At 51.8% G+C, this 70,652-nt stretch overlaps 1 protein-coding gene across 2 annotated transcripts; it reads left to right on the top strand.

Moving 5' to 3' along the window:
• Positions 1-35,713: 35,713 nt before the first annotated feature.
• Positions 35,714-70,182, top strand: PLPPR5 (phospholipid phosphatase related 5). 2 transcript variants are annotated; one of them, XM_081121613.1, is made up of 6 exons: positions 35,714-35,968; positions 53,482-53,614; positions 54,361-54,611; positions 56,006-56,182; positions 57,829-57,948; positions 69,425-70,182. In XM_081121613.1, the coding sequence occupies exons 1-6, from the start codon at positions 35,732-35,734 to the stop codon at positions 69,455-69,457; spliced, it is 951 nt and encodes a 316-aa protein (XP_080977739.1). In that variant the 5' UTR covers positions 35,714-35,731; the 3' UTR covers positions 69,458-70,182. The 2 variants fall into 2 exon arrangements, with proteins under 2 accessions (XP_080977739.1, XP_080977738.1); XM_081121612.1 differs by having other exon boundaries at positions 57,829-57,963; positions 69,425-70,164.
• Positions 70,183-70,652: the final 470 nt, after the last annotated feature.

Here is a 70,652-nt window from a genome sequence, read left to right as displayed (position 1 = left end):
ATAGAGAAACCAGGCCCCGCAAGTGGGCGGTAATCTCCTTAACGCAGCTTTTGTCTTCACCGTTTTCATCTAGTGCGTTTTATGGGAGACGGTTTTCTCCACGGTGATAACAACGACGAACGGCATCCTTTCCGTTGTGTGGGAAAGAAATGAAAAACAAATCGTTCCTATAAAGATACCTTTGCACTAAGGAAACGGGGCATCCTGAAATTATTTGAAAATTCAGGGACAAGTTAATAGTCGATGAAACCTCTCCTTTTAATGGATTTCAGATACTGGCAACGCATAAACACATATCAAGCCAAAACCGTTTTAATTTTGGACCCAGATGGAAGTTGTTTATGAGCAGAGAACATTCAGTTTATTTATAGCACAGAAATCACGAACACTTGAAAAACAACAGCGAAAAAACAGCAATTACTGTATCTCCAGCCGAGTAACGACCGTGTTAGGCCCAGGAGCCGCAGATTTCGCCTGATCATTCTGAAATCAGAAGCCGATCGCAGAGATTATGGCCGTGTTTGGAACATTAGAGGAAAAACAACACTTTTCAGAATAGGAGCACACTCGGCGAGGAGGCCGCCGCCGTCCCCCCGACCGGCGAAGGCCCGCTGCGGGAGGAATGCCGAGGAGACGGAATTCATCAGACGACAAAACCCGCTCCCGTGTCTCTTCCCTCTGTGCTGGGTTCCTTATCAGATCTTCCCTTTATTTCCAGTGCTCATCCCTGTTTAATAGCCATTCGTTTCCCCCTTTCTACACTCGTTTCGTGACCCTGCGATGTCCCACTGCGCCCTCCCTCTCTCCCGCCCTTGTTCCGTGTTGTTTTTTCTCTGGTTTTCCTTTGTGTCTGTAGAAGTGAGACCCTCGGAAGGAGACTTTTCCGTAGCAGTTCTCTGTTCGAAAGAAGAAAGATCTCTCTAGCCCGGGCGGCGGTGGCCCAGCTGGCTGAGCGCCCCCCGCGCCCCGAAGGCTGCGGCTCTGATTCGGGGTCGGGCACGTCCCTAGGTTGCAGGTTTGACCCCCGGTTGGCGCACAGGGGAGGCAGCCAACCGACGCTTCCCTCTCACAGGTCTCTCCCTCCCTCTCAGGCCGTAAACGCATCCTTGGGCACGGGCTGAAAAGACGGTGCCTGCGAAGACGAAAGGACTTGCTAAATCTGGGCATCGCCCGATGGACAGCTTTTCCGGTGAGTGAGCCCCTCGCGGCGAGAGCCCTACAAGGAGCGGATGGAGTGTCACTTGTCTGAAAAGCTGTGGAGACCTCCCACGGGAAGCAGGAGGCAGTTAGGAGGCCCCGAAATTCCCTCTCGGCGCTACAGGGACGCGCTCCTGTAACCGGTTCCTTCCCCAAAGCTGGCCGGGGGCCTCCAGGACCCCGCACCGGCCGTTCGGCCGTGTCCACAGAGCTAAGTGACCATCCCTACCCGTGTTTCCCGTTCTTTCCTTTTTCTCTTTAAATTCTTAACCTTAGTGGAGAAGGCCCCTCGGAGGCCCGGTGTTCAGGCCTCAGGGCTCGGAAGCGATGAGTCATCAGGGAGGGAAAGGAGATACCCTCAGCCTCCCCGGGAAACGGAGACGACGCCTCGGACCCCTCCTGCCTCCTCCCCCGTCCCTCACCCCTTCAAATATTGATGGCACCGCGCTGGCAGCCTCCTGGGGTGACCGGGCTGGCCCTGGCAGAGGCAAGGGGAGCTGCAGGCTCAGCCGCAGGTAAGAGACTTAAGACGTCTTTCCCTTCTCTCTGTTACCTGCCCCGCTCCGGTGCCCGTGGGTCACGCTCGCCAAGGGCAGAAAAACCCAAGCGCGCGCCCACGGACCGCTGCCCATGAGGAAGCTCCGCTTCCGCGAGCCTGTGCCGTAGACTTGGCCGATGCTTATCGCCGGGAGCGTGGGCTCTTATGGCAACAGGAGCACAGGTCGCCCTGCTCGTGGGGAGGGGCCGCTGCGCAGCCAGGATGCAGGGATCGATGTCTCCACGCTCCTGGGTGGCAGAAGGAACCCGTTTGGTGTGGGCCCCACCTCCCAAGGTGGCTTATCCACCACACCCTGGTCCACGAGGCCTGTGGCTCCCCGCCCCGAGGGATGGGGCCCACAACGAGCGCAGCGTGTTTTCTGAATTTCCCGGTGGCTCCGTCGGGCCCTGGAGAGTTAGGCAGCCGCTGAGCTCTCCGGTGGGCACCCTTTAATTATGCGCCACGTGGAGGTTCAGAGCCGTTCTATTTATAGTGGGCCTTGAGTTTTTAAAAGCTTATATTTCAGAGTGGGAAGTGAAGTGAATCATTTAAGGGCCCGTAATGAGGCTCAAAATGTGACTCAATGGAGTTGGAAAGTTGGCCGGCACTTGGAATGGGTCACGTTCTGATCGAGATGGCAAAGGGGCAACGGGGGCACAGGTGTCCTAGAAATGAACTCGGGATTCGGAAACCTGAGCCTTCTCTTGGTCTGGGTGTGTGCGTGTGTTTTGTGGAGAGGTGGTTACTTATCAGTAGTAAAGATAAAGAAGCAGTCAAAGGAAATTCAGGAAATTTCATAGAGACCCAGAAGGTACATAAATATCACACCAAGTCCTGAGATTAGCGGAGCCTCGCTGGCCACCAAGAGGAGGTCTAAGCGTTGACGCCTAAGAAACGCGGGGTCCGCACTTGGAGTGGTTCGTTCATCCTGCCGCGGGCCCGTGGACCGCGTGTTGGAATTTCTGATAACGTTTCCTCCGCTGGAGAATTCCAAAGAGAGCTGAAGTTACCTAAACTACTGGGCAACATCCCCGTCGCCCTGCAAAGAACCCCCGAGGAGGCGACGGCCCACCTTTGGGAGCCGTGACGAGGACACACGTGGGCCCCTGCTGCGCCGGCAGCCTCTCGGGGCCCTAGTGTCTTCACCAGCAAACCGGAGGCCGTGGGAAGTGTACACCCCCCGCAGAGGTAATGGCCGGGGACACGGTGCCGGCGCTTGTTGAGCGACAGCCCTGGACGGACGCACTTGCTCCACTGCTGTCCCCTGTAAGCAGGCCGCCGTGGCTCGTCCGGCCTACGGAGCTGGCTGCGAGCCGCGTGAGACGGCTGGGAAAATGCGAGAGCGGGCGCTTCTGAGCTGCGCACGGAAACTGCTATTCAGATGTCCCCTCAGAGACGCCAGTGCCTTTCTCTCGAGCCCCCCACGGGCTGGTTCCTGCCACGGGGATCCGTGGCCCCGGCTCGTACGAGTCGTCACCGCCGCTTGGCTCCCCCTCGCTGACCGAGAGCTGCGAGCTGCTGCGTCCCGGTCAAGTCCCCGGGCGGCGGGGGGCGGCCGACCAAACCCGCGTCGGAGAGACGACCCCACGGGCCAGATAAGCTCCGTGTTTCCTCAGCATCACTTAGGCTTCTTAAAGAGCTGCAAACCGCAAAAGCCGCCTCCTGGGGACATAGATCATCCTAACGGGAACTTTGGAAATAGCGAGGCAGCTGAAATGATGCGCGGAGCAAGTGGGGGGGTTTCGGGTGCGGCGGTCGGTGTTTCCTCCGAGGCCTTTCTTGTGAGAAACTGGGAAGTCAGAGCTTATCTCGGCGTCGTAAGAAACTCAATCACGTATCCAGTGATTTTTTTTTTAGCAGCTAGAAAGTCCCTTCACGAATAGGTTTCAGTTTGCTGCGAACATGAACAAGCGCTGGTTTGATTTTACAGTATTTACCGTCATAGCTTCCTGAGTCCGACAAACCCTCCAGGTTTGAGAAGCAGACGGGTGACGGTGTTTCTGTAAGTGACGCCTCCCTCGTCCTCGCTGGTGCTGAGCACGCCACGGGCTCCTGCGCCCTGAGCTCTTTGGACAGAGCAGCTGAAGAGTCAGGACTGCTTTGTTCACCTGCGCAGGGGACAGGAGGAGAGGCAACGCCCCTGACTGCAGCCGTGGTCCCCCCGTGTCACTATTTGTCACTCGGTGTCCCTTCCTCATCGGACTTGGCCATAGAGGGGTTGGCTCTGGCCGTCTCTCCCTGACACACGCAGGTCCGTGGTTGACGATGATTCCCTCAAGGCGGCGGAAGCTGTGGGCACGGGCCGGCGTCACAGACGAGAGCTCCGAGCGCCGCCCCAGGCTCTTCCCTTCCCAGGACCTGAGGAGCAGGGCCTCCGTTTCCCTTCCGAGCGACGCTGGGAAATCATCACGGTCTCACCTACTGGCGCAGGGCATGGCCATCTGCGATGGAATAAAGATTCTTTGTGTGTAGACTACGGGGAAGCAGGCAATTTTTTAAAAATGTTTTCTATGGATGGATTGATTTTAGAGAGAAAGGGAGGGAAAGAGAGAGAGAGGGCGAGGAAGGCCCGGCCTGTTGTCCCGCTCATTGATGTAGTCGCTGGCAGGAATTCCTTAGCTATGACACCAAAACACAAGCCTCAAGAGTGAAAATCGACAAGCGGGACTACATCAGACTAAAAAGCTTCCACACAGCAAAGGAAACAGTCAACAGGTCTCCAAGGTAAACAAACACTAACTAGTCCTCCAGTTAGAGGACTGGGCGGCTCCACTTGTCACGGACGGTTCATCCTGCATTCTCCTGGTGATGGGGCGACCCTCTGTGCTAGCGAATTGGCTTTCCCCAGAGGAAAAACAAACGCCTTGTGTTTTCATGCGTGTGGATAGTTTTGCAACTTGGAGCAAGGTGCCCCCTGAAGTTAGGCCCCTGCCCTCCCGCAGGAACCTGGAAGCTGGGTGCCGGCCCCCTTGATGTTAACGTCGCAAAGGTGGCTCCCAGGCCCTCGAGAAACATGATCCTGCATCACCCAGCTGGCCGGAGGCCTATCTGTCTTCGGAAGATGAGAGCGCCCTTGTCCATTGTTATTATGATTTTATTTCAAAGGGACGAGATGTGGTTACTTTCTCAAGGTGTTTCTATAAAAAGTTTTGCTGTCTCCCCCCCCCCAAAATTATACTTCTGTTTTTTTTTTAAATATATCTTTATTGATTTCAGAGAGAGGAAAGGAGAGAGACAGACAGACAGACAAAAACGTCAATGATGAGAGTGTCATTGGGGATGGAGCCCGCAACCCGGGCATGTGCCCTGACCGGGACTCGAACCCCGATCGCCTGGATCCCAGGTCGATGCTCAACTGCTGGGCCATGCCCGGCCGGGCCTAACTGGTTCATTTTAAACTCCATTTAATCAAACATCTGAGTCAACAGGTTTTTAAATCATCACTTACTAGACTGGGTTCTATTATTTTTCGGCCCATTTGTGAGAACAGGCCCGGCTGTCATTCGACATGGGAGCAGGGGCCGCCTCACCCCCGGCCTAACCATCTCCGTGACCCCGCACCACCCCGCACCACCCAGCGGCTGGCTGCGCAGTTAAACGCGTTTAACCCGGAGCGAGTGATAATAGGCGGTGTGTGTATCGTGGGACAAGGTCAGGTTTCCCCCCTCGGCTCAGATCCGCCCGACTGGTTTGGCTGTCGCCACCCCTGAATCTTGATTTTCCACGGGTCAGGTGACGGTGAGTGGCAGCTGGTGGAATTACTGTAAGCGGCGGGGTGCAGAGCCCACCTGGGCAGGAGAAGCTGCTCTTAGGGGGCAGCCACTCTGAAAGGCCACACTCGGCACTGGCTGGAATTTCTTAGTAAGAAATAAACACACGTTCGTGTAAAAGGGCTGGGGCCTCACTGCGCCATGCTATCACGTATCCGGTTCGCGTAGCGAAAGCTTCAAGCAGGGAGCAGGTATTTGGTTACCAATAGCCTTAAAAGACAATATTATGTTTCCAGATTATTTTAGGTTGGGCGTCAGAAAACGTAGGTATATTCTTTACATTAATTTCCTGGCCGTGAATCACTTTAATTCTTAGTCATTTATAGGGTCCATGAAAAAATTTTTTTGTATTTGTTCCCTTTCAGGTATTAATTCTCTCCCCTCAATACCAACGGTGCCCTTTAATCGAGGCCCCTAGACTTGTGTTGTTAAGGAGGAGTTTTTGTGACTCAGGGCCTTTGTACACGCCCCCCCGTCTTCTTCTGTATTTGATGACCTACCTATTAAAGTGTAGTTAGCAATTCATTTAAAGCAATGGAGCGATACTCCGGTCACTCCCAGACAAGAGGTAAAATGTGGCGTATGCCTGACACCCGAGGTCCTGTCTATGTTCTGTTTCTCCAGATGGATTTTAAGTTTCCTAGGAAAGCACCTGTGTTTTCCACACTCCTGTCCCTCACGAATGACCAGTAAAGTTCCTGAAACGCTGCTTCGCCCAGTAAATGCTGGTCGACTACAAGAAGCAGGTCACCGGCCCAGCCCTTCCTGTAAAGAGACGCGGCTCCGAATAGCTAGGAGGTCCAGGTGGGCTTGCACAGCCCAGGTGGAGCAGCAACTGCTCTGCGTTAGGACAAAAAATACTCACCAAGGGTCCTCTGAACGCCCCTGATCGCAGCGCTCCCACTGCTAGGGAACCACGCCCTGCTAGTGTCACAGCGACCTGGGAAGGCCCGGGGAGGGCGAGGGCACCGACGCTCCTGTGCCAATCAGCGAAGGGCACAGACGCCTATTTTAGACTCCCCAGGCCGAGTGTAGAGATAGTTTGCAGTTTCAGTTGCCTAGTTTGATAAACATTCTTCCCGGGATACATGTGTCTTCCCCGAAGCAAGGGCCGGACACAGCACCTTGTGAAAGGCCGCTGGTGGAATGCACTCGAAGGGCATCGGTGGTGCCCCGGCCCGTTTGGCTCAGTAGCTAGAGCGTCGGCCCTTGGAGTGAAGGGTCCCAGGTTCGATTTCTGGTCAAGGGCACGTACCTCCGTTGCAGGCTCGAGCCCTGGCCCCGGGGGGCGCTTGCGGGAGGCATCGATGTGTCGATGTTTTTCTCTCTCTCTCTCTGAAAAGCAATAGAAAAAATATCCTCGGGTGAGGATTGAGGGGAAAAAAGCATGGATTTTAACACAAAGGCATTTCCACATGCAGCAGGAAGACCCCCCACGCTGCCCGGGGGCCTGGGGAATGGAGAGCGGTGCTCCTTTATCGGGGGGCAAGGCCAGCAAGACCCGGGCGGCCAGGCAGGCGGGTTTGATGACAGCGCTGGTCAGTCTGTGGTAAGTGGTCAGTCTCCTGGTAAAGTCCTTAAACCCTAAAACCCTTCATCCGTCATTTGCTCTGCAGGTACCACACTCCTGTTCCGCTAAACTTTCTCTGCAAATGTCATTGTTTAACCCTTCAAACATTTCCTTGGAGCCCTTCAGAGATTCTGAACAATCCCCTTGGGGCAGAGGGAGCCAGAGCCCGACAGGTGTCCTCGCTGACAACTGGAAACCGGGAATGTCCCCCGGGGAGGAGAGGGGGTCATTCCGGGCCGAGGAAGCCCCCCGGGGGCCCAGCGCTCCCCGTCCCCCTGGCGGAGACTCAATTGCTCAGGGAAGGCGCGGGGACCCCCCTCCACGCAGCCTGAGGGGGCGAGGCAGGGCTTGCACCTGGCACGGGAGAGCTGTTGTCAAAGCAACGAGGACCACACGGCCTCAAATGCCAACCCCCCCCCAAAAAAACCACCCAAATTTTTGTTTGCTAGTGGAGCTAGGGCTGCTCACGTGAGCGTTTCTCGTCTCCCCCCCCCCCCCCCCCCCGCCCCAAATCAGGCTCTCTGATGAGAATCCGTTTTATTTCTCTAACCCCTCTACGGAATGAATGCCAGCCAGGGCTCCGATTTTTTATTTTTATTTTTTTTCCCTTTCCTGTCAAAACGAGGCTGCAGCTGTAACCGCGGGACCAGGAGGTAGTCATGGCGACGGCGGCGCGGGGCGCGGGGCGGGCGCGGGGCGGGGCTGCTCCACCCCCGCCGGGCGAGCGGAGGCGCCTCCGTGGGAAGGAGCTGGGCTTTCGCGCCCGCTGACGACGCCCGGTCCCATTTCTAAGGCCGCTTTGTTCCCGGCCCTGTTTCATTTCACACGCACAGCGAGGGTGCGCGACGCGACGACACGGGGACGTTTTAGAAAATTCTGTTGAGGACCCGCGGCCGGGGGGGGGGTAGGTGCCCCCCGGAAAGGCGCCCACGGGCTCAGGCTCCGCAGAGGCTCCCGCTGGAGCTGGGGACGCCTGCCGCCCAGCGGCGAAGGGGGGTAACGACGCCCATGCGCGGCCTTTTCGGGGAGCTCTGACGGAGCAGGTTGGGGGCCGCTGTGCGACGCCCGCGCCTCCCCCAGGCCGCTGCCGGGAGCGCGCTCGCGGCTCGGCTCCAAGGTCAGCGCCTCCCGAGCCCCCGACGCCTGCCTTTGATAGGACTCGTCGGTCCCCGCTCCCCCCCGCGCTCCCGCTAGAGATTACATTGTATCCATTCTCGGCGTCTGCAATGTGTCACCTTCCGCCAGACTAAGTAGTTCCTCGGGAGAAAAGTGCTCGCAGCTTTGCGGCTTCTCTGCACCTGTGGCCTTAGCAGGGACGTGGCCGGTTCCCGGTAAACGCTCACCAAATAAGCCAGCTGACCCCCCCCCCCCCCCCCGCTACCGTGCAGCCTCCCCCAGACCCGGGCGCCTCCTTTCTCTCTTTATTCCGCGGGCCTTCTAGCTGCTGCTGCTGGGCGCATGGAGGGGCTGTCCCCGCACGGCCCTGGCGCACGTGGTTCCCCCAGCCTGGGGGAGCGATGCCCCCCCCCCGTTTCACCCGGAGGCCACCGACACGCGGCTGGGCTCTGGGTTCAGAAGTCGCGGTGGGCCCTTCCTGCTGCCCTCTGATGGGGTAACACTCCTGTCCCCGCGCTTTTCTCTGCGGAGACCCCGTGGTCTCCGGGCAGCTGTCACTCATCTCTGCCTCCGCCCACCGTGGCCTGGAAGGCCTTCCGAGGCCCTGGCCACACCCGCTTTTGTTCACTGTGGTGCCTCTAGTGCTGGAAAAAACCACCACCCCTGGCTTAATTTTTAATTATAATTAAGTCCAATATTTGCTCACAGTGGCATATTTATATTTACTTTTGTGGACATGTAACTGTGTATGCTTAGGGTGCACGATGCGTTGATTTGATATTTATATGTTGCAACAAGATTACCACCGTAGAGTTACCGCTACCTTGTCACACAGTCATTGCTTTTCTGTGGCGGGAACAGTTAAGATCTAGTCTCTTGGCATCTTTGAAGCTTGCCGTGCGGCATTCGTGTCTACGATCGCTGTGCTGGGCAGCAGGCCTCCAAGGCTCACCTACCCACTGGCTGAAGTCTGTACCCTTAAAACCATCTCCCCCAGCCCCAGCCCCAGCCCCTGGCAACCACGGTTCTTCTCTGTTTTTATGGATCTGGCTTTTAAAAATTGCACATGTGATAAGTGAGTTCACGCAGTGCTTGTCTTTCTCGGCCTGCCTTACCCCGCTCGGCCTTACGCCCAGGCTTTACCCCGGGCGACATGCTCTGAAACGTTCCACAAAAGTCAGTGTACAAGGGGAGCCACAGAGTCAGTTCGAGACAGGGAGCGTGAGGCACACTTTCGCTTCTCTTGCCACCAGCTAACTCTAGTTAGTGGAAATACTGGTTTAAGTTCAAAGTAATTAAAAAAAAATTAGTAAATTCTCAGGGAAATATTTAAAAATTCTGCCTTTCTGGTGTTTCCCGATAGATGTGGGCACTCACTGCTCTGACAGTGCCTTTGCCGCTCGGGAGCCCTCTTGTGGAAAAGGGTATTAATTCAGGGCAGCGGCTTTATTACGTATCCAGGGATTGTCACACGCGTGGGAAGAAATCCTAAATGTAAAGAAAACCCATTAATATTTCCACGTTGGCATCACGTCTCATTTCACCCAACGCAGCAGATACATTTCATTATTGATGACTCCCATTACAAAATTAATTAGGTAAAACACTGTAGTGCTCTAAAAAATGAAAAAGCGGCTCCGCAGAAAAGCCGAAATCCATTTAGTTCGTAAGTCACAACAGAACACACGTTTTCCAGGACTTCACAAGTAGTTTCTACGAGTCTCTTCCATTGTCAGGCGATCCCAAGGTGCCACATGGCCAGTAAAACACCTCCCCTGGAGGAAAGAAAGGCGGCAGTGGCAGTTAGTAGGAGGTGATAACGTGCTTTTTGTGTGTCACTGATTCATTTTAAAATAAGTTTGATTTAGCAACTAGCCTGGAACAATGGATAACCCTGAATATGCTTAAATGTGCTGCAGTGTTGAACAGGTTCTCAGAGCCCTTCAAGGTATGAAGGGGTGAAACACTGGTGTCCGGAGGAGCCAGCCACAAACTGCGGGGGCTCATGCGAGGCTCTGCGGGAGCAAACACTCCCCTGGCAACAAGGACCCGCCTGTTGGCCTCCAGTGCCCCCCGGCTGGTTTCGTAGGAGCCTTGCCACGGGGGTGCCGCAGTTCCTGTTATTTACAAAAACGAGGCTGGTATCTGCCCCCCAAGCAGAGGGACAGACGGGCTCCCCAACTCGTGCTTTTGAGTCACAGCGGGTGGCCCCGCCCTGAGTTGCTGACACAGCCCTGGGCACCCGGGCGCTGCACCCGTCGCCCGAGGCTGCTCAGGCAGGTGTCCAGATTTCTGAGTGTGGCCGTCTCCCAGTTGTCGCTCCTTCCTTCTCGAATCCCTGCCTTTAGAGACGCTGCTCGGCCTTCTGGCGGGAACCGCGCGAGCTTTCGTCAGCTGTGGCCTTTTCTGTCCTCAGAGAGATCTGGTTTAGTACAAAAACTTCCAGCCAGGACCGGCTTAAGTGCCACCTGCGCCCCACCCTGCGACCTTCCAGAGGCCCAGGTCCGCGGGAAGCAGCGGCGGGGAGTAGGGCCTTGGACCCGGTTTTGGGAACGGCCCATAGTCCTGTAGCTTCAAGGCGAAAAGAGGCGCCTGGCTGGCCCTTCCCTCCAGAGGTGGCTGTGAAGGCGTCCGTCGCGTTGGCAGGCGTCCCGCCGCCTCCTGTCGCAGTATTTGCCACCAGGACGTCTATGTTGCAGGAAGCCGCACTTCCAAAAAATTGCCATTTCCCAAATTTCGCTCAGATGACTCAGCTGCTGCCTGGGTTTTCAGACACCGATGCCAACGGCTCTCCTTTCCCCTCAGCCCGTCTCTTAAAGGCATTGGCGGGGGCAGGCATTGGTTTCTAGCCCCCTCTCCTGCCCGGGGATGTTTTGAATAGGCGGTTAGGGCTCCAGGAACCCCGCAGTCTTTTCCGTAACAAAGGCGCAGATTATGTGGGTCGCCTGTGGGTGGGGGCGGAGGGGCGGAGCAGGGGAATCGGGGAGAGGCAGAGGTCAGTAGAAGAGTCCGTGCGGGTCCACAAACATCCATTTCTGTATTTCCCCACAGGGGAAAATTACCGTGGAAAACGAACCCACTTTCCAATAAACGCAGAACCCAGAACCCAATGAAAAACCCAGCTGGAAACGCAGAATATGTTTTCAGTTCTTTGTGTGGCTTTCAGAGTGACAAAGACCGATATTATAGTAAATTATCTCCATATGGGCAGCCTGGGCATACTATTGGAGCTATTTACTTGTCTTAAAGATTCCTGGGCAGAAAAATAAAAAGAATAGAATTAGGGTCAAAATATATTTAAATTCTCATTGCTACTTAGTTTTCCTTTATTTTAAACGTATACAAATTTAGCTTCAGATATATGTGTGGATAGCAAAATACTCAGTATAGATCCTTGCCTTATTTCACTAGGTTATTTCCCTAACTTGCCCTTTTCCCCACATTGTTTTAATGAATATGTTAACTTTCCCCAATTAAAAATCTGGGAAATCATTTTGTGGTGTTTTGTTTTTATTTTATTTTAAACGAGAAGTGTGTTCCACTGACTTTTTTTAACCAAAAATGTATCCTCTACTTATATTCTCTTTGCCCACCTCTGTGTTCCCCGGAGTCCTCGGTTTCCCGTGGACTCGGTTTCCTGCCCGGGTGGAGCCTCGGTCTCTCCTCCGCGTTTTGAATTCCTGCCTGTCTGTCTCCATCGCCTCCCTCGCCAGCTTGTTCTGTGCACGTGTTTCGCTCTCTTCCTAGACCTACGGAGTTAGGCTTCTTTGATAAAGGGACTGTGATACTGTGATATTCATGGGTTTTATTACCCTGCATATTTCCTGATATATAACATTGTTTTTAATATGTGCTCAATAAAGAATAAATGCAAATGTGCAATCGCTTTTGCTTTGTAATAGTTATTACAATGAAAAGTAAATAAATCTTTTAGTGTAATTCATCACTGTATTTCTTTTTTTTAATGAATGTCTTCCGCATTAGATAGTAACGTCACAATCAGGGCCATGTCAGTCTTGTTTACCATTGTAGTATTAGGGTCTGGCACAGAAAGCGCATTAATAAATATTTATTGAATAAGTTAGTATTATTTATTATAAATTAATAACATTATTAATATTATATGAGACCATAGCACATATATTAAAGCTTTGCATAGAGAAATTGGTATATAAGTTATCAGTAGATATTTCAGGAAAAGAAATAACATTTCATGATGTTTTGAGGATTTGAATAAATTCCTTATTTTAAAAGTCATCAGGAGACTGTGACCACAGGAGGAGATATCCTTCAAGTAATATCTTTATTTTGCTCTAAGTCGAAATATGATGGGAAATCTACCCATGAAACATTTATACAGTGCATATAAATAGGTTGTTAGCAGTAGAAACAGCAGCCAACTGGTTTACCCCGTCAATAGCAATTTAGTAAGATGACCAGTAGATAAAGTAACAAGTAAAATGAGCCATAATTTCAACGGTCACTTCCAGAAGACACCTTGCCATCATTGCATTTAATTGTTTCCTTATTAAATATTTACAGATTTTTTAAAAATAAAGGTCTGCAAATGATCAAGAATTTTTAAAATGACGTCCCAAGGGAATATATTCAGAGCAGCACATTTTTGAAAGGAAAATAATTCTGAAAATATAGAAATTACAGGCTCTCCATGACTCCGGTGGAAGAGATATAGATGCCACTATTGAGTAATGGACCAGCCACGAGTCATCAGTAGGTCAGTAGGTCACTGCTGCTAATATATTATATACACGTGCCTGTAATGTATTATGCTATGGTCATGTACGTGATACTTGCGCAAATAACTGCGAGCATAGAGCCTCATAATAGCCTTCCAGTAAACATTTAATTTAAAAGATACCATTCCTGCTCCTATTGAGAGTAAATTTGAAAACTAAATTATAAACCCTTTTTAAAAATCTAGTGAAGATTCCTTAATATGAGTAACAGCTAATAGTTACTGAGAATTCACTATGCGCTGTTCAGAGGAATTTACACGCATTTCCTCCTTATTGGACCTTTGTTATGACCTGTGAAGTAGGTAGTATTTTTATTACCGTTTAACTAAAAAGGGGTCTGAGGCCAACGGCGGTTCAATGACAGGGCCTGTCCGCGTCACCAAGGTCAGCAAGCGACAGAGCGAGAGCTTGCGATGCGTGTTGTCCCAGGCATCGCCGAACAAACTGCGAGGGTGAGAAAAGCATCTGGCTGAAGCCTTGGTCAGGACACTCTGAAGAGCGTATTGGAACTTGCGTGCTTTCTGGCATGGCGTCGCGTCAAGCTCCTGGCGTTGTTTGCGTTTCTCACTACTCTCCGTTACCTGACTACCCAGCAGAATTTGCTGGGACGACTCATTGCTCCGGCCACGGGGGACATTTGATTTTGAGACGTTTGCTCTACGGCCTCAGAGGTACAATCGAGTAGCAGGTGTTGAACTGTGGGAGGGAAAATGAGAGGACCCAGGGTCAGTAAGACTCGTTGGAAATTCAGCTCACGTGTTAGCTCTAAGGTTCAAAAGAACGTCTGTGTCCGCGTCTGCGTTTGCGTCTGTCAACCTGCCCGACTGCACTGGCGTTTAGTGGACGCCCCGTTGGCTTTGACATCACGCACGTAGCCGTTTCCGTGTGTAGATCCCTCAACCTGAGATGACAGAAGATGGGACTGATTTCAAGGACATGGGCATTTTGTGACCTAAATTAGGAGGCGTCTGGTGGGAAGCAACTGAACAAAAGTGCCGTGAGAAATGGGAGTGTAATTTGAGCCACAGAGCTTTTGTAATAGGAAAAGCTCAGGCTTCGGTGTCAGGACGACCTGACTAAAATGACTCTCTATTTAATGACTCTCACCTCCAGAAAACGCCCCACCCGTTCTGCTCTACTTTTTACCTACCTAGGGACGGGCTCAGTTATCCGTTTCTCTTCTCTTACAAAGAACTTACCGAGCTCTGAAATTTAGCTCATTTAACATTTTTGTGTCTTAACTTCCTCGCGGGTGTAAAAACCATAATTTTTGTAGTTCACCGGTCGTTTCTTTTTAATTATTCTTTCTGCTTTTACAAACACGAAACTGATCTTCATTCTCAATGTTGTGTTTTTTAGCTGTAGGATTCTCCTTTAATCGCTTTTCTGCATTGTCAATTTTTTTGGCTAAAATTTCCTCTCTGTTCATGCTTATTGGTTACCACTCCCCCTGAACCATTAACATGATTCTAATAGTGATCTTACAGTTCTCGTTTGTTAATTCTAGTCTCTGGAGCCTCTTTGGGCTTATTTCTATCGAGCATTGTTTCTTCTGCGAACACGTCACATTTTTGTGTTTCTTTGCGCATCTAATCATTTGTATTCAGGGTATCGGTATGAAAGCGTAGTGGACACCGAGGAGAGTGATGCCCACCCTATTGAGAGGCGTGGCCCTTCCTATAATCCCGAGTCCGGGAGGGGCTACAGTTTGGGTAAATTTCGGGACACAACTGCAACTAATTCGAGAGTCCAGTTAGGCCTCTCCCTCGAGCAGGACTTGGGGTTTAAGTGCAATAAAATTCCCGAGGGCTCTGGAGTTCTGCTTCTCAGGTCACCAGAAAGCTCGCTCTGCACTGGAGCCCGGCTGTCACCGCCCCAGAGACCCCTCTCTCCCTGTTCCCTTTCCCTGCTCGTAGCCCTGCCGAGCCCTGTCACGCACTCGGGGCCGTCGCCGTGAGCTTGGAGCCATCCCTTTTAGCTCTTTGCTCGGCCTTTGCTCTGGGTCCTGGGGAGGCTCCCCCGGAAAACCCTGGCAGGTGGTGCAGGCTCAGCGTGCCCCGGGGCTCCGCGCCGGCCGCGGGTGGCCTTGGAGGGCTTGGCTGCTTCCCCCGGCCCCGAAGGCCGCTCCCTCGGCGTGGGGCTGGCGCAGCTCCCACATTCCCTTCCTTTACCTTCTCTGCGCACCTCGCCTCTCGCACTGTAACTTTCACAGGGTGCTCACCTTTGCCGCTGCTGTCGGGAGTGACGATCTCTTGTGATTTTCTACTTTCCAACTAAATGGGGACGTCTGACCCTAGCCATGTTGAGTTACTATTTTGTCACCTCTGAAAGGGAATTTGGGGAAGATTTAAAGATAGCCCATGAAAGCGACTCAACACGGTGCCTGACGCTGGTAAGCGCTCCATAGGGATTAATGTCCTTTCTCCCTTAAGTTGGACATCGAGTCAGGATGCGCGGGGTTTGCCTGGAGAGCGCCGGGAAGGGGTTCACTGCTGACGACACAGAGCACAGGTGGGCAGACAGAAGCGAGTCCTGTCTTCCCTTGTTTCCCCCGACCCCCACTTCACAGAAGGCTTGCCTGCCGACTGTACTCACGGGGCCTTTTCGGAAGGAGACCTCTAAGCAGAGCCCTAGGGCTCGCCCCTCAGCTGTCTAAAGTCTTCTCAACGTGTCCCCCACGTCCTGCAGAAGTCAAGCCGGTTCTTTCCACCTGGGGGTTTGCTTAGAAGGAATGAAAGATCACGGGGGAGCTGCGGAAACATAACCGGATCTGATGTAAGTTGAACTAAACCAAGGAACAAAACAAGCTCAGCGGGTGACAAAGGAGACCCGCAGCGCAGGCCGGGGGCAGCGGCTGGCAGCGATGGTGGCTCATATCTCAAGGACGGACATGCGCTGAGGAGCAGCAGCTCCTTGTCTCACACTAGACAAGAGCTGCGGGTCCGCGTCGGGACTCAGTGGTCGCACCTGGAGGGAGGAATGGCCCCCTGCGGGCGGGCGGAGCTCCCGGGAAGCTGGATTGTCCTCCGCAGGGTCCTGCCTGAGTTTCCTCTTGGTTTGCCCCTGACTGAGACCAGAGTCCTTTTGTTCAACCTGCTTTTCTCTCACCCGGACAGTCAGGCGGGCGACCCCAATAGGACCATGAGGTGACCCTTTATGTAGGAAGAGATTCTTGTTGGACAGAATAATTCTATTTGGGGGGTGTGTGTGTGCATCTTCCTATCACCCAATTCCATCGTGAGCGCCTGATTCATGGGAACAAAAGACGGACTGGAAATAAAAAGCAAAGTCGAAAATAAGGAGCATCCCCTGTTGCTGTATTTGGGTCAGTAACAAACCAAAGGCTCAGTGAACTGAGGTCCTGTGGGCGCGGGGCCCAGAGCGTTCGCCCGTCCCCCAGCCTGACCCAGCCGCGCCTGCGCCAGGCTCCCCGGCTGCGGCCAAGTCCGTGTTGCTCCCCCGAGGCAGCAGCTGGGCTCTCGTCCTCGCAACAGTTTCCTGCGCAATCTGGGAGCATTTGATAAAAAAAAAAAAAAAAAACTATCAAACCTCCGACTGTATATACAGCCAGACACTGTGCTTACTCAGAGGAGCTTTCTTCCTGCAGAGTCTTCTGTCTCCCCTCCTTCACTTCCCGCATCTCCGGAGAAATGCTCTGCCCGGAGTCGCTGTCTCTAGGTAGCTCGCGGGAACATCCGTGAGAGAAACACCCACTGGTTGCCTCCCATAGGTGCCCTGACCTGGGGGAGTTGGAGGGGATCGAACCTGCAACCCAGGTATGTGCCCGGACCGGAATCGAACCCGCAACTCTTTGGTGTATGGGACGAAGCTCCAGCCAACTGAGCCACCGGGCCAGGGCTAGGATCTCCATTTGTTTTCAGAGAGAGGAAGGGAGAGGGAGAGAGAGACAGAAACATCAATGATGAGAGTCACTGATCAGCTGCAGCCCCCAACCCGGGCATGTGCCCTGACCGGGAGTCGAACCCCGATCGCCTGGATCCTGGGTCGACGCTCAACCGCTGAGCCACGCCCGGCCGGGCTTCCCCCCCAATCTTGTTTATTTCTATATTCTAGAAGAGCACGTCCAAGGTTCCCCCCGGTCATTGAGTTGCTTCTTCCAGCTTCAGTTCTGTATTTTATGACCTCAGCGCGGGATTTAAATTGCCCATATTTCATCGTATGTTTTCCAACATCTTAGAGTCATTTCGGCCTCCTTACATTTACTCAGCAATCACTCATGAGATTCTAGATCACCTTACTGCGCCGACGTTGGATTTTGGCCAATTCTAATTGTGAGATTATATAGTTATGGGAAGCAATTACTTCGGATTTAGTGGTAATAAATTGATGTTACTGCGAGGGTTACAAACAGTATCTAATTTTCAGTGTATGTATAGACGAAAGGGGTGTCATAATTTATACTTCTCCTTATCTCAATATGATGTTTCTGCAACACAAAAATACTAAATGAGATGAGAGAGAAATCTCCCAGAACGTAGAGGCAAAATTGTAAAACATATAAAAAAGTAAAAAGAGCCCGGCCGGCGCGGCTCAGCAGTTGAGCGTCAACCTATGAACCAGGACATCGCGGTTGGATTCCCGGGCAGGGCACATGCCCTGGTTGCGGGCTCAACCCCCAGTCGGGGGCGTGCAGGAGGCAGCCAGTCCATGATTCTCTCATCATTGCTTCCATCTCTCTCTCCCTCTCCCTCCCTCACTCTCTAAAGCCAATAAAACATAAAAAAAATTTAAAGTTAAAAAAAAAGTAAAAATAATTTAAAAATAAGGTCAAACATAAATTTAAAATATTTTCAGGGAAAGACAAGGGGACACTAGTCAAAGAAATAATATGAGTGTGATGTGAGTGTCCTGATTTCAGACCTGATGGGGTCACAGGTCTGAAAGTTATTTCTTCCTCTCCCTGTTTCTCCAAAGTGAGATTCCTGTGCGTGATGAAAGGTAATACAACCAAAGGTTCTCTAAAGTGAGACCGGACCCACATGACGGCCCCAGGCGGAGCTCGAGGTTGTGGGTGTTATGGAAGATTTTAATCTCTTTCTGTGAAATTCTTCAACAGAAGCTACAATCAGTAGTCCATGCGGCTTATTTTCTCACAGGGGGTGACTTGGATTTACACACCGGGTGAGGCACCATGGGGACAATTCATGTAAATCAACTAATACAGAATAGGGCCTGAGAACAACGCATAAATGGTCACAGGATGTTGAATGGGGTTGTGGGGATCTCTGGCAATGACAGAATAGCATCAGCGCAACACAATTATATTAATTTTGCCTTGAAAAATTGTATAAAATTACCTGCTGATAGTCACACACTCAATAATATACAATAACATTACAAGAGTAGCAATAACGTCCAGCCCCCGCCTTCAATGTTTTGTGCTAAGATGAAGAGATGCGGTGAAATTAAGCCAAATTTCTGACTGTCCTTAAGTCATTTCTGATGAAATGTATTATTTGGTTTGAGGGGTAGAAAATGCAACCGACTAATTATGTTCTTCTGGAATGAATATTAACGTTAATTAGCATTCCAGTTGTGCTCCTAAGGAAAATCGCTCCAGAATGTGAATTCGCCACAGTTAAGCTATATTCAAATGAAGCAGAGTTTTCTGTGTATATTACTTTCCATGTGAAAAAAATGTTTACTTTCCCCTGAATGGGGAAAAAAGACTTCCAAAATAACTCACATTTGAATAGTTGTTTCAACTCTTCAATGCATTTTATAGCGATAGAGATTCTTCTAACGTTACGCGACTAGTTAAGACAACTAGTTCATCTGTTCTCACCCCGGAGCTGCCGCTCCGATGCCAGCTGGTCTTGGTAGTTTATTTTCATTCCCGTGTAATCACCAACCTGTTTGCTTTGTCATCGCCCATTCACCGCGCTTAGGCAGTTCCCTCGAAGGTCACATGGTGGTTATTTGGGGAGGGGAGGAAGAAGGAAGCGGGGACGCCGCCCTGGGTCACCCTGCCCGGCCGACAATGTTTACCGGGTGTGCAGGCGTCCAAGGGCTGCGTGACCCACACCAAAGCCAGCCCCTGTCATCGGCATCAGCGCCTCTCTCTTCGTTTCATTTGGGGGTTTCTCATTCAGCTTGTTTTCCATCTTTGCCGATCAGGATTGGCCTTGTGTAGCAGGACTGGCTAATCACAGTCAGTTTAGATTTTCCTCCCTGGACTTCTAGAAGGTTCTCTGCGAGGAAGCTCAGCACCCCTGCCCCTCGTTCGCATGCCTCCAGCCCCGCACCCCCTGAAGTCGTCCCTCCCTGCACTCTGGCTGCTTGGGTTTCCCAGCCTGACACGGGGTGTTGTTGCTTGGTGCTCGCAGAGCCCAGGGCCCAGCCACCTTCCCTGCGTAAGTGAGCGTCACGAGGAGGGAGTGACATGTCCCTTCCCTGTTGCTCAGCGGGCGTGCAGGCTACTTGGCTGGCACCCTGGTCCTGGGCCTTGCCATTTCCTTGCTGGGCTGTGGAGGGTGTCGGGGTAACATTAACATACCTGCACACCTCCAAATCTAAACAAATAATTTGCATATGTATAATTGTCATCACATGGATTTCCTATCATTATGCTAAAAAATTTAGATAAATCTACATGATCGATTGAACATAAAATGAAAAATTTTTAATGAACTTTATCCCTGAAATTCAGCAAGATCGCTGCTTGTCATGAATCTCCACTGGATGCTCCATGCAATGGAAACCTTTTAAGCTGAGTGTGTACTGGGAGCCATCCATGGTGAACAGAACGCTCCCGTAAGAAAGATTTTGATAATTGTGAAACAGTGTCTTTATTCCATTGGCGATCCCCATCCATAGTAACCTTCTCTTAAATCACCGACCTTCTTGCACAACATTTTATTTTGTAAATTTTCCATACTAGGTGGTGGGAGGAATGTGGAATGTCCTCGGAGTTTTAGCTTCCGCTGCAGATCAGAGTTGGGGACCTCTTCTATGTCACCGAATTCTGGGGCCAGGGTCACCTTGTCAGGTGACTGACAAGAATTCATTGACAAGAGGTCATGTAAAGAAATGTTTTAAAATTGTGACAGGACTGGGGGAGGTAGAGACACAGAGAGCTGCAGGGGGAGGTGTGATTATGGGGCTCAGTGAACTTCAACACACTATTCCCACGGGCAGAATGCCTGTCCCTCTGACAGATTCAGATGTTGGCTCTCTGATCACATATACACCAGGCTGGGCCTGGCAATGCTTGACGACCTGTCAAACCAGAGGGTGGTGTTTCCAAAAGAAGGATCCTCATGGGTGCTGGGTGCCATACAAGTGGAAGACATGGATGTTTCTGTCATTTAAACACTAACTCAGGGGGCAAGAAGTCAGTTCCCGGCACAGGCGAAGTTAGGTTTGTAACGAGAGTTTATGGAGCCTCCATAGAGCATGTGGCCACATACAAGCTGACTTCAAAATCATCGTATACTTTCCCCCTGTCCCAACAGGAAACCATGCTTCCGAATCCTCAAAGACAAGAGACCAGGAGCTACACGCTTTTCCCCTGCTTCGTCTTTGTAGAGGTAAGAACATTCCAGGAATTTTTGAAAGAATATGTGTGTGATTTGGAAGAAACCTGCCATCCTTTCAAAATTTTCTTTATGCACCCTCTTCTGTACACACCGAAGCTTCGGGGGTAGAAATGTTTGATGCCACGGGCTTTTCACCTGAAATGCTTCCTGGTCACGGTGACTGCGAACACGGGAGCCCTGTCTGTGTCATGTGCAATCCCTTTCCAGATGGGGAGTTACGGTTTCATTACCTTCTTGACGCATTTTGTTCTCTCTGCCTCCGTTTTCCTATCCACCCCTTTTCCCCATGAGCCCTTCCTTACCCCAGGACCTCTCAGCCATGGTGTTGACTCAACTTGATGGGTGCACCTACCTGCACCCTGGGCTGGCGGCAAGCCCCCCGAGGTCAAGCTCATGCATTTCAGGATCGCCCTCCTCTCTCCCTAGATCATCACCACTCACCTGTTTGGGTTCCCTCCCCTCACTTTGCTTCTTTTACCTTCTTTCCCAGCCATTGGACAAGATTTACAAGCTCTCTCATGCCCTTCTTTCCGCCTTGTTCCGTCCGTCCAGGATTCTGAGGAAGCTGGGATGACAGGAGGTTAGGGTACATCTCTAGGATGCTCATATCACACAAGCCAGTCGTGCGCCCCTGTGGGAGCTCACGGGAGATTTCATGTGCACCTGGACGGACCATTGCTCTATCGGCCTTTACATAACACGCCCGTAACGCAGCCGCGGTGGTAGAGGGATTCCCAGTTGAAACCTGTTTGGCTGGCTCTGTGTGTCGCCATAAATTTACTTGTTTATTAAGTATATACAGACTATTACACATATCAAAAGTGCATTTTTACAGCAACCTCATCTTGAGCATATCGATATCACTTCCATGTTATAAGGAATAAAATTAATATTTTAATTAAGCCAGAAATGCTGCACCGGTAATAGCTTCTTCCAACAGTAAGATTATAGCTTAGTGCTCAGACATTGCCGTTGCTTTCTTGGAGTCGACCTTGTTTTTGATGACCGCAGGGCAGTTCTCCAAGATCCTTCCGTAAGTGATTCCCGGCAGCCGCATGTCTTGGGAGGCAAGGGTATCGAAGATTCGGGGAGGGGAGATGGGGAGATAACCGGGCAAGCGGGTTTTCTATCTTTCAACTTTCCGATGATAAAAACATGCTTTAGAGTGTTAGAACTGCAAGGAACTAGGTTTGGGAGAAAATAATCCAGTAAAAACACAAAGTAAGGTAAAATGAACTATGTTTCGTATTTACAGCGAAGAACTTGGGCCTTAGCGTGAGAAATATTTACGTAACGGCAGTAAACTGGCCGACGGTGGGCTAGAGACCGAGCTTGCTGTCGCCGTGTCGCCGAGAGGCCAGACAGCCGCTTCTGCCAGGCTTCCCTTCAGGAGCCGGGGAAGGAACATCACAGGGGCTGTGGGAAGAATTCGAAAACTCGGTGAGGCTGCGAGTAAGGCAGGAAGGCGCTCCCGGGTGGCTGAGCGGGGCCGGGCCCGGGGAACAGGCGGGGGCCTGCCACTCTCCCGGGTTCTCGTGGGGGACGGAGCAGAGGACTGGCGCAGAGCTGGGCGGCCGCAGCCCCCGATGCCACACCTTGTTCTTTAAACGGAAGCAATTCTGGTGTTTGGGGAGCAACGGCTGCTCTGTAGAAGGATGCTGGCAGCCGAACGGATGCTTTAGGGTGAGCTGGGGACACTCACCAAATTCTCTGTGGGGTAAACCCAGGGAAACCTTGAAGCAGAGAGAAAATAGTTGAGGCTGAACGGGGAAGGCATGAGCGGTGACTAAGCTATTCTGAATTAACCTGAAATAAACGGCTGTCAGTGTGTGAGCAGAGGCTGGTAGTCTATCAGTTCCCATTAGGTAGACTTGACCCCAGACCCGGACAGCTGGTCCGCCCTGTCTTACTGTTAATGCTCCGGGCTGGGTGCGGCAGACACCCGTGGGTGTATGTGTCAAGGACGACATAAACCCCGTATTTCCAGCCAGTGCTTGATTTTCCTTGGGACTTTTCCACTTAAAAATTGCCCTACCTTAGGAGGGATGACCTTAAGTCACGGCCCTTAATGCGGATCTACCGCTTGCAGGTGGCTATGGAAACGTCTGACTGAGGGTGACGGGGAGACCGATAAGGACCGGCGAGCACTGTAGAAATGTGTATCCTCTGGCGAGCAGTCTCCCGATCAGCTTTATAATATAAATGTTGCTGCCAGTGCTCCATTTCCTGAAGTTATTTGCGAGTTTAGAGGTGCCGGCTTGCACGAAGGCGTAATGAACGCCAGGAGACTTGAACGCTGTCAGCCCAGTTCTAAACCGTGGCTAACTGGCTCGCTAATGCCCTGTGAGTTCCCGGGGCTGCACCGGGCTGCTCCGTCTAATTAGGTTGCATGCCCGCTGGGCACCGGCTGGGAGCGCTCGGCCAAGTTTTCCGTTCAGACCTAGTGCATTTATTTTTTGTCTCAAATTTCTTTTGCGTGAAATCTCAAAGAGTGGTATGCAAATCACCGCTTACATATTGTAAAAAGAACACATGGTTTATGGGACTAATACTTTCACTTAGCTGGAAAACCAGCCTCTGATTTTATGAAAGTTCTTTGGGGGTGTTACATAATTTTTTTTCAAAACAGTGACGGGAAAAACGCAGTGACACGTATAGATTAGACAGATGTAGGCCACCCTGTAGGACTCTATAGTTCTATGTCTGTAGAAAGGAATTAAAAAAAAATGATTCGCTACTATTTCCACCCAAAGCGTGGTAGACTAATTGGTTAGTTGTCCAGCTATTTAATCAGTAGCTCAAGAGACCTTCTGGAGTTTCCATTCCCTCAATAGGATGAACACATACTGACCCTGCGGGGGGACCTGGGATTTGGTTTTCGATGGGAACCCGGATCCCAGCAGGAAAGTCTCACCCGGCCGGCACAGTCTCCCCCACGCCCAGCTCCGGACCCACGTGGGTGGCGTTCCCGAAACAGGGCTCGAAGGGCTACATGCTGCACCGGGTTTGGGGGCTCGCCAAGGGGTTCTGTCTGGAGTGGGAAAGGGGGGGGCGGAAGGGCAGGGAGAAACAGGAGAGGCGGATTTGAGAAGCTTCACCACAGAAGCGGGACCGGGGCTTAAAACTTCAGCCTATCTTTTTGGGGGACACAGTTCTACCTACAAGACCAGGCATCTCCTGCTTCTTAAAGGAGCCAGGTAACTCCACCCTCCCCCCCCCCCCCAGGAAAGCTGAGTCGAAAGCCCTTTTCTGAGAAGTGTCCCTTGCATGGCCTACTTTTCTTTACCTCGCTGCTCAGCCATCCCGGCAGCCTCGTTTGAGAGCTGTCCCTCGGGTCCGCGTCAGCCGTCACTCCTGGTCTAATTAGGGGCACCACTCACTGCCTGGGCTTCGGTTCCCTGGGGCCCGAGTTCTCCTTTCCTGCGTCAGCCCTGCCTCCGGTGATGATGGCCTCCCTTGGAGGCTGACCTCGACCTCATTCTGCCTCCCTTGACCTTCGATTGACCTAGACTGCGGTAGTCGCAGCTCGGATTCAGGGAGCGCGCTTCTGAGCGGGGACCTCGGCCCAGCACTCTGCGGGCCTTGCCTCGGCTCACAGCGGAGGAAACGAATTCTGAGTGTGTGAGTGGGACGCATTCCTGACTTTGAATTGCAATGTCAGGATGAACTTGGGGTGTGTTTTCTCTACGAGACACAAAAATGATCTCTCTCCATCGAGAAGGCCTAGAAACCATGACTAACCTGGTGGCAATAAAGCAGATTTTGGTCTCTACATACCATTTCCCCCTCAAAGGAACCAAAGTACCTTGGAAAAAATAGCTGGCTCTAGATCCGGAGCAAAACATATCTGAGATGATCCTGGAACCTTTTATACCAGAAGCAAGGAGACCGACCATGGTAATTACAGTTCCATCCAAGGACCCAGCGAATCAGTGTGAAGATGCTCCTACCGGCCAAAAATGGAATAACTGGACTATAAATAAGACTAACAATCTAATGGATTTAAACACATCAGATACCTTTAAACCCACACATTTTAATTATATCTTCAGGGTGTCCCCAAAAATGTACACACGCTTTGACTAATGATTAATTCCAGGGGGTTAAATCTGAAAAGAAAGAAACATTGATTGAGCTCTCAGCTGCTACGTGTGTGTACATTTTTTGAGGGACATCCTGTATTTTTCCCCCAAATGTTTCATAATAATAAGGCACAAAATTAGGGTGATCAGCACAGTGCCTAACATGTAAAAGACAAAAGTTGGAGCTCTTATTTTATTACATCCTGAGAGTTGCTAGTGCTGCTCTGTAACTCATTTTATTCATGATTTTAGGTTAAGAATTTAATTTTCTATTGATACTAACGTGCTGATTCAAGGGAGCTCGTCGGATCATCTTAGTCCTTCTGGTCCTCCACTTTCCTGTCTTTAAAATGGGAACAAGTGAAAATCGATCGTTAATAAACTTTATTTTCCTGTGCTGCAAGTTACTGAAGAAGACCGTTATTAAAATGTCATGATTTTGCCTGTCACCAATGTTGCCACCGATAACATTGCTTTTGCCTTTTGTTTTTCACACAAAACTGTTTTAACTTTACATTTTCAAACGTGCTTGTCTTTCTCGTAGAAAGGGAGGGGCAGGACACGTCACTGACTGTCGCCGGCCGGTGCTGGGCCGTGTGCACAGCCTCGCGGGAGGCGTCTTCCGCTCGGCCTTTTTCTCAGGGGGTGCTGGTCAGAGGCGGCCCGTGACTTCGCCCAGCCTCCGACGGTGGCACCGGATCAGTCAGCGGCTTGGCACCGCTTGAGTGGCGCCGATACAGGGCTCATTAGGAAGGAGTCAGGGTCATAAGACCTTTTAGCTGCTCGAAGAGGAAAATAACTTTCTCTGACTTTTTCCCAGAAGCTAAGGGCAGAGGGGCAGGGGGTTGGCGGTGGTGTTGGGGGGTTGGGAACCTGAAGTCTGTCTTTCAGCTGCAAGACGAGGCTCGCTTCTCTCGGGGGTTTGGGTTTCCAAATCGGGGTGCCCAGGCCCTACCCCGTGCATCCTTCTAAACCCTTGCCTTTCAGCCGGGCTAGGGTGTTCTATTTTAGTGCACTCCTCACGTGCTCTGTGATCTAAAAGACAGACCTCGATACTGAAGCTGAATTGGAGAGGAAACAGGGCCTGTTTGTAGGGAAAGGGGGAGTCGCCAGCCGTCCCCACAGCATCACGCGGGTCGGGCTCGTAGAAGCACCCCGGGGCCCGCCTCACCTCGCCCTCCCTCCCGCCATCTCCTTCCAAACCCACCCCGGGAACAGGTTTCCCCTTCATTCTCTCATACTTCTGGCCTTTTGTTGTTGTTGTTAAGGTTCATCCGAGGACATTTTCCCACTGATTTGTAGAGAGAGCGGGAGGGAGGGGGGAGGAAGGGAAACATCTATGTGAGAGACAGCGACTGTGCAGGCCGACGCCCAACCCCTGAGCCACACCGGCCAGGGCACTTCTGTGGGCCTTGGCCATCAGATGTGTATGCTGGTCGTCCCTTTCCCGGGAAACAAAACAGAAATAAATAGGCTTTACCCCGCGATCCCCTCCAGCCACCGCTCCACGCCCCGGACATGACTGAGCCTCAAGCTACGGCGACAGCCGCCCTCTGAAGCCTGGCTTCCTCTCTGACCGTCACCAGCCCCGTGGCTCGGACTCTGCCCCGATTCCCCCGCCCGCTGGGCAGACTCGACCTGAGCCCGGCTCTCCTGCCCTTCGTGACCTCTCCCTCCTCGGTCTCCTCGGCTCCGGGAAACCGTCCGCATCTTCATTTCACCGGCTGCTCTACCGCCCCTCCCCCTCACATTTTCCTTCTCGACATTTCTAGACTATTGGGGCTCTTGGGGGCTGATACGTAACATCACTGGTTCCACGGCGTAATATTACAGCGATTGAAAACCAGACGCGGGCGGTCGGCAAATGGCTCTAAAGGTTACTAGAGACGGAGGCCACAAAGGGCGCGCTGTTCTCCGCCTCCCGCAGCCCAGGCCCGGCCTTGGAAAGAACCTACCGGAGGAGGCCGATTGCATCGTAGGGCAGGCACGTCCCCCGGGGCTGCTGTCTCCGGGACAGGGGAGCGAGGGGTGCACCGCCGGGTCCTCCAGCCTGCAAACAGGCGAGGCTCCGGTGGAAAGCGCGAGCCAGTGAAGGGCGCCCTGGCTCCCGGTGGAAGCCGCTGCCCCCGCTTGGGGGGCACGAGGCAGACGCGGGAGGGCTGTCCCTCGGGCGCTGGCCCCTCCGTGAGGCGACAGGAAGCTACGTGAACACACAGGCCCGCGGGACGCTTCTCGTTCTTGCGTAAGCCACCATCCTCACGTAGGTAATGCCCAAGTCCGAGCCTCGGCGCCTGGCGTGTTTCTAAACGCCACCATGTGAAACCCACGGCTTCCTCCCAGCGCCCCCGGCTGCGGTCCGTGGCTCTAGCCCTGCCCATCAGTGCACAGGGCATCTGCCCAAGTCGGGGCTCACAGCCTGGGAAATTCTTCCCCCATCGCGTGCTTCTGCGCCTCATTAGCCCAACTCAGGTGGGAATGCGGGAGAGACGCAGTGCTGCCCACGGATTGTACTTCTGCAGGGAATCTGACCCCCAGATTTGATTTATTCAGCATATTTGCAATTCAATGGGTTCTTCTCTGAAAGGGAAAGCTCATCAAGATGGGCTGCTGTGGTTTTACAGAGTAATTCACAATTTTCAGCTCATTTATATGTGCTTTGCGGTGTGTGGTGTAAATACTTGCCAAGCGTGCGGGCACACGGGGGCTCTGTCCCCCTGAAACGCACGTTTGTGAAGCTGGAAAGACTGAGCACGTGGTACTGTGGTTTGACCTTACAGATGCATGTTGACCCTCCAGGTTAATGAGCCCCATTGACTCAGCCCCTCGTTTCAAGGTTAATAGTAACCAGTGCTTCTGGGCACCCTACAGCTGATAGTACTTTTCCACGCAGAGTCACCCATTGAGTATCGTGCCGGAGGCCTCGGGAAAGCTCGATCACCCTGAGCTACAGAAGAGCCACGTAGAAGGCCACCTCCTCCTCCCCAGCCTGTCCCCTACCCTTCAGTGATGCTGGACCCAAGCCAATCCTGAGGACAATGTTCGGCTTCGATCTGGCAAGTGGACGTGACCAGTGGACGTGGCCAGTGGACGTGGCCCGAGGGTGACCCGCTACCTTGCAGGACCACATTAAATCCCGATCCACTTTTTCCACCAGCCCCAGCCCCCTTCCAAACTCCATTGTCTAGGCTCGATTGGCCCAAATGTGCTTTTGCCAACCTCTCTTTCCTACTCCTCTAGTTCCCTCAGGAACTGGTGTTTTCCCCTAACCGGGGTGCATGGTGCCCATTTCTACCACCGGCTACCCTGGGAAGGAGCGCGGCTAGGAGGGCCGTGTCCGCACTCTCCCCAGCTGTTGCATGGGGTGTCCCTCTTAGTCCCACTGATACGTTCACCCTATTTCTTAGGCTAGAAAATGTGCATCCCAACTTCAGAAGACTGTGGCAGGTGCCTATCCGTCTCCATAATTCCCGAGAACACTATTTTATCATCCAAATACAGGTGAGTCAGGGTTTACACCTTCCATTCAGGACCACAAATTCCCACAAGGTATAGCACCTTCATGTGTAAGAAGCAAAAACAACCCTGTAAAAACATCTGAAGTCTTACTGGCATAGTGGCATCTTTCCTACAATTTTTCCACCCTTCAAGTTTTCCCTTTTCTCTTTTCATTGACGTTGGGGGTGCGGTGTCTGCGTAGTAACGCGTGAATCGTTCAGATAGCTGGCACAGCAGTTGGGATGCACACAGCCACGTCGCCCCGAAGAACTCCCCTGTCCTATTTCTTGTGGCCACACCGCACCCCAAGTCCTGGTCCCTGATCTGTTCTCCACCCCTGGGGAGGTGTCTTTTCAAGAATGACATGCACATAGAGTCGCAGAGTAGGTGCTCCTCTGAGACTGGCTTCTTTCACTCAGCATAAGGCCTCTGAGCTTCATCCAAGTTATAGAGTTTGATTCCTTTTCATTACTGAGTACTAGTCCCTAACGCGCATCTATCGCAGCTTGTTTAAGTGCGTGTTTAACATATTTACATCAAACATAAGTGGTATTTGTAGAGTTGGAACACTGTATTAAAAATTGTCAATACGATGCCATAAAAATTTCTTGGGCGCCAGCCAGCTCTAGATTCAAACATCTTCTGCTACTTGATCATGGGCAAGTGGGAGAAAATCTCTCTGAGAGTCAGATTTGGCAAAGTGGGAGGGAATGGGGCTTATTTTGTAGAGTTCTAGAGATAACTAAGTAAGATCCCAGCGCGGGAAGCGCCTGGCACCTAGCAGACAGTCGGGCGTGTCTGTCCTTCCTTCCATCTGCCATCAAGTCAGGGGCGCACAGGGGATATTTCTAGAAAATTTTATTATCTTCATTTCAGGTGTGGAAACTCCTAATGCCGACTTTCATCTGACTGGTTTTGTTAGCAGACGGTGAGTTTCCGGAGGCCGGGTGTTGGGTAAGGTTGCTTTGAGCAGCCCCAGAGACCTGGGACTATAGGACGTGACAATGGCACGGGGTGGGCGCATGTTTTCCCGCCCCTTGTCACGCAGCCGTGGCCAGCGGGGGAGAGGGCCACGCTGACATGCGAAGGCGGCCGGGTGACTCGCCGGCCCGGGAGCCTCCCGAGCAGCCTCACGCACCCGGCCCCGGACCGTCCCCCCCGGGAGCCGACTGGCTGCCAGCCTGGAGCGGGCGTCGGCTTTATCAGCGCGAGCGAGAAGCGGCGGTTACACTGCCGACCCGAAGATGGTGCAGGCGCTGAGCCCACGCTCTCCCTGTTTTGTGCATTGTATGCTTCCGGCCGCACCCCGGGGTGAGGGTGTCCCTCAGACACCAGATTTGTGGCCTGAAGCCACGCCGAGGGGGGCCCGGCTGTCACGCGCTTCCTGAGTTTTACAACCAGGGAACCCAAGTTCACTTGGTCCCAAACTTAACTCTAAGGAGTCCAAGCGGAAACCTATCACCCACAGGGAGACGCAGGCAACGTTTAAAAATAAGCAAATATAATTTGTTGTTTCCTAATGTTATAATTTATGAGGTAATAACCTGCATTTTCAGTAATCAAGCGCATTTCTAGTGGCCTTGTACAGGGCGATTTACTTGAAATTGCTCGTAATCAAGTATTTGTCGCCTGTAGCAGCAGTCTACTAGGGTGTCACGAATAAGACAGTCTAACGTACTGAACCGGGAGAGCAGGGAGATACTATGGGCTGAAGTATGCCTCCCCGCCCCCAATTTATGTGTTGAAGCTTTGACCCCCAGTGTAACCGTCTGGAGATGGGGCCTTGGGGGTAACGAAGGTGGAGCAGGGCGCAGGCCGGCAGAGGCGTTCCTCGAGGCGGAACAGGCACGGGCGCTCCCCCCACGCGAACACGAGGAAAGGCGGGCCTCACGGAGCCCAACCCCGCCAGCACGTGCGGCCTCCAGAGCTGTGAAAACACAAACGGCAGCCCAGGCTGAAGCAGGTGCCCATCCCCGATCCCCCCGGGCCTCCCAGTTCTGGTTCAGCAGCTAAGCTGGACGGTCGCATGTCAAAGGGACGTGGGGCATCTGCCCCTCAAGCCTGTGGTCTCACTGCCAGGCCCACTAACCACCGAAAACTCTGCCCCTCGGCGCAGCTTCCTTCACGCTGCTGCAGAAATGAAAACAGGTGATTAAGAGCCCGAGTCCTGCAAACTGGGCTCCACACGCCCTGCAGGCCCCAGGTGAGTGGCCCAGGCTCCGTGGAGGTATTCCAGGGCCGCCTCTCGGGGACACTCCCACCAGGACCGATGACGTCGCATCTCTCCCGTGCACTGGCGTCGTCGTGAGGGTCAGAGAGGCGCGAGGAAAACACAGCCCTGTTTCTCTCGAGAAAACAAAAACCTATCTCAGGCTTTTGTCCCTACAAAACGTCCAGACCGTATCCTACCATCCGTAAGGACAAAAGCCAGTCTCCTAAGTCGCATCACTATAGTAATGGACAGTAATAACCGAGCTTCAAGATAATGGCTGTGTCAGATCACCGAGGAAAGATGGAATCTATTCAGAAAAAATGGATGGCTAATTTAATAGTCGGGGCAAAAACACGTAGAAGGTTTCTGTTAATAAAAGCAGTGGTTCCCCAGGATACCCTTCTCCTTTATGAGACTTCTGTGAAGTTAATTAAGGTTTTTCTATTCATGTTCTATTTTTATTGGAGATCTATAAGAGCCAAAAAAATTAAAGCAAGTCATCGGTGAGCAGAAACCAAACTGAAGTGTTTCATTATGTATCACATTACATCGAGGCCACCGTTACCCATGGAAGCATAAGGATATGACTGATATAATGAACTATGACTAATCACACCGGGTTTAATAAGCCACAGGGATCATCAGAAAACAAAGCAATAAGCAATACTATGTTGCGCTTCCCCGACTTCCTTTCAGAGCCGGACATTATGTAACTAGTTCCATTTAAGGGTAACGTGTTCCACTCTTCGGTATCTTCCAAGTCAGCAATTAAGACATTATTTTCTTTCCTTAACCCAAAATTATCTTCCTTGCTTATAGTTGTAAACTCTCAGGGGGAAAAAGTTCAGTAATTTAGTAATCCACTTAAGTAGGATGAAATTTAGGGCAGGGAAATTCAAGCCCTCACAAAACACTAGCATTTTGAAAATCGCCTGATTCCAACCTCGTCGTTGATAATGGTCCGCCTACGACCACGAAGAGCCATTCTGAGCGTCTAGTTTCCGCTCTCTCTCTGTTTCCATCATGACCCAGTTCACTGAACCAAACCCACGCCGACGGGCGTTCACCTTCGACAGGGGACCTGCAGCTGTCACCAGCACGGTTTGCCCCGTGAGTTCCGCAGCACAGCGGGATGGGTGGTTTTGTTTAGGACGGTCCTCGATCACAGCACAGCGATGGCTTCCAGGTGTCTCCAGGCACCGTGACGTTACAGCTCAGAGAGACTGCCGCAGGCACGTTTCCGAATGGATCCGTGGACCCGCTGCCGAGCCAGCGGTGGCGGGATTGATACACCCGGGTGCTGGAGAGCAGCGATCGCCGTAGCTGCCATGTAGTCGGTGTGGCCTGGGCCCTGCGCTACGTCACGGCGACGTAGGCAACATCGTTAGGATAGTGTTGGGACTGAGAGATTGCAACGAGTTGGCCAAGATCCCATAATTATGAAGCTGCCGAGCAAGGCTGTGAACTCAGGTCTGCTGAGCTCGGCCCTTGGGCTTCACTGTCATCCTGCTGACGCAGCCCCAGGTTGTTTCCCTTACTCACTGGGCAGAGTGGCTCTCAGGGGTCCTGCACACTGTGAAGCATCCCCTGATGTTATGTTTTATATCATTGAAACATATGGCGAGCAATTCAATATTCCCTGACGTGGAAACAGACCAGGCAGCGATCAGTCTGAGTTTTTGGGGTTGGCACTCAGCGCTGGGGAGAAAATCCAGGACCCACCCAGACTAGGGATTCCCTCCTCCTGGCTCTAACATGTCCCGCAATACGGATTTGCCCAATGCTTTAAGGTTTACGAAGTGTTTTATAAATGTGGGCCTTTCAATGTCTTTGTAAAGATTTACTAACCCAGTTTCACAGGTGAGCGACCTGGGAGTCAAGGAGGCTAGTGACCGGCGTGGCCACAAGAGCATGCTCCAGTCGGTAATTATCAGCATGTTCCGACTAATAATTTAAAATTTCAATTTTAATATAGGCGTATTCAGTTGATAACATATTAGTTACGTTGTTCTATTCTTTCCCAGGTTTAATATTTTTATAAATCTGGGCTCTTTTCCTTAGTCTGGCAATGCCATGCCCATACCTTCGGTGAACTGTATATAACTAGGTTCTCGAATAAACCACGTGCTCTGTGGTTCTGTTTTGATAACTATTCTAGCTGAAGACAAGTTCCACTTGTCCCAGTCAGACGCATCTGGCCTTTGAGGTAAATACCCCCTTACAGCGGCACCTGAAAGACAGACAGACAAGTTACTCTAATAGCTGTTTTTCTTCCCGTTTCCTTGAGAAAATAGCTACCTCCTACATCAGGCTCTGAAGGCATTCCGCGAGGAAGCAGTGTGCTGTGATGTCAATGATAAGAGGTCGGCCCTGGCTGGGTGGCTCAGTTGCTTGGAGTGTCCCAGGCACCAAAAGGCTGCAGGCTCGATCCCCGGTCCCCGCACACACCTGGGTTTTGGGTTCAATCCCCAGTCAGGGCGTGTACGGGGTCAACCCATCAATGTTTCTCCCCCCCCCCCGCCCTTCCTCCCTCTCTAAAATCAATAAAAAAAACACATATCCTCGGGTGAAGATAAAAAAAATAAAAATAAAATGAAGAAACACGCTAATAAGGACCTTCATTACGCCAAGTACTCTACATATTCTCATTTAATTGTGAAACTAAGCCCAGAGATAAGAAAGATTAGTTCATTCTGTCCCCAAAGTGCAGGCTTGAGAAGGTAAAGCAACCAGCCCACAGGCACATACGCAGCTCAGGCTCTTTCCTCCGCTTCGCCCCATTTGTGAGTAACCAACCTGCTAAAATATTCATGGAGGCTCAGTTCAGCGATGGCACCTTTATAACGCGAGCTAACTTCCATCTCAGGGATGGATCGTTAGCCAACCATGAGTCATCCAACAACAACGTTTGGTCACCGAATATGAACAAATGATGGGGACACTGAGAATTCTGAGGGGAAGTGAAGTCTTCCTCTCGGGTCGGCTAGCATCCGGGAGAGGAGACGGGATGTGCACAAATCTATAGAAAACCGTATACGCGGGTGGAAGCATGGACACCCCCAGGGCCGTTTCGCAAGCAGTAAAGCAAGGACGGGACTGGGGTGGAGGCCAGCACGCCCCGGTTAAGGCAGGAGAGGTGCATTTACGGCTAGGAGTTAAATTTCACAGGATTTCAACACAATAAAGGAGCTCATTCTGTGCTGGATAATTAACTGTGATGAACCTCGTACCAGCCTCGCAAAGGTGATGAAACTCAGCAGAAAGGGGTCAGGCACCTGGCCCAGGTTTGCAGAGCTGCTAAGTGGCAGAGCTGGGCTGTGAACCGAGGCAGCTCCGGAGCGGCCTCTCTACACTGACCCGTGCCTTGCGTGTCAGGGTGCCGTGTGAGCGTGCGGACTGCGTTTACCTGGGGACGTGGAGATTGGGATTCCTAACCCGTGACACCAATTTTATACGTGAAAACACTCCCCTGTTGTTCTCGGAGGAGCAAGTTCATTGATTTACTCCACGGATGCTTCTTGAACACCTACAGGGTGCCTGCCATGCGGTGCTCCCCCCGGGGACAGAGCAGTGAGCAGGGCAGGCAGGGACCCCGCTTTGCTGCTGGAACTGTGCTGGGCACTCACCACATCCACAAGGCATTACGATGCATTTTCATTTAGAAAATTATGCATGTTTTCATTAGCTTGACTACATTAGCTACATTAGACTCTCCTTAATCCAAAGGTATGGGTGAGAACTACCCTTAAAAATGAACAGCGTTCTTCCAAACATTCCATTAAATCGGAAGGTTTGGGGGAGTCCTGTGTAGAACCAGAGGAGCAGTTTAAACTGCCTTAGAATGATCTTCTGAATGGAGAAATAAACCATGACACTTTGTAGCAGCCCTACCGTCTGCCTGGCATAATGTTACCATATCACCGGCAGCCGCTGGGGTCCACTTAGGAGCAGTTTCCTCCCACGGCCCCAAACTGCTTATTGCAAGTGTTGCGCCGCGTCACCCATCCGGTAAACGCGTGGTCAGCGGCTATTAAACGACGGTCGTAAACAGCGCCGAGGGTTAGGTGCCCACGCTGAAGGAGTTCACCCGGCCATCGGAGGCGCGTCCTCAAACTACCACTCACCTGCCACATTTAAATGACCTTTTTAGTCTAACAGTGTTGCTTTTTGCTGATGACAAAGGCCCGCCTCCAAAAATCACTGAGGTACATACAGCCCGTTAAAAGGAACGAACCCTCCAGGAACCCGGGAGGGGATCCTGTCTTAGGAAGGGCAGGACCCTGGGGATATTTCCACCCCCCTGCCTCCTGCACATGGAGGGGGTGGGGGGTGAGCTGTGTCAGGCTCTGGGGCCCCTGCCCCCCAGGCCTGCTGTTTAAACTTGTCGCGCAAGACAGGACCCGCACGGCCTCACGAGCCGGGCTCGGCACACCTGTGCGGTTCCACAGCGCCTTCCCCGCCCACGCGTGTCCGCCCACGCAGGGCGCGTCCCCCGTGCATGTTCTGTATGCATGTTCCGTATGCATGCGGTGCGCGCCCGCCTGTCTCGGCTCCCGGCCCAGGGGGAGTCGGGCCGTTCCCGGGGACTCAGGGACCAGCGAGAGGAGCCAAAGTGCCCTTCCCCCCTGGCAGCTGCCCCGCCGGGCGCCCGGAGCGGCCCTGGCCTGTCTCACCAGCAGCTCGGAATGGGAGACGCAGGATGGGCAGGCGGGGCGAGGGGCCGCCGTGCAGGAGACGGCGAGGGGGAGCCCTGCGCAGAGCCCCGGAGCTGGCGGGGAGGCAGGGGCTCGGCATCCCCAGGCCCCTGGGGTGATTTCCCCCCGGCGCCCGGAAACCAGCGCCGGGCGTGGGTCCCGCGCGGGGCCGAGCCAGCCGAGGGGGCGCCGGCTGACAGTCGCCGCGCGGCCGCCGCCGCTGGGCGCTTCGGCGGCGTTTGCGCTCCGCAGACGCGTGCACGCTCCGTCCTCCCCGGCGCGGTGCGGGTTCCCTAACCGCCCGGCGGCTGCCTCGGAGGGGAGTTCCCTGCAGCTCCTTCCCTGCCGCCTCCCCGCCCGCGCCCCCCTCCCCCCGTTCTGGGTTTTCTCCCCGCGAGGAGCTAACCGGGCTCCGCCGCGTGCGCCCTCCGAGGGGCGCAGGTGTCGCTGTCCGGGCTGCGGCCGCCGCTCCGCCGACGCCGCCTCCTCCGCGCCGGCCTGGGGGCTTGACCGGCGCCTCTGCGCCGCGGATGCTCCCGCGCCCGGGACTCCCCGCCCTCCCGCGCGACCCCGCGCCCGGGCGGGCGGCGCTTGCGGAGGGCAGGGGGCGGGGAGGGGAGCGGGGGCCCGTCCGGTAGCCGCCTCCGCCGCCCGCCGCGCCTCGCAGCCCGGCCCCGCGGCGCCTCCTCCGCGCGCCGCCCGCCCGCCCGCCCGCGCGCGGCTGCTGGCGCCCCGAGCTGCATGCCCCCGCCGGCCGCGGCGCTCCCCAGCAGCATGCTCTATTTCCAGATGGTGATCATGGCAGGCACCGTGATGCTGGCGTACTACTTCGAGTACACGGACACGTTCGCCGTGAATGTGCAGGGCTTCTTCTGCCACGACAGCGCCTACCGCAAGCCCTACCCCGGCCCGGAGGACAGCAGCGCCGTGCCGCCCGCGCTCCTCTACTCGCTGGCCGCCGGGGTCCCCGTGCTCGTGGTAAGCCCGGCGCCCGCCCGCGCCCGCGCCCTTCTTCGGGGTGGAGGCCCCGCCGAGGGCCGGGCGCCGCCGCCTTTGCCTCCCGGGTGCCTCCCAGCTGCGGGCGGCCCCCTCCCCAGAGGACATCTAGGGCGCGTCAGGGTGGGTGCGGAGGAGGCCCCCTTGTACCTCCCCCACGCGCCACCCCGCACCCCTGCGGCCGCTGCAGTGTCGGGCGACGGGGTGGGGGAGGGGTCGGAGGGGCTGTCCGAGGTGCTTGGGTGGGGGTCGGGGCCTGGGCCTGGCGGTGGGGGTGAGCCACTGGGGTGCATCTTGACTCCATGGGCTCGGTGGCCTTGCGCCCAGATTGCCACGGGGAGGTGAGTCCCAGCGACAGGGACAGCAGGGGATCAATTGCTGGGGTGTGGAGGGGACTCCCGGTTCCCGAGTCAGGAACTCCCGGTTCCCCTTTCACCACCTCCTGCCGGGACAATGAAAGTGCCAGCGGGACCAGCGGACCAGGGGGCGGACAGGACCGCGTCTCTGAGAGAACAGAGAACAGGGTCCTAAATGGAGAGGCTCGGCTCGGCGCCTGCCCACAGCAGCCGCGGTGCCTCAATCCCCGCGTGGATTCAGGGCTGCGCCCCTCCGCGGGCAGCAAGCCCTTCCCCGCAGCAGCCTCGCTGAGCCTGCCTGTTGGTTCACGGACTGTGTGTGTCTATACGGACACACGTGCGCGCATAGACATAGGTCACTGTTACAGTAACAATCATAGAATAACCCACATATGTGACGAGGACGCGGAGTTGTAGGTAGGAGAACTGGTGGTGTTTCTTGAGAAAACATGGTTCCTGTGATACTGTTGAAGTACCGGAGGTTCCCATCCTGTGGGGGTTCTTGCCCCCCCCTTCCTTCCTCCCTGGACAGAGAGCAGATAACAAGTCGGAAATTAAAAATGAAGAGGGAAGTGTTACTGTCGGTGGCTGAATCTGTAAATCACAGGCGTGACTGTTGGGAGCATCTGTTGTATCTATTAGGTTTGGATAGTCATGTTTTCTTTGATTTTAGGGGAAATCATTTAATAATTGACAAAATAATGACAAGTGCCTCAGGCACCTCTGGGAATTCCAGGAGCAAACCCAGGAAGTTGTTGCCGAGCTCAGAGTAACTTTGTTTCTCGCGGCCGGGCCGGGCGGTGGCTGACTTCCCAGCGCCTGCGTAAGGTGTGAGCACCGGCAGGCCCGCTGCTCGCTGGGGGAATGTTTCCTTTTGTGGCCATTGAGATTTGCTAGCATGTGCCAGAACCCCAAATCCAGCCTCAGGATTGTGTTTCTCTTGCCTCCGCTGGAAAGGCAACAAAAAAATCGCTTTTCCTTGAGGCTGTTGCTGCAGCTGTTGGGTTCCCGGGCACGTGTTTTCCAGGAGACTGAACAGCGCAGGGTTTTTTGTTGTTGTTTTTTAAGAAAAAAGCCTGCTACTTTCAGGACACTGCTTTCGTCTGCTCTGTAATCAACAATGTCTGTAAGTCTTCCCTCGGTCGTTGCTGTTCTGTGTTTTATCGAAATGAGAGCACTTTCCAGATCCTACCCGCCTCTCCATGGTGGCCGGTGCCAGTTAGAGACACTGACTAGTGGCCCAGAGATTGTGATTACGGCCCCTTTGGGGGAACTGCAGAGGGGAAGGGGAACCGGTCAGTCATTACTGAGTGCAGGGCTCTGAGTGGCCACCGCCCCAGGTACCTGCAGAGCACCCCTCCCGGGAGACATTCTCTCCTGTGACCACGAGGACCCCAAGGACCAGGAGCACCTGAAAGCAAAGACGGCAGCTGTGGTGCTTGTGCGCCCCCGAGACTGGTGCCAGAGGCCACTGTACATCCACCGCTTCTGAAGCGAGACCAGAGGGGGCCGATGGGCGGGCGTCAGGGGAAGAGCCAGCTTGGTTTCATGCCTGACTGTTTCTTTAGGTCCCAGAGAGAGAGCTGGGAGTCAGTGCGCAGAGGAAGGAAGGTTGGGACCTGGAGGCTCCCCTCTGCTCTGTGGAGAGTACTGTGGACAGTGAGAAAAGCTGGGACCAGTGATGGCAGCTCCATGTTGCTCAAGGACACTGGCGTGGCACAGTCACTCCCACGAAAATACTATTACGATGGCAGGGCTGTCATCACCGTTTGAGTTGTATGCCTTATACCCATCCAGCATTTGCATTATCAGTGAAAGCAATTATTATTGTCACCTATCACTTGGGAAAATGAGACTTAGAAAGGTAATTTGCCCAAGGGCCAGGGCTAAACATGCTCCGCCCGGAATTCTAATCTCTGCCAAGCCTTCGCTTCTTCTGTTACTATAGGCAGACTCGGTTTGAAAGGGTGATGCCTCATTTGGAGGCGTCACCCTTTCAAACATGCCTCCAACTGCTTCCCTCTCCATGGCTTACGTTTCCTGGGCTGTGGCGATGCAGGTTCTTCATCATGTGTAGTGTGTAACCTTTGAGACTCATTGCTGATGGCCTAGGTTCATTTTGGAAAGCAGCTCTTCTCGCTACCACAAGCTAAGGTGTTGCTTCATGCTTGCTAAACGTATGTATCTAAGAATTGAAATCAATATATTTTTTTCAGTGTTATTGCTTTTACATGGTGGTAACTTAGGGACCAGGTTGGAGTCTATAAACAAATTTGGACGCAGATCCAAAGTCCATCGTGCTGTGTGAACAGTTGGGTATGTTACTTGCTGGGTGACCTTGAGCAACTGGGTGACCTTGGACAGCTGGGTGACCTTGGATAAGTTACTTAAGCTCCTTAAGCCTCAATTTCCTTAGTCACAGGATTTCGAATATTAAGTTAGGTTGAATATAGCAATACCAGCCTTGGCCCATAGTTGATAATCTGCAAGAATCACTGTCTCATTAGCATCGTTAATAAAATAACAGTTCAGTAAATGTTTGCGGATTCTGTGTTGCAAGCAGCGTGTCAGGCAGAGAGGAGGTTACGAGGGAGCGATCCTTCAGCGTTAAACCAGGCTGCCTGGCCCTAAGGAGTCTGCAGCCCAACCAGGAAAACAGGCAAAGGCCGTGATGGAAGTCATCTTCATAGAAGGTTCATAGGTACTTCATGAGCGTGCGTAGGCATGTCACACAAAGGCCTCTGGTGCCTGGGAACTCGACGAGATCGTTTTCATTTGGAGGGGCGAGGAGGGGCTTCCGAAGGACATGGAGCATTTGAGATGGGACTCGAAGGAGAGGCCGAAGGGAGTCTGAGTCAGGACGTTGTGGCCGCAGCGACATGAATGCCACTTGGCAGCGGAAAGTGCAGGCTGTGCTCTGGAGACAGCGAGGGTCTGTGCCGTCTGTAAGAGCGGAGTTCGGGGAACACAGCGGGTACATGGCCGCAGGGGGAGGCTCGGCCTCGGCGATGCGCCCTGGAGGGCCAGGCTGAGGGTTTTCCTCAATTCGTGGGGAACCGAGTCACGTCGGGACGTTGTCTGATGGGTGGTGTTTTAGGAGATGTTGGGGACAGTAGTGTCGGGCTCTTCTGTTATTAAAATATCCATGAGGTGATTTTAAACTCTTTCTTCCCAAGTCCATTTTATGTTGTGAAATATTATTTCAGTTGTGTTTTCAGAGAACACCTGTAATTTGGGCTCATTTAAGAAGATGGCATGGTTCGGGAATTCTTTGAAAACTCACGCTGTTCGGTTGGATCTGTGTAGCATTAGCTGGGGCACCACGTTCAGAATTTAGAGATGCCGATTAGGGGTGTTTGGTTTCCACTGGCTGCGAGAACTGGCGAAGACAGTGGTTTCCGCTTCCCAGATTCCGAGCCGGTCGCTCCTGAAACCTCAGCGCAGCCCAGGTGGTTTGAAGGAGATAGAGCTGGACCGTCCTTCCTCGGAGAGCTAGGGCCAGGGGAGAAGCCCAGCTCGGAGCAGCAGGGCAGGCCTGAGCCTCAGGGACAGCGCTGACCCTGGATGTCCACGTCCCCGGGAAACTCCCTCTGGGCGCGGAGACGGAGGGCCAGAGCCACTGCTTCGGTGGTCCCGGGTTGGGGGAAGCTCTGGGTGCCCGCAGGTAATGGTTCAGGATGCGGTGCAGGGAGCTGTGCTGCTTGTTCTCCTTGACGCCTGAGGTGCTGCGGGAGGTGGGAGCCAGCAGGAGGGGTTCTGAGATGGTTCTGATCTGCGGGCGCTTCCTGTCTCTGGGGCACAGTCACCGGGCACCTGCACCTGCGGGGGACCACCTGGGCTCCAGGCCAGCAAACACGGCGCCCGGAGAGCCCGGGGCCTCTCCTCCCGAGGCGCACGTAACGGGACCTAGCGCTAGAGGGGGGCACAGCGAACACGCCGCGGTTGTGTGTAAAACGCCGCATGTATGTGTATATGCGGTTTTGTTGTCAGAGTCTCCAGGGCCTTATCGGACTGGCAGAGATGACCAAGGTTCCCTGAAAGTTAAGAGCTCATCTCGAGGGTCTGTGAATCTCTCTGGGCCCCTCCCGGGCCTCTTTGGACCTTGTTCACTTAGACTTTCTCATTGGTATATAGCCATCCACAGTCTCCTTTCCTCCCTGCATCCCTTTGTTTCTTTCCATGTATTCCCCCCCTTTGCACACTGAGAAGGAGATGGGGATGGAGGAGAGAGCAGAGGCCCAGGACTCACACCCAGCAGGCCCACCCCCCTCCCTGCCCCTCCCTCCCCCTCGGCTTCTTTCCCCTCCCTTCTCCTCTCCCATCTCCCCCACCCCATCCCCGCTGTGCATCCCGGTGGCTTCTCCGAGCCTGCCTTCTTATCTGAAAAGATGTTGACTTATTTCTTCCTACCTTTCCGAGCTGTTGCGAGAAGCAAGTGATGAGAATGCTCTTTGGAGACCATCAGCCACTTCATACATGCGAGGAAAACACAATGTGAGCAGAGTACATGGGTCACGAAGCCCCCTGGGCGTTGGAGATGGTCCCCACCGCTCGTAGCACGGCTTAGCCAGTCCCACGCACACACTCTGAGGTGGAGAAAAATCCCCTTATTCAGAGCATCCTGTAGGAAGGATCGCAAAAACAAACTAAAAAGTCAACAGCAGGAAATGGTCCCTAACTCATTATGACAGAGTGTCCCTCCAGTGCCCAATGTTGTTTCTCAAAATATTTTGATAAGCTCGGAGTATCGTCAAGATTATTATCCAGAATCATCCCATTCATTTGAGAGAAATAATGGTTCCAGGGAACAGTGTTAATATCTGTTAAGCATGGATTTTATCAGATTAATTCTTAAATTTGCACTGTGCCAAAAAGACATTCCTTGCAAAAGTTTTGGATGGTGATGACACATCTTCCGTGTCCCGGGTACTTGCTATGACTTGGGTCATATAGTGAGTAGGCCGCTCACTGCGCTCCAGGAGCTCAGACGGCGCGCGTGGAATTGTGTCTCCAACCCCGTTTCCTTGTGAGGTTAATCAGCGCGGAGCCTTATGAGAATCCGGTGTAAGCGTGTGTCACAGCCTCAGCCAGTGCTGGCTGTTTTTCCAGCATAGATGCCGATGATGTTTATCAATCGTGTGCAGTGGGAGGACATTGGGTGTGTTTATCGCGTCCGTTGAGTGAGCGAGGCGAACCATTTGCGGTGACACCCACCCTCTCAGATGGCCCCTGCGGTAACCCGTCAGGGGATCTTCAGCCTTTCTTTCGCTCCAGTTGCTAAATGACACATCTAGGACCTGAAGCTATTACTTCGTGTCCAGTGCTCCCACTGATTTTATTCCTCGCTCAAAGGGTGGCATTCCCAGAAGACAGGGAGGGTTAAAGCAGTTGATAATACATCCATGGGCTCTTTGCAGCATCTGTGTGCTTGCTGATGTACAGACACAGATGCAATCGGACAGGAAAAAGGGGAATTTAACATCTGTGTTCAAAGATCAAACTTCACTGGTTCCTACGACCAGGAGAATCGCCCAGAGAACCTGACCTTCCTGCCTCAACTTCCCTGTCCATCCCGGTGGGGAGGGTGAGTGCTGATGTGAGCGGTGACCTTAACCCCGACCTGGGAGGATCCTTGGAACAGACTTTGGGGAATCATAAGGAATATTATTCTGATGGAAGATATTTTAAAACATGTGAGATGAAGTTCTATATTCAGTCCTATTGAAACGATTTCTGAGGATGCCGTTCTCACTCAGCAGGCCGGTTACTTTTTCAGTCATATTATGACAGATGTAGTTTGAGAATCACTGTCAGTAAAATCACTAAAACAGAATCATAGAGATTTTTTTTTTTTTGTAGAACAGGTATATTTAAAACTCTAAACACAGTCTTTTGGTGGACATTTCTCAATGAGAGAATGTGTGTGTGTGTAGTGTTTGTGTATAGTTTATATGTATAATAAATTTGTAATTTTTTTTTGTATGAATACATTTTTATCTCCTTTGCTTCTAATATCTAGAATGTCCCCCCCAAAACACCCACAGTTTTCGGAACATTCTGCTGTATCCTTCCAGACCCAGCGTCAACTCCTCTGAGCCGATCTGTTGGATACCCCTGGATGAAATGACTTCATTTTCCTCTATGATCCCTTCGTCTCTTTCACAAATTATGGCTTTAAAATAACCTTATCTGGTTCTAATTTCTGTTCATGGTCCCATGACTGGAATTGAGCATCTCAAAGTCAGGGTGTTGCAATCCAGTTTCATCATATTCAATTCTTTGGTTATTTTTGGTAGATAATGTTTTCCAGACACCAATTGAAGTTTGTGATGAGATTATAATGACCAGATTCTGCTGAGCATAGTTACTTAATAACCATTCATTAAAGCAGGCAGAGTGGCCCATGTGCCCTGTTTTGTATTGAATATTTAATGTATTAAGTGCACGAAACCCTGAGCGAAAGGTGCTGCCAGTTCCTTGGGGCTCTGTGTCCTCAGGCTGACAGGCTTCGAGCAGAAACCCTCCTGGGCCAATGGCTGTCCCCTAGGTCCCTCGAGAGCGAGCCAGTGGTAAAGGTGACAGGCCCCACCCAGTCTTACGCCTTGTTCCCTCCAGGGTGGGAGCTGTCTCCAGACTATCTCAGTCCACCCACGAAGCTTGAAAATCTGTAATTGCACCAATAGAGAGTCCATTTTTAGCATTCGTCAGGCTAATTAAAAGTCGCTACTTTCATCAATAAAAAAATCATTTTTTAAATATCCGCGATGCTAATTAAATCAATTGTTAATTAACAGCCAGACAGCGAAGACTTGCAGCAGCCTCGTCGGAGTGGGACCCTTCTGATCGAATGCTGGTGACTACGCAGGACCCCTCCCTCCTTCCCCCTCATTCCTCTTTCCCTGAGCGAGTATCTGGGCGCCTTCCGAGGCCTCTTACCTTGAAAGTAAGGATGAAAGGGGCTACTTGAGTTGCTCCGAAGCCCCAAACCGGGAGCAAAGCCGGCCTCCCCTGCTCCAGGTCTCCCAGAGCAGCGACAGGAAATGAGGCTCCGGAGGTCTCAGCGCAGCCGGCAGGCCGCGGGACGGTGTAGATACGACCCCACCGCGGCGCTGAGTGTGCCGTGCGCGGCGTTTCCAGTGCGACGATCGCCCTTTTTATCGGGGTGCTTCCGGCAGTGCGGCAGAAACTGTACTTTCGAGATTTTTTATCCCGATTTCAGATTCAGTTTTTCTCACCCCGGGGCCGCAGAAGCGCGCGGTTGGCGCTGAGCCGCAGTTTACAATCCCAGACCCCTCCCCCGAGCAGAGTGCCGCGTCCTCACACACCAGCGCGGGCGTCTCGGGTGGAGATGGCGCCTGGGCCTGGCCCGTCGTTTAGCGTGAACTCCTGACATCTCCAGTTAGGGAGCAAGGCGAGATCGTCACGTTGGTGACAAGGACCCCTCCTCCACGTGTGCTCCTGCGGCGCTGGGTTTGCTGTCGCCGGCGTGAGTGAAGAGACTTAGTCAAACCTGCAGGACGACCCTTTTGGCCTTGGACAAAGAGCCCCTTGTAACTCCTCCCTGGCTCCTGTCTCATGGCGACTCGGGTCCCCTTTCACTCTTGGGTTAGGTTTGGACGCAGGAAGCCAGGAGACACTGCTGCTTTTCTGGAAGAGATGTGTGAGTTCATGTCAGAGAACTTGCCTCTTTGCAGCTGGGACATTGGATGTGTTTACTGATCCGAGAGAGCAGAGAGAGAGAGAGAGACATCAGTCGGTTGCCTCCTGTACACGCCCCAACCAGGGTTCGAACCCACAGCCTTTTAGTGTAGGAGGTGATGCTCCAACCAACTGGGCCACCCGGCCAGGGCTCCTTTAGTTTACCTCTTCATTTTCAAGTGACTGGCCAGAGAGATTAAGGGACTTGCCCAAGACCATGCTAAGGAGCAGTTACACAGAGAGTTCACCTACATGGGCACCTGGTATATGCCAGGCATCTTGTCAGTGCTGTGCCCGTGTTAATTAGTTTAATCCTCGCGACAGCTTTGGAGGGAGGCCCTGTTGTCATCTCAGCTTACAGGTGGGACACTGAGCTCAGGAAGCGTAAAGCACTCAGCCCGAGCCCCGCAGCGAGGACGCAGCAGTCCGGGCCGAGCGGCTCCAGTGCGTCTTAACAGGGCCGGTCCTTGTCCCCAGGCCCAGTTTCCTGCCGTCTTCTGGAGGGGACAAGACCGCCCCCGGCGTGTCTCTCTGCATCGCGGTGTTAGCCGGGAGAGGCCATGGCGAGCATGTGATTCCGAGGGTTTCTTTTCCTGTGACTTCATACGGTCGACGGAAAAGTTTCGCGCTCACCACGAAGGGCCGATAGAGCGCCTTTCGCGTGGCAGATGTAGCTGTTGGTGTGTTTTGTGGGAACGGAGTTAGAGAAGCAGAAGTTCCATGACTTTGGTTATTCTTTATTCTTTAAGGCCATTGTGAATTTCCTAGGCATGTGAGTGTTATTTTTCATGATAGAATCTATTTAGGTGCACTGCTCATTCATAGGTACTCGGGTGATAAAGTCCAAATCATTTCCCCAAAACCCAAGCCTTGAACGCTTTGCTTCACTTCCCAGTTACCCATTTTCAGATAGTTCCCCCATGTACACCCACTTAATATTTACATTTAATTAACCTTATGTAAAACGTAGTTCGAAATAAATCTTGTTTACTCCAAATGGAGACTGTTTCAGACACCTGTCGTTCTGTTTTGAAAATCGTTAAAACCTTCATAGTTCCCCCCTGTAACCGCTGACTCATTTCCCCAGACATTTTCTATATTGCAGTCCTGTTTTCCTCACTTTTTACCAAAAACAACACGTTGGTCGGTTTACAGAGCGCAGCGCCTTCCTTTCTGTGCTGTCAGTGGAACCCCCCGTCCGTTGCACACCTGCGGTCGCTGCGGTGAGTGGGGACGCGTCTCCCGCGGGCGCCCCGAGTGGGCCCAGGGGGCTGGGGCGTTTCTGAGAGCGATGAGTCAGGTGCTGCCCAGGGCCTCTGAGTCATGCTCTGCACCTTTTCATTAGTAATCACGGATCGGGAGCTGAGGCAGTTGACTCAACGCAGGGAACCATCTCTTAGAAGAGTTCCCTCCCCCCGAGAGTGATTAAAAGTAGGGGACTCGGCAGGATGACCTCGACGGGTAAAGAGAGGCTCGGTGCCTCTCGGGCAGCGAACGTCAGGACCTCCGTGAACTTCGGGGGAACTGGGAGAACGAAAGCGGGATTTTATCGTTCACGGAACCTCTCCGTTGACCTTCAGGATTTCCCAGGGAGGGTGAAAGAGCAAACAGGTGCACGTTAGTCCCTCCCCGATCAAACGGGGACAGGCAGGTCTGCCTGCTAGCGGTCTCGTTCACGCACAGGGCCCAAGGTTTCCAGGAATTAATTCCTCCGTGTAGTCATCAAAAACCAGGTGCCCTGGCCCGTGTGGCCCCGTTGGCTGGGTGTCATCCCTTGTACAGAGAGGTCTCCGGTTCGATTCCGGGTCCGGGCGTATACCTAGGTTGCGGGTTCTATCCCCCGGGGGGGGGGGCGGATACCAGAGGCAACCGGTCAATATTTCTCTCTCACATCAATGTTTGTCCTCTCTCTCCCTCTCCCTTTCTCTAAAACAGTAAAACATATCCTTGGGTAAGGATTTAAAAAAAAAGAAAGGTTGATCCAGTGACGTGCATTCCGTATGGTTTTTAAGCCTTATTTTCCAGCATGAACAATGCTAAAAGGTCAATATTTGTACAGTTGTGAAGCTCACGCGCGCACAATTAGAATTTAAATTGCGAAGGATATTTTTGGGACTGTTGCTCTGTTTTGCCTCCATAATGAGGTCAGCCTGACTTGCATTTTCTAAATAGCACCACAGGTGTGCTCACCTGTGCAGTAAGTGTCTTCGGTCTCCTGAGTACAAATTGGAAATGAAAGGGAAACGCACTTGCATGTTGCTCTAGAAATCTGGGGACACGCTGTTCTGATTCTTTCAGAAACTGTGGATTGAAATATGTGTGAATGAGAACAGTGCTCGTCTCCGTGGGTGAGACTCTGACTTTCCAGTCTACGGGTATTAAGGATTAAATGTGGTTGCTTTTTGCAGGATGCTCTGTCCTTCTAAACGTAGCCACCTGATTGAGGCTTCCCTTCCCGGGAAATGACTTTCAAGGGTACCTAAGACCGGCTTTGACACAGGCAGGCTGCGACTGGGTTCCTTGGATGTGCACACGTTTTATGATGTGAAGGAGGTAGTGTCTCGGCTTCATTCACGCAGAAGGGAGAATGTAAAGGAATTCGAGTGAGAAAACGCACCGCAGGCTGCAGAGGAAGCGCGTGAAAGCGCCGGGCACATGCGCGGCGAGGGGGAACCGCGGCGCTGAAGGTAGAGGCGGAGACGGGGTGGGAGATTCCACCAGCCGCAACATGCAGGCTTGTGTTTTCCCGAAAGAAAAGGGGTCTAGAGCCACCTGGCACCTGACGTGGATTTGGTCACGGAGCCTGGGGAGCTGGGGGTGCATTTAGGACTAAGGAGGCCAAGGCGAGGATGGCATCTGGCACGCGGCTCGAGTAGACGGTCACTTGGCCACAGACCCAGCGCTGAGCCCGGGAACTGGGACACTGGGAGGCAGGGCGGAGGTGGAGAGATGGGGCGGGCACGGCTGAGTGAGGGGCGGCTGCCGGGTGGAGAGGACAGCAGGTGGAGAGAGGAGCCCCCCGGGGGGCACAGTCCGTGTCAGGATCCCCAGCACCCGGCCAGGAGCCCTTCCCAGCAGGCATCAGTGGGGGCTGGAAACGGGTCCAGCAGAGTCCGAACAACAGGCGCGAGGTAATGGGATGAAGCAGGCCTGGCTGTGGGACCAGACTCTGCCCGGAGCTGCCCGCGTGGGAGCGGCCTGCCCTGGTCCGTTGGGCATTCACCAGCCAGTGACAGGGCGCGAGGCCGGACGGCAGCAGGCAGCCGGCCCCCGGAGGTTGCGTAAGGCTCTGTCACTCCCAGGATGGCTCAGCGATCGCTTAGACGAGATACAACCCAGGCTCAGGAAAATTAGGTTTGCTCACAGTCCTGCGGCCTGGACACGGCCGAGCTCAGGTTAGAACCCGTCCCTGGTGCTCTCAGCCTCTGCTCGTGACGTTCTTTGCGGCTGGTGTGAAGACCTGTGGGCAGCCCTGCCGTCGCGGCGCCGTGGTTAGAGCGCCGGCCTGCGCGCCCCGGGTCACAGGTTGGATTCTGGGCAAGGGCACGCACCTGGGTTGGGGGTTCCACTCCTGGCCTTGCTGGGAGCACGTGCTGGAGGGAACCAATCGGTGTGAGCCCTTTGCTCCTCCTTGCGCTCCCCACCCCCACGCAGGCCACCTCAGTATTTACCCTCAGCCCTCCCGGCCTCATTACCTGCAGTGCCCCCCACTTCGGCCCCGCTCATTCCCCAGAGAGGGTCAGACCGGCAGCTGCTCGCCCGGCGCCTCGCCCCTCTTGCCGGTCCCCCTGCTTCCAGATGGGTTTTCCTCCGGTGCGGGTCCGGTCGCCCCGCTCCCCTGCCCAGGGATTGCGTAGCTTTCCCGCCGTGAGCGCGCTGAGGCACCGAGGCATTCACATCCCGGCCCCAGATGACCTCCCCGGGGCTGGTCTGCATCCCAGCCATGTGGGGCTGGCGGCTGTCCCTCCAGGACGTCCCGTGCTCCCCCCTCGGAGACTGCATTTATGTTCTCTTGTCCTATACTCGTGGTCACCTGATGGCCCGGCGTGCCTGGTCAGTCCGGACTGTTCCCGCGGCCTTGATACCAGGATCGCTAAGCTCCCGCTTCACCCTGAGAATCTCCCGTCGCCCCACGTACAGAGCTCTCCTGGTCCCTTCTCCGCCTTCCCCCGTCTGCACCGTTCAGTTTTGCTTGCGGGAAGCATAGCCCTGCCCTTCCAAGCCCCGCGCCCTCCGAGGAGCTTCAGCTTTCGGGAGATTCCCCTTCTCCCTCCCCACCCGCCATCGCCAGTGGGTGGCAGCCCTTCCTGCTCCCAGCCCCCACACCCACCAGCGCCGTGTTGCGGTTCTTGGTATTTACATGTAGTTACTCCCACGTTTAAAACTTCGCCCTCCAGCCCTGGCCGGTGCGGCTCAGTTGGCTGGGCGTCGCCCGGTGCTCCGAAGGGTCAGGGCACATGCCCGGGCTGCGGGTTCAGTCCCCAGCAGGGGGCGTGCAAGAGGCAGCGGGTCGATGCTTCCCTCCCACATCAATGTTTCTCTCTCTCTCTTTCTCTCCCTTCTCCTCTCTCTAAAAATCAATAAAAAATCTTTAAAAACATTTTTCATCCTTCATAGTACTTCACAAGCTCCAGGCTTTATTTTTTGTATCAATCAGACTGCTTTCATCTGTAAAGAATAAAAAATTGCTGACTTAACCATTTACACAATAAGGGGGAGATGTATTATGTCACGGAACAGGCACTGCCGAACCTGGGTGGCTCGAAGGAACTCATTCAGTACCCGAACAACAGGTCGGAGGGGCAGGTTTCTCTTCCCTTCCCCCTCGGCCATCACCTGTGTCCACTCTGCTCTGGGCTGGCCCCTCTCGTGGCTGCACAGGGGCCACCGTGCTCTAGGAGTCACCTGCAACCATGACCGTGTCTGGCAGGAGGAGATGTCTTCCGTGAGCCTCTGAACCCCTGTTTCAAAGCACCCACCCCTGTTAGGAGGCCCCTCTGTCTTCCGCGGGAGGAAACATCACACACCCAGGCCGACATCCGTCATGGGCGGGGCCCTCAGGACTTGACCGAGCTTCGGTCCTTGAGGCCAAGGCTGGCCCGGCCACCCGAGGAGCTCGGCGGTCAGAGCAGGTCGGTAGCTGAAGGAGACCAAGGCTCTGTGGGGAAGACCCACAGCTAACCTGGATTCGGCAAACTTGCTACCTACGAGTTTGGGTTCAATCAGTGTTTAGTAAACAGGAGTTTAGTTTTACTCCAGGATGTGAAGGATTTAAATTCCCTTGAATATTCTAATTATGTCATGAATTATAAATACTGGTATTATCTAAGCCTTTAAAATGATCAGTGCTGCACATAACAGGTTCATTTCAATACTGTTTTGCTTCAGTTCATCTGGGGAGATTATCGTTAAGATTTTTGAAAGAAAGCATAATTGAGATTTTAATAGACACTGGGAACTCTTGGCCAGCAAACTGTCCTCAGAATTGCTCATTACGTGGAATTGTGTCTGGTTGACTTTGGAAGGAAAATCTTTTCCCCAGGCTCTCGAGTCCTATATTCATCAACTCCTGGGTTCGCTGAGTCATACATTCATTGAACTCAAATGTTCATAGGATTTTAATGATCTGTTTGTTACAAATTCACCTTTTGCTATTAAATGGCAGAATTCTCAAAATATCTGCCAACTGTGGAATAGGATAAACCACAGGTGAGAAGGTTGCGGTTTTGAAATGCGCTGTATAGCGCCCAGCACCGGCGATGGAACCTGCAACCGAGGTGCATGCCCTTGACGAGTTATCAAATGCTCGACCCTGGTGCACCAGCAGATGCTCCAGCCACTGAGCCACACCGGCCAGGGCCAAAAGGGTACCATTCTGTCCTCTGGCTCAGATGAGCCCGACTCCCCACGGACCTGCTTGGGTGTCTCGTAGCGGACAGTAACTTATCTTTTTCTTTCTAGTTTCAAAGATCTGTGCTGCTGTGTGATTAAGATTTTTTTTCTGTACCAAAATGTAAGATTCTGTTGGACTGAACTCCCGGTCACCTCCACGCGCCCTACCCGCCTTAAGGAAAGATGCATTCAATAGACTAAATCTGTGACCTCAGCTGACGCTCTCCTTTTCGTGAAAATAGGCTTTTGATGGGAAGGTGCTGCTGGGAAAGCAGACATTGTATTCCCTGCAAATCCAAATCCATCACACATCTTTCCCTGGGGGCCATCTCCTTCCGGTTTCCTTGGCTTTCATTTCTCTCCACTTTAAACAGGCTGCCAGAGCCAGTGTCTTTTAAGGCCATTCATTTTTCCTGAAAACAAATCCCAAAACGCCTCGACATTGGAGGACTTTATTTTTAAAACTCTTTCCCGGGAAGAGGCGATGTTGATTGCACAGGAAACCCTTATACTTCACGGAGCCATTAAACACGCTTGATGATGGGGTACAGAGACCAGCGTGATTGAAACCCCAAAAATAAATGAATGAGCTGCGTCTTGGAAATGAGCTCATTCTGCAGCCTGGCCTCATTTATATTTGGTATGAGTGCGACATTCCGGCTTACTGCTCGCAGTGCATTCAGAAAAGGTACAATTATAATTTAAATGTGGAACCTTAACGGCTCTGACTCGGTGAATTTATCAAGCAAGCCAGTTTAAGGGTTCCCAGTATGTAATGGGAAATGTTCTTTAGGAAACGGGCTATTTGTTATCCCAAATGCCCCGAATTTATCCCTATGATACACGCATATCGATGATATAATTTTATAAATATGTGCCCTTTGTCATTTGAAAAGGGGAGATATACCAATGAATATGGGCCAGCTACTGGTCTAAACACTTCACATACACTAATTTGATTAGGTCCAGCTCATAACCACCCCACGAGGTCGGTATTGTCATCTCTTTTTACAGATGAGGAAACTGAGGCCTCACAGCTGACAAACGGCAGGCTCAGTCAGACCCTGGCAGTGCGATTCCAGCGTTAATGTTATATTCACCCATCAGCAAAGATTTCTGCAGGAATGGAGTCAAAGCACTTTATAAAATACATACGAAGGACTGTCACTCAACGTCAAACGTGGCATTACACCAGTATTTCAGGAGAGCTGGAAGGCAAGCTAAAAGCCTCCTGCTTTTATTAATTGTTAAGCTTTTATTAATTATGAGTTAGCTCCTTTGAGGAATGGCAGGTCCGTGATAACAGTGCTGCCCTACAGTAGATTCATGAGCATGGAGAATGTCACCTTACTTATTAAAATTAAAAACTGCAAGGACCCCAGACGAGTTTGTGTTACAAGGCTATTGAATTCATTTTTCTTATAGCTTATGCTCACTGCGTTTATATGAATGGCTGGGCAAGGGATGAGCACCGTGGAAAGTTTAATGAGCAGCATTTATTTTAATTAGGGGAGAGGCTTTTAAATCGTTTCCACAAGCTTCTCATCATTAAAGAAAATAAAGAATGCCCACAGCTTGTAAGTCTGGGCCGTGCTGTGAGACAGACCATGCTGCCTTTTCCGGATCCAAATGCTGGGCCCTCCCCAAGATCAGTGTCAGGACTTTCCCATCCCCGGCACCCCAGGTTCCCTCACCCCGAGCACTACCCCGCCACAGGCCTGAGTTGGACGGATCTTCACGGTCATCTAATGGCCAGTGTTTGCATCGCGCTTTCTCTGTGCTGCGCCTCTTCTGAGGACTTGATAACAGTTAACTCCTTTAATCTTCCCAACCGCCCCTCATGGCATTATTTCTATTATCTTATTGCTGAGGACACTGAGGCAAAGAGAAATTCTGTGCCTTAGCTGAGGTCGTTCTGCGAGTAAGAGGGAAAGCTGGGACTCAGCCCCATGCTCCCAGGTTCTGGCGTCCACACTCCCTGCGCCGTCCGGGAGAGACAGGTTCTGGCGTCCACACTCCCTGCGCCGTCCGGGAGAGACAGGTTCTGGAGTCCACACTCCTGTGCCGTCCGGGAGAGACAGGTTCTGGAGTCCACACTCCCTGCGCCGTCCGGGAGAGACAGGTTCTGGTGTCCACACTCCTGTGCTGTCCGGGAGAGACAGGTTCTGGTGTCCACACTCCTGTGCCGTCCGGGAGAGACAGGTTCTGGAGTCCAGGAGAGACAGGTTCTGGAGTCCACACTCCTGTGCCGTCCGGGAGACAGGTGCGCCTTTGCGGTGCTCAGAGCAAACACGCCGGGTGCACCGCTCCACCCTGTGCTCTCTCCTCGGGCCCTGGAGGGTTGGACCTGATCACCCTGCTTAGATGGGGCTGAAGACGACGGTTCCCCTTCTGCAAGAGTGTGGCAGAGAGAACACACAGCCCCGGCCGGGCGGCTCAGTTGTTTGGAGTGTCGTTCATACACCAGGAGGTGGTGGGTTCGATTCCCGGGCAGGGCACATCCCTAGGTTGCAGGTTGGGGCCTGTTTGGGAGGCAGCTGATCATTGTTTCTCTCTCTCTCTCTCATCAATCAATCCATCCATCAACCAGAACACCAGGTTGGGTCCCATGTGCACACTCAGTGCTCAGTCGGCCCTAACCCTAAACTCCCTTATTCATTCACTAGGCTGCTTTGTGTAGAGTCTGTATTGGCAGGTAGGTTGTATCCCTGGTGGTCTCTTGTGTTTGAGCCGTAGTGACACGTGCAGTAGATGCGGAGCCCAGAGCCGAGCGTGAGCTGCCGGGTGCTCTCAGGACCCTTCCTGTGTCTGAGTCTCTCTAGAGCGAGTGCTTCCTTAAAGCAAAAGTCCTTGGCATATTTCATTTTTTTTTTTTTAAATTAAAAAACGTTTAATACTGACATTATTGCAGGTGTGGCCTTCGCCACCATCACCGGTGGCCTCTGTTTCTATTTCATTCGTCAGTTTATTCTGTTCATTAGATTCCACATGTGAGTGAGAGCGTGTGGTGCTTGTCTTTCTCTGCCTGGCTTATTTCACTGGGCGTAATGCTCCCCGGGTCCCTCCCTGCTGCCTCAAAGGGCAGAAGTTCCTTCTTTTTCACAGCTGCGTAGTCTTCCACGGTGTGAATGTCCCACAGATTTTCTATCCACTCATCTGCTGGTGGGCGCCTGGGCTGTTTCTAGGCCTTGGCTGCTGTAAATTACAGGGCTATAAACATAGGGGTGCATCTGTTCTTTCTGATTAGTGTGTCAGGATTCTTAGGGTATGTTCCCAGCATGTTTAACAGCCTTTTAAGACACAGGTGTCCTAGTCCACTTGTATTCGTAACTTATCAGTTTTATACTCCGTTGCATTGAGAGAAACATGGGTTATACGCGTAGGAATTAGGTTATATATAATAACAGGGTTTGGTTAAGCAGATGCGGTTCAGTGCTTTTAGTGAGATTGTTATTACTCGAAGCACCTTTATTTTTTTTATTTTTTAAATGTCCCACATTTATACTGGTTAAATTCTAACTTTCTTTAACTTTTTTCTTTTGTTGCAAGATAATAGTTGGAGAGACTGCGGTGTTTTGCCTGCAACTAGCCACCAGGGATTTTGAAAACCAGGAAAAAACTATTCTAACTGGAGACTGCTGCTACATAAACCCCCTGGTGCGGAGAACCGTGAGGTTTCTGGGTACGTTTGCTGTCGCCGGCCCCGTGTTTGCGTGTAAGCTAACCTTGAAAACGACCAGCATTTCAGCCGTATGCACACATCAGGTTATATATGTTTTGAAATGTTTCAGTTCAGCTTTAAAAAGAAACAGGGTGCCCTGACCGGGCCGCTCCGTTGGTTGGAGCGCCGTCCCGGACACCAGAAGGCTGCGGGCGCGGTCCCCCGATGGGCAGCGTGCGGAGGCAACGGATCGATGCTTCCCTCGCGCATCGATGTTTCTTCCTCTCCCCCTCCTCTTTCTCTAAAAAATCAGTAAAAAACATATCCTTCAGTTAGGATAAAAAAGTAAAAGTAAAAAAAATAAATAAATCAACACGGCGTACCGTTTTCCCAGATTGTAAGACGCCGCTTCGGTTGTCCTGTTATTTTAAGGAAAAGGCAACCACACTTGGATGTTTCATATTCTTTAAGAAACTAAAAAATTGCATTTACCAAACACCGGCTTAGAATATATGCTCTTCTTTCATCTCTAGTCTTATAAGCCTGCCACGCATAAAGACGGGGCCCGTGGCGGACAGCTCAGGGTGCGCGCGTGCGGCACGGCCACCTCTCCAGAGCGCGGGGCGCACCCCGGGAAGCGTGGAGGAGCCCCGTGTGGGGTCGGAGGAATGACCGTGTTATGGCTCCTAACATATTCCCGCGCCGGTTTACTGTGAGCCGAGACACAAAACCCGGGGCGGAGGGTCACTCGCTGTGTCTGCTTCCAGGAATCTACACGTTCGGCCTGTTCGCCACGGACATCTTCGTGAACGCGGGCCAGGTGGTGACCGGGAACCTGGCCCCCCACTTCCTGGCCCTGTGCCAGCCCAACTACACGGCGCTGGGCTGCCAGCAGCTCACCCAGTTCATCAGCGGGGAGGAGGCCTGCACCGGCAACCCCGAGCTCATCATGAGGGCGAGGAAGACCTTTCCCTCCAAGGAGGCGGCCCTCAGCGTCTACGCGGCCGTGTACTTGACAGTGAGTATGGACCGCCCGCCAGCCTTGTGCTCCTGTTGCGCAGAAGTGACGTCTTCCCCGCAGTGGAAGCCCCATTAGCAGCTTTCTGTAGCCCATTTAATTAATTAATCAATTATTATTATATATATATATATTTTAAAAATATGTCCTTACTGATTTCAGGGAGAGTGGGAGGGAGAGGGAGAGAGAGAGAGAAACATAGATCTGAGAGAGCCACAGCGACGGGTTGTCCTCCCGCGAGCGCCCTGACCAGGGATGGAGGAGCAAACCCGAAACCCAGGTGCGTGCCCTTGACTGGGAACCGAACCTGAGACCCTTGGGTGGGCCAGCTGACACTCTAACAACTCAGTAACACCGGCCAGGGCCATTTAATTTATTTTTAATAATAGCCGTTTGTACTGTGAATAAAATTAAATCAGTTGACTCTCATGAGATTCTGTGTGGGGAATTGATTGTATTAAAAATATAGCCATTAGCATTTCCATTTGAGGATATATTTGTCTTGAGATTAAATAGGGCTCATGGAAACAAATTTGTCCCGGTGCAGTCCACATAAACTGGCACTAGCACCATTAGTAGACGTACCCAGGCCTCTTAGCTGCTTACTCACGCTCTGGTGTTCTCTGGTAGGGCTGAGAAAGGGGCCCTCTTTCTCTAGAAAGTTCTCTTGCTGTAGAACTAGCTCAAAATGTCCTTGTCAGTTATGGTTGATCCTTGAGTCTTGAGGATTTGCCATCAGTTTACTGTGGGAGCCCGTCAGACCGCGATGCAGGCCAGAGTCGCAGGCGGGCCCGAGCGGAGATGCCCATCATCGCGAGAGCTCCCTCAGCTCCCCGCCCCTCAGAGCGGAATGGCTCCACCTGGCTCCCGAAGGGGGACGGGAGCCCCTGACCTCCGCCCTCCCCTAGTGTGACCAGGACCTAACAAGCTCATGCTCAGCCAGGGGTGATGGTTCGATGCCTCGTCTCCCGGGAGCCTGCCGGAGTCAAGCATACTTGCATTTTAAGTGCCTTAACAGGTAGGACAAAATCCTAGCACGTAATTCCCGTCATCCTAAACTGAGGCTATGTAGTTCAAGGTCAAGTTCATTTCCTGGCACCTGGTCCGCTCTGTTACAAAAGAGGTTACCTTCGCCTACGAGCTCGGTCTGCTTGAGCCATTTACAGAAAATCTTGGAAGGGGAACAGAGGACCTGAAATAACAGGTGGAAACCCCTCTGTAATAACGCAGAATTTTAGAGTCTGAAAATAGTAAGTTATTACTGAGTGCTGCCTGCATTAACCGCACTGCAGGGAGTCTGCCGCTTTCTTTCCTTCGCCGAACATGCACGTCTCCAAGGCGAGCACCGGGAAACGCCCGTCAGAGCCGTGTCTCCCTTCTGTCCTCTGTCGCAGATGTACATCACCAACACCGTCAAGGCCAAAGGAACGCGCCTCGCCAAGCCCGTGCTGTGCCTGGGCCTGATGTGCTTGGCCTTCCTCACCGGGCTCAACAGAGTGGCCGAGCACCGCAACCACTGGTCCGACGTGATCGCGGGCTTCCTGGTGGGGGTCTCCATCGCCGTGTTTCTGGTGAGCACAGATCTGCCGCGGCGCGCGGGGCTTCTGACGAGCGCGTCCGGCCACCTGTAAGAAACCCACGCGCACCCCTGGGCTTGTCCAGGTGCCGGGTAGCAGATGATCACGGGGGTCTCCCAAGTCATTTATTTCTTCCCTCTTCCCTCGTTTGTTCTGCCTCAAGTGTGGGGATGGAAAAAAAAAAGCAAATCTGCACGCAAAGGTGAACAAAATGTTTTCACATAAAACAGACCAGGGCTAAAAACTCTCATTTCTCCCTGGATAGTTTTCAGGACTGGGGTGCTTGGATATTTTTAAAATTTCCTGGGCACGTTGCATCACGGTGCAGCTAGACAGCCCCAGAGACCCCGGCACCCTCCGCGGTACCCTCCCCGGGGGCCACAGGCCGCGGCCACAGTGCTCGCCAACAGGCAGCCTCACTCGTGACGTGACCCGGGGCCCTCGGCAAGGAGGTGAAATGCACCAGTCAGGGAAAGGCAAGGACCGTGGGATTCCACCCAGAGGTGGAACCTAATGCACAAGGTAAACTAACAAACAGACAGACAGACTCGGGTACAGAGAACAGACAGGCAACGGTCAGAGGGGAGGAGGGCTGGGTGAAAAGGTGAGGGGATTAAGCAAAGGAAAAAAAGTAAAAACAATCAGTGCCAACTCCTAGGCCCCATCCTTCAGCCACGAAATGATCATCTTTAGGGAGGGCTGAAGGATCTGCTTTCTTTTTTGTTAATCCTTACCGAAGGATATTTTTTCCATTGATTTTCAGAGAGAGTGGAAGGGGGGGGAGAGAGAGAAACATTGATGTGAGAGAGATGCTTCAATTGGTTGCCTCCTGTACACACCCCAACCGGGGCTGGGGGTCGAACCTGCAACCCAGATACCTGCCCTAGGCCGGAAATCGAACCGGGGACCCTTGGGTGCGAGGGCCGACACCCTAACCACTGTGCCACGCTGGCCAGGGCGGAGTGCGCATTCCCAGCAGTGCCAGAGCTTGATTTCTAGAAAAGGAGACGCTGGTTTCGCTCCAGTTCCGCCACCTCTGGGGTATAAGCAGTGGGAACAGGGTCAGTGCCCTTTGTGTAAAAGGTCTTCTGTTTCCGTCGCAGCCCCGTAAGCTGCAGCTGAAATGCCAGGTGTATATGGGACACGCTGAGAGACAATAACCCGGGTTAATTAAAAGGATGCTACTGAATTAGAGAGCGCCACTGTAGAGGGTGTATTATGAATGGTAGGGGGACCTTAAAGCGAGGGGAAAGAATTAGCATTTAAATTAACTTGTAGGTTAATCACACTGGGGAAAGGTTCGCTTGCTATGAATATTTATAAGGTTATCATGTTATTTTTGGATTTATTTGAGCATAGACTATTACCTAATTTAACAAACATTTTGGAATAATAAAATTGTCATTTTTCACTGAGCTACGTATTAATTGATGAGTTTTCTTGAACACACACCCACTGGAGTAGCTGTTTCAGATTTATATGAGATAAGTCTGGGTGTAAAGTCATCTTTGACTTATGACTTAATATTCAAGTAATTTTAATACTTTATTATTATGATTAGATTTATTGAGCTACTCAAAAGGTCACTGTCATAGAGAGCACGGCTTTGCTTTAAACGACAGTTTTTCCTGAAATTCCAGGTTGTGTGTGTGGTGCATAATTTCAGAGGGAGGCACCCCGAGAATGAACACATTCACAGGGCCCATCTGGCACACGCTCCGGTGATCAGCATCCCCCGAGTGGAAAGCCCTCTGGAAAAGGTAACATCTGTACAGGTGATGCGTCATTTAAATTCGCAAATATGATCGTTACCTGGAGCAAATGAGCAATTACTCGTGAGCTTACCGCACAGTCATTTCCAATCGACTGAAACAAGCTCAGATCTAAGTGGAATTTAGCAAGAATTTGGTCACTGACGACACCGTGTTAGCAAAAGGTAGCTCGCGCTTAAAATATTTCTCTGAATCCTGCCTGCTAACAGCTGAGAGCCTGGAGTGTGTTCCAGACTCTGCTGTGGTTTCTAGGAGGGGAACGCGGGGCTGTGGTCTTACGCAAAGGCGAAGTAATCAGACAGTTTTGCTTGAGAATATATGTATTTCCATAAAATATGTTCCGCTTCTTCTGTGCTCCATTGACAGGTGAGCCCTCAACAAGATGGGTTCGAACTGCACGGGTCCGCTTACATGCAGATTTTTTCAATAAATACAGTAAATGTATTTTCTCTTTCTAGGATTTTCTTAATAGCACTTTCCTCCAGCTTACGGTGTGGTAACAATAGAGCGTATAATGCGTAACGTACGAAATATGGGCTCACCAGCTGTTATGTGATCGGTGAGGCTTCTGGTCAACGGCAGGCTATTTGTAGTTAAGTTTCTGGGGAGTCTGAAGTTATCCGCGGATTTTCCACTGCATGGGGGTTGGCTCCCCTAATCCCCACGTTGTTCAAGAGTCAACTGGGTTTGAGGAACTGCTTAGTATAACGCCTGGCACATAATCAGGGTTCGATAAATATTTGTGGCGTCTTGATGTGTAAAGAGCAGGAAACACCGGCTCTCATCCGGGAGGCCCTGGGGGTCAGGTGGGCTGAATAGAGCCAGACCAGGCAGTGCAGTTTCTAAAGCTGGGCAAAGACGGAAAACCGTCCACTGGTATCCCTTCTCTACTTCTTCCCTTTAGCAACCGAACCCCCCAGTCCAGTGTGAGCCACCCCCATGACTGCCTGGCTGTGGCCTGCACTCGCAGCTTCCGTTGCACTTGGGTGGGACGGCGCAGGAACGTTTAGACCAGTGCCCGTGAGCCGGGGGGCTCATCTCATTGATGATTCTCGTCCTTAATATTCTCTGCCCCGTCTCACCAAACGGAAAAGGCGATGCCTGGGGTGATCCGTGATTTTTAAAGGTGACCAGCCCGCCTGACCGCCTGGGCCCCTGCATGAGCAGTCCGCGTACCAGACGGTCCTGAGAAAGAAATACGTTCTCCCCGTCTCTGAGCCACGGGGCTGCTCGCGTCTCTTTCCCAGGTGGCTCAGCCGACGCCCTGTTACAAAACACTCCCCCCCCCCATGCCGTTAGGAAATCCAGACTTCCACGCGGTTAAGCGATTTGCAAAAGTCTGCATCACTGATAAACAGCAAAGAAAATGTCAACGTAATACTTCAAGATTCACGCCGATGTGATAGAATATTAAAAATGAGTGACATGGATAAATTAGGTCTTGCTTAACTTGAAAATAACGAGAGCGCAGTAGAGCTTAGGAAGAGACCTTAAACATGATTTTGAAGAAAATGGTCAGGGTAGCGATTTTCCTGGCTCTGAAATGAACCTGCACTATAACCACAGTCTCCTGCTTTTTAACATATTTATTCGCATACGGGACCTTGAGCAGCCTCCAAGCTTTGCCAGACATTGATGCGCCATCCTGTCCTTCTCTATATGACATGATTTAAAAATTCCTGTTGTTGATTTTATGTTAATTCATTTTTATTTACAGTGAATTTTAAAACAGTAGATGGTGAAAGGACAAATAGTCTGTTAGAGTCTATAGATTGCAAGAGGTGGGTGTTCATGAACCTCTGTTCATTCACTTCTTTGTTTACGACACATTCATGCTCTTTGTTTTCGCTCCGGTGGTTGGGAAATATGACGACTGAATTGAATCTGACTCGGTCCTTCCCTCTGCCCGCCGGGTGCCCGGGCACGCCCTGCTGAGCCCGACTCTGCCCTCCGCCCTTGCCCTTCCTGTTTCCCTGCAGCTCGGGCCTCCCCGTGCAGCTCTGCGGGGGCCACGTGCTCCCGCCCAGCAGCCAGGAAGGCGGGAAGGCCGTCGCTTACGGGAAGCCCACAGCGGTTCTCTTCTCGTTGCAACAAGGAGTTATCTGGAGTAAACTGCTCTTCAGCACAGTTCACAGTGGGAACAAGTGACTGCGAGATTCTTCCCGAGGCTTGATCTTCACATTTGGTAGCTGGGGATCCTGCAGCTGGCCCTCCGAGGAGAGGAGGGGAGCCCGGCTTGCAGTGCGCTCTGTGGGCCTGCACCGCCAATCCCCTCAGCATCTCGATGCCCAGCTGTCGTTTCTTGGCCCTCAGTTTTGTGCAGAGAAAGCTGAGGGTTTCCTTTAGAAGTCATGTACTTACGTAACCTCGCTTGTTCCGAGTACGTGCTTGATAAACTGCGAGGTGCAGCGTAATTACGGCGTGAGGCATCCTCTATTTCTGTGTCAGCGGTTTACGCCTTAATTACAGGGAGCTTGTCATAGACGTAATTACCGCAGTCTCTGTGGAAGAGTCATGGTTTCTCTGAAATGTTCGCTGAGCCGCTTGGTTCAGTGAGAAGAACCATCTGTGGAAGCCAGCCCCTCGTACCTCGCTGTCCACTAGGTGTTCAGTGACCGGAGACCTCACTACAGCTGTTTGTAACGTCCCATCTGGAAAGGCCTAACTGTGTGGGTAGCCAATTATGAACTCCGTCGTGGGCCCCAGCACCTTATAGTATGGCTGCTCTGCTGCGATAGGGAGGAGGACTGGCTGGGCATTTCGCCTGAGGATATGTTTACTATTATTATTATTAAATTTTAGGGAGAAGTGGAGCATGAGAAAGGGAGAGAAACATGGATTGGTTGCCTCCCACACAGGCCCTGACCGGGGATTGAACCTGCAACCTAGGTATGTGCCAGTATGTGCCCTGACTGGGAACCCAACCCGTGACCCTTCGATGCACCGGATGACGCTCCAACCAACGGAGCCTGGTTGGCAGCCTGGTTTGGCTCCATAATGACTGGGTAGGATTAGACAAATCCCCCCTGTTCCCCGAACCTGAAAAAACGGATACAATTATGGTTCCTTTATAGGATAATTGAATGAACAGATACACTTACAGATAATTGAATGAACAAATACACTTACAGATAATTGAATGAACAGATACACTTATTGGCACACAGTAGGTGCGTAATTCAAGGTAGTTTCCTCCTGCAAGAGTGATGGTTCCCTTCATAGGGTTTCCATTGTATTTCAGACTGGGATACTCCTAGACAGGCATTTCATGGACCGAAAGGTTTATGCAGATTGTCTGTGCCACACACAGAGCACATGGCAGAACATGTGACAGCAGAAAACGTTACACACGTGTCATCGCAACAGCAAAACAACCCGCCGGCCTCTTGCCAGGATGGGTAGGATGACCCGGGACGGTGCCCTCGGGGTGAGTCCCTCTGAGGTGGCAGAGCACTGGCGTGAGTATGGACGGCAACCTGTTTAAGGTTCGTTTGCTTTCCTCTAATGCAGGTCTGTGTTTTACGGAGCTGCTGAGCTACAATAGAAATGTTCCAGAGGAACTTGTCAAAACAGCTTTATTAGCGATCAGGTATTGGGGGACTTAGTGGAACTAAATAAGGTCCTATTTTCGGCATTCTGCCTCGGTCTGAGCTTTGAGCACTTGAAAAGTGTTTGAAGTAAATCACTGTTTGTGTGCTGTGCTCTGGCCTCCTTTGTCTAATTCAATTTTGCTTAAAAAAAAAGTCAATTGAACATGGGAGCTTAACAATGCCAACAGGCAGCAACTTTGCAGGTGAGAAAGACGCGCTCATGTTGTTCCGACTTGCCGTGTCGCTTCCCCTGCGCACGCTCCCGGGTGTTCAGGATTTATTGCTCCACACTCTTTATAAATTATAATATGCGATGCAAAAAATAAAAGCCTAGTTCTTTATTTCAGTTATCCACCAGGACTTGCAGGAGAGCATCTTTTCAGTAAATGACTTCTGAACATAAACAGCCTTTCTCATCTCATTTGAGTGAATCAGTACCGAGGTGACGACTGCATCTTTGAATTCTGTGACTCCGCAGTCATTAGTTAAGGGGACAGTCAAACCATAATGGATTAAGAAGAAATTTCCAGCTCGAACACACTTAGTTACACACGGAGACCTCTCACCAGCCGCCCCCTCCTCGCTCGGATCTGTTCCCGTGTGGTGGACAGTCCTAGAAACACACGTCACAGTCCGTCTGGGGCCCATGACGCTATGAGCACTGTAGAAAAACGTAAATTGCATCCGACTAAAGCAAGGAAAATAAACGACGACCCATCTACCATCTTAGGAAACAACCATGTCTTTGCTTGTTTGCTGTTTCCATTAAAGAAGCAACAAGTAATTTGTGCCTGTCGTTTAACATGTGAAAATGTGGCCCTGGCAGGTGTGGCTCAGTGGCTGAGCGTCGTCCTGGGCACCAGGAGGTTGCCGGTTCGATTCCCGGTCAGGGCACATGCCCGAGCGAGGGCTCGGTCCCCAGTCGGGGGTGTGCAGGAGGGGAGGCAGCTGACCTAGGTTTCTCTCTCAGAGATGTTTCTATCTCTTCTCTCCCTTCTCTCTGATATCAATAAAAACATATTTTAAAAAAATGTGAAAATCTGGGTAAACAAAAATGAATTGGAGGTTTCCATCTCGTACCATAATCATCCTTGGAAATTCTTCTTCTAACGGCCCTCGAGGCCCGTGCGAGTTTGTGTGGGTTCCTCTAAGCCCCGGGTTCCCTCTGGAGCCCGTTCTCGCTCATGGAACAGTGTTTCACGGGTGTGGCCACAGATCAATACATACAATAATCACGTCAAGCGGAGCAGCAAAAGCTCATCTCCACCGAGAGCTTAGTACGGGTCTGGAATTACGCAGAGGACGTCACATACAAAATGTCCTCGTCGTTTTTATGGGGATTATTGCGTGTATTTTATTTCTGTTTTGCAGAGGAAGCGACATGACCAGGGTAAGGGACTTGCCCAGGTCACACGGCCGGTCTGTGTTTGACGCAAGAACGTGGAACCGAACTTTCCACTTCTGACCCGTTCCCCATTTATCACGTCAGAGCTCGAACCCCCAGTCACTGTGCTGCACAGTGTGAGATGTGACGCTGAACCAGGCCCTCAGGCTGGCGTAGAGGGAGGGGGTCCGTCACTCCCAAAGGGGCAGGTTTCTGGGACCACACCCAGCGGTTCCCATCCAGTGGGCCTGGGGGTCCACACTGCGTCGGGCACCACCGTGATCTGGGTCCAGAGCCAGTGGCGGGCCTGGATCCAGCCGGGCCCGAGAGCTTCCGAAACGCTGGCTTTTAATAGCGACCGCATGTTATGCAGCCGTCGGAGACCCTTTACAAGCCCCACTGACGGCCGCGCTGCACACGTTACATCCGGGTCCGAGGAGTCACGTAGCGCCCTTTTTTTTTCTTTTTTTATTTATTTTTACATATCTTTATTGATTTCACAGAGAGGAAAGGAGAGGGAGAGAGAGAGAGAGAAACATCAATGATGAGAGAGTCATTGATCGAGCCCCCAACCAGGAATGTGCCCTGACTGGGAATCGAACCCCGATCGCCTGGATCCCAGTTTCGACGCTCAGCCGCTGAGCCACGCCCGGCCGGGTGCGTAGCGCTCCTTTAAAAGCTCCCAGGGCACTCCCAGTGCGCAGCCGAGACGGAGAACCAGGGCCCCGAAGCTCACCGTGGGCAGCCTGAGCTCCCCGCCTCCTCCGGGCGGGGCGGCCTCCTAAGCCCCCAGCCGCCCTCCTTTCCAGGCTGGGCCTGCGCTGGCTTAATTAGCCCCTCAGAGAAAGCGGCCTAGAGGTTTCGCCGTCTCCGGGGAGAAACAATTCTCTCTGAAAGTAGTGTTGTACTTTCTCCAAATAGTACCCCCAAAATTCTTTCATGGGAACAGATCTCGAAGCCAATCGAAAACTCCGCATGGAAACAGAAACTTGGGGGAGAAAGAAACGGCCCCCAAGAGTCTTCTCTCCCAGAAGAACTCGGGTCTGTCGCATTTTAGCTCTGATGTCATCATAGCCCAGCAGCAATTCATTTGTTTAATTACAGGACCATGACTTCGTATCCTTAGTGCCAGATGCTTCTCAGGATTCAAAATACTTTATGTTTTAGGACAAAATGCTGTGTGTTCTGTTACACAGGCAGGACGTGGAGAAGCATTTGGTAATCAAAGACGGACAATCTCTAGCTGAGCAGATAGTACAAATCACCTTCCATCAACCCCCAGCAATCCTATAAGAAATATTTGGGTTTTAAAGTTTGTATAGTAAAATTGTAAACTTGTAGAATTGTAAAATTCCAACCAGTTATTTCTTAAAAAATATTTGTGGTTTCTTTTACTTTTATTTTTTTAACTTGTTTTGTTTCCATGTCTTTTATAGACGGCTATAATGATATGTTTGAGAAGACAAGGACCTCTGTGCATATAATCTCATCTGATCTTAATAAAAAAATCCATTGAAATCATATTATTTCCATTTCACAGATGAGAAAGCTGGGTCTTTGAAAAGGTTAAGTTGCCTCTGAAAATTTCTGTTGTTAGGGGTCCACATTCAAACACTTGACTTCAACGTCCACCAGGCCCACAGAGCTTCCTCACCAGCGGAGCTGAAGACTGAATTGTCGAATGAAAGACGTTGGTGCACAGATCCCAGTTTACCTTTAGGCTAAAAACCTAAGCAGATGGCTGACAACCTCCTGTTAAAACAAAGAAGCTGCTTATGATCCTCATGAAAGAAAGAAACTAGAACCATATTTAACCTCAGCATTCAGTCCAACCCTATAACAACACAGAACTTTAGACGAATCCTTTGTCCAACTGAATAAGTCGCCATTGAAAGAAACACTGAAATAATATACAAAATGCGTTTTGTAGGTGTCCTGCATCCAGCCTATCGAGGGTGGTCAAGAGGAGCATTCGCAGGGAAGGTCCTTTAAAGACTGTCTTGCCCGGCTCTTCACCTGGCTGATGGGGACAAGCCCCTGCGAACACCTGCGATTAAGGCAATAAACGTATGTGCGCTGGAGCGCACTGGCGTTGGACTTGGGCTGGAGCCCCCGGCAAATGCGGAAAACTGTCCTTCTGTGCAGGGTTCCCTCGCTCCCCAAAGGGATCTAGGTACTAGATTATCATTGTTATTTTATCTTTCCACTAGATTTCATTCTTTTCACCGAGTTTTCACTTACGAATGGGGATTTCGCATTCCTCAACCCAACAGCCCTTAATAGAATGGCTTTTGTTTTCCTACCTGAACTACTCTTTTTTGCATTTCCCCCTATTTTCTCAAAGGGAAATACATCACCAGAGGCAGGTTTTGTCTGGTGGCGAGTCGCCGCCGAATATTCATGTCATAAATAAATGACAATGTTGTCTTAAGTCACAAAAGAGCGAAATACAGATTTTCACATAGATCTCAGAGCTTCAAAAATTTGGCATTGCAGAATTTACTAAATTTAAAAATCTAAAACTATTCAGAGAAGCTGCTTGTTCTGCACTGGAACCCTGCCCTCAAGGACCGGCCTCAGTATTTTGCTCGCTGACTTGCTGTGAGCGTGAATGGACCTTTCTGACGGAGGCCGCGCTCTCTCACCTCCAGCTCTGGCCCCAGCCTGCCTCCTGCACCCTAAGCTGGGACCGTGTGACGGGGAAGCCCCGCAGCTGTACTGATGAGTGATACGGATGACCACTCTTCCTCGTGACTCTGGGTTACGCTTTTCTGCACGAGTTTGCAGTTTGCCTACTGTGTGTTTGCACTATTTCCTACTAATTAGATTGACTGTAGCGAAATAGGAATTCAGCCAGATTAAAAGGAGAGACCCCTGCCACCTGTTTTGCAGGGAGTCCATTCCTCAGCACAGGTGATCTGCAAATACAGGGTGTCCCCCCAAAATGTATACACACTTTAACAGCTGATACCTCCAGATTCCATTACGCTTTCTCAGGGTTGTAATTTTTTTTTAATTTATTTTATTGTTGAGAGTATTACATGTGTCCCCCATCCCCCCTTTGCCCCACTCCACATGTCTCCCACCCTACCTAGATTCTGTTCCATTTTGAAAATGAGATGTATTTTTAAAAACACTGCCTTCATAATGTGTATACATTTTTTGGGACATACTGTTAAATGCAATTCAGGTTTTTTCTGTTACTGAGAAAAATGCTGATGGGAAATGAGCAATATCCTAACTTCCTGCCTCGGAACGATGCCATCTGTCTGGCGATTTCAGGTGATGCGTCTGCACACCTTGCTAATGTAACTGTTATACTACAGAGTCATTGTCTTACGGATGGAGGACTTTAAGTAATTAGCTTGTCCCTCCTCCAGATTGCTTCAGGGAAAGCCACCCCCAGGCTAGAAGAGAATTAATCTTACATATTTTTTAAAGCCCACCGAGATAAATAATCCATCTCTTTCATTCTGCGGTGTGGTTTCATTTGCTCCTGACAGTGAAATTAATGAACAGGTGGCCCCTGTGCTGGCTGTATATTCCTCCCATGTACTTAGAGCCTGTTATTCAATTTCCCCCTTAATCTCTCTCCCTGAGGCACTGTCACTTCGGTATTGCATTTCCATCTGTTTATCTCTCTGCTAACGACCACCTTGAAATGATGAGCCTTGAGCAGGGCCCTTCTCATCCCAGTCAAATCAGAAGTGTCATCTCAGAAGTTAAAACTTAATATTCTGCCCTAAAAATGAATTGGAAAGTGAAAAAAACAAAAAACAACAACAAAAAATTTAAGCGTGGCCCTGGTTGGTGTGGCTCAGTTGGCTGGGGATCGTCCTGTGCGCCGAAAGGTCGCCGGTTCGATTCCCAGTCAGGACACACTCGGGGTTGTGGGCTCGACCCCCAGTAGGGGGCGTCAGGCGTCAGGCGGCAGCCGATCGACGTTTCCCTCGCACATCGATGTTTCTTTCTCTCTCCCCCCTTCCCTTCCTCTCTCTCTAAAAAAATCAATTAAAAAAACCTTAAAGGTGATATGAAGTAGAGATAGGGCTGATTGCAAAAAAGCCAACATTTTCCCAGGGCCCTGGGACCTAAAAATGTAGGCAGGCTGGAAACCAAGTGTCACCTGCAGTCTGACTTGGGAATGACTTAGCAGAAGGGAAGGGTGATGGGCAGGGAGAGGAAGCTCGAGCGCTCGCCGAAATGTGACTTTAGATGCCAGACGGAGCTCAGTATTTCACGGATCTCAGCCACACCCTTAAAGCTATACGTTCAAGACCTTATTTCTAAGGTGACCTTCTGCCCCTGTTGGGGACGGTCTCGATTTAAGCCCGTGGTCCCTGCGTGTTGTTAGCACCCGGTTGCCCCCTCAGCATGTCCAGGGTTAGGTGATAATTTGTGTGGCCACGTGGCACGTTCCTTGTCACCGACTCGTCCCTTGCCTTTCCCTCCGCCTCTGCCTGCCCTGCGCTGGTGATTGGTGACTTGTTTCTGCTACTTTCTCTGCTCTGTGACGGTCTTTCAGTATTTCTCTTCTACCTTCCGAGGTCATGGCTGTCCCCTGCGCTTAGGACCATCTTCAGCAAAGCTGATGAGCCTCGTGGACACGTCATTACCTAGGTCGAGGGGACCCGGATACCTGGGCCTTCCCAAAACTGTCCATTTTCTCTAATCTTTTTTATCTCCTTTCCTTTATTTCTGCTGCCACTTCCTCGCCCTTCACCTACCCACCCGTTGCTGCGGACTGATTACTCTCCAATTTATATCTTAACGTCTTTCCAGCAGTTCCTGTCGGCCGGGTCCTTGTCAGCTTTGTGCTGAAACACTACCTCAGATTTATTTTCTCAGCTTGCAGACTCCAGGCCCTCACGAAGCCGCTGGAAATACGACTGTGATGGACCGTGTCCGCCTCTCCGACGGCTTTCACTCGAGCGTTGTGCCTAATCTAACTCTGACAGGTCTCGTTTGTCCTAAAGTCGTGTCTGCACTTTTGTAAGGGAAACACAAGAAAACTTAGAGAGAGAAGCTGCCGAATTGCCCCAAATTTCAAGCAGGCCTTTTTTTTTTTCTCTTAAAAAAATATGGTTTTATTGATTTTTACAGAGGTAGAAACATCGATTAGAGAGAAACATCATTGATCAGTTGCCTCCTGCACGCCCCCTGCTGGGGATCAAGCCTGAAACCTGGGGCCTGTGCCCTGACCTGGAATCGAACCGTGACCTCCTGGTTCATGGGTCAACCACTGAGCCACGCTGGCTGGGCCTAGTTGTGTTTTAATGTGCCTACGTTCAGCGAAAATGGATTTTAATTTCTTCACACACGTTTCAAAAATGTTTTAACTAGTAAACATTTTACACTTGAATTTGAAAAGAGCTTCCGTACCTGGGAGACACCTCTTGGCACGCAGTCATTGCCCGAAATTCCATACAGGGTGCCTTTGACGTATAGTCAGTGCAGAAACCACTCTGACGATCATTCAGAACAGGCGACGTGATGGTAACACCTCCTGTAGGGCCGCAGCCGGTGCCTGGGGCTGTCACTTACGTTAGATCTTGACGGTCCCTGTCTGTGGCGTGATTAATTATGTCCTATCAGTTTCCCACTGCAGCATCTCAGCAGCCACGGTAGGCCTGTCGTGTGTCTGAATCCATTTAAATATTAGCCGTTCCACAGTGTTTCTTTGTACCCAGTTCTGCTGCTTGGAAAAAATAAGAAATAAGAGCAAGCTAAAAGGCCTCGTGGAGAATTCTGGGGCTGAGGCCAACAACAGGGACGGCCGTCCGTGGTCTGGCTCCTGCATCAGAAATGAAGTGTTTATGTAGGTCTCTGTCAACCAGAAAATGACGGAGCATGTTGCCCCCTCGTGGGAGCCACCCGCCCCACCGGGAGCCGTGGCTCCGGAGCTCCAGCATTCTGCGAACACCCCGCAGGACGTCAGTGTCTGGCTTTGCTGTTTTTCTCCCTCCAAATTTCAGTGCTCATTTGGAGGAGAGCAGGTGGAACATTTTCACCTATGTGGTTAATTAAGAATGTTGAATACAGCCCTGGCCGGTGTGGCCCCGTTGGCTGAGCACTGTCCTGTGCGCCTAGAGGTCGCCGGTTCGATTCCCGGTCAGGGCACGTGCCCTGGTTTCAAGCTCGATCCCCAGCAGGGGTCGTGCGGGAGGCAGCCGATTGGTGCTTCTCTCTCATCGATGTTTTTCTCTCTCTCCTTCTCCCTGCCTCTCTCTAAAATCAATAAAAACATATTAAAAAAAGAATGTTGAATACAATATATAATTAGCAGTTAAGTGCATGTCATCCTACGCAGAACTAGCTCAGTGACGCTGTGTGTTTGCAACCTAAACCCGTCCGGCTGGGGGCTGGGGGCTGGGGGCTCTGGGCTCTGGGCTGCGGTTGCCTGCTAGGCTAAGGGCGGCCCGTGGAAACACTGAGGATGGACGAAGCCAGCTTCCCCAGGCCCTGACTCTGCAATTCCTTTCTCTTGCAGAACCACATCGCCGCCTTCGCAGAAGTCACATGATACGGAGGCCGCCGGGATTTCCCTGCATTGGGCATCCTCCCTTTTCTCCATCCCCTCCTAACACCCAAAGTTCATCCGACTGCAGAAGAAGCTTCTGAAGTTGTCTAATGGTTTTTATAAGTTGAAAATCAGTGTCAGTGTATCTGTTTCCCCCACTAGACTGTGAGCTCCTCCAGGGCAGGGCCGTGTCTCTCTCCTCTGTATCCCCATTGCCTACCACCCAGCCTCGCACAGAGTAGGTGTGCAGTTAAAATGGGGTGACCCGGTGGACAAGCCGATTCTGAAATAAAACACCCACTTTATAGTGTCTCGAATCACGGAGGTGACGCAAAAATAAGCCTCTACACAAATCAAGTCTGTATGAGAAATCCCTCCGTTTGGGGCTGGTGAAGCTTTTTAATTTTTCATATTACCTATTCAGCAGTAAACCATATTTCCTTTGAAGTGGACTTTGAAAGTCATGGGGGTTTTTATGTTGTTCGTCAGCATGACATTATTTCCATCCTAACAGTTCAGTGTGTGAGATTGTGTTACTTTAGGACGTCCGTTCGACACTAAACTAATGTTTGCACATGATATTATGCTCTATTTCCCTTCCAATACCATCCACTCTACACCTTCTAAGACTGGTGCTTCTGCTTTTGAAGGGGGAAATGCCAATTTTTACTGTAATAAGTAATGTATCATAATTAAAAATTATTTATTTGAACTTTGGTTCCTTCCTGACGACTGTGGTTTGATTGTGGACGTGTAGTGTCTGAATGCTGGCCATGTGCAGGGTCGTTCAGGTGACTAAACCCAGCGGTGGCCCCTACTTACTGAGCAATTTTCCGCTGACAACAGTGTCTGGAGACGGGTCAAAGGCTCCATTCTCAGGCTTTTTACTAGTTGAGTTTCCACATAATTTAAATAGGAAAGAATCACACCCTGACAACATAATTCATATGATATACGTGCAGGAAATGTGAACATATTTTACTTTGCACACGTGTAGTGCTTTGTCGTCTGCAAAGTACATTTTCATTTATTATATCACTGAATCCTCACCGTCCCCCAGGTGAATAGTGAGAGTGTGGCTTTAGCCCTGGCCCTGTAGCTCGGCTGGCTGGAGCTCCGACCAGGACGCCGAGGTCACGGGCTCGATTCCCAGCCGGGGCACATTCCTGGGCTGCAGTTTTAACCCCTGGCCTGGGTC

This window comes from Miniopterus schreibersii (genome assembly GCF_964146895.1).
Source record: "Miniopterus schreibersii genome assembly, chromosome: 19".
Taxonomy (NCBI): domain Eukaryota; kingdom Metazoa; phylum Chordata; class Mammalia; order Chiroptera; family Miniopteridae; genus Miniopterus; species Miniopterus schreibersii.
The sequence above is the reverse complement of the archived record's forward strand: the minus strand, read 5'-3'. Positions and strand labels throughout refer to the sequence as shown.

Coding starts and splice junctions, on each gene's coding strand:
- PLPPR5 (XM_081121612.1), top strand. CDS start 35,732: ATGCCCCCGCCGGCCGCGGCGCTCCCCAGCAGCATGCTCTATTTCCAG. Junction 53,615..54,360: donor GAGAACCGTGAGGTTTCTGG/GTACGTTTGCTG, acceptor GTCTGCTTCCAG/GAATCTACACGTTCGGCCTG. Junction 54,612..56,005: donor ACGCGGCCGTGTACTTGACA/GTGAGTATGGAC, acceptor CCTCTGTCGCAG/ATGTACATCACCAACACCGT.